At 49.4% G+C, this 70294-nt stretch overlaps 3 protein-coding genes across 3 annotated transcripts; all 3 read right to left on the reverse strand.

Annotated features, from left to right (window-relative positions):
• Window positions 1-3045: 3045 nt before the first annotated feature.
• Window positions 3046-13005, reverse strand: LOC105094588 (keratin, type II cytoskeletal 73). The gene is made up of 9 exons (XM_010986654.3): window positions 12559-13005; window positions 11115-11329; window positions 10235-10295; window positions 9511-9606; window positions 8621-8785; window positions 5863-5988; window positions 5251-5471; window positions 4218-4252; window positions 3046-3455 (listed from the first exon to the last, which is right to left on the reverse strand). Exons 1-9 carry the CDS (start codon window positions 13003-13005, stop codon window positions 3199-3201), a joined length of 1623 nt encoding a protein of 540 aa, XP_010984956.1. The 3' UTR covers window positions 3046-3198.
• Window positions 13006-20858: 7853 nt separating this feature from the next.
• On the reverse strand, window positions 20859-49448 carry LOC105094589 (keratin, type II cytoskeletal 2 epidermal). The gene is made up of 18 exons (XM_010986655.3): window positions 48828-49448; window positions 47550-47764; window positions 47171-47231; window positions 46659-46754; window positions 46327-46491; window positions 46090-46215; window positions 45321-45541; window positions 44769-44803; window positions 44375-44671; window positions 27510-28225; window positions 26295-26509; window positions 25880-25940; window positions 24974-25069; window positions 24219-24383; window positions 23775-23900; window positions 22572-22792; window positions 21425-21459; window positions 20859-21319 (listed from the first exon to the last, which is right to left on the reverse strand). The coding sequence occupies exons 1-18, from the start codon at window positions 49401-49403 to the stop codon at window positions 20859-20861; spliced, it is 3888 nt and encodes a 1295-aa protein (XP_010984957.3). The 5' UTR covers window positions 49404-49448.
• An 8193-nt stretch (window positions 49449-57641) lies between these two features.
• LOC105094604 (keratin, type II cytoskeletal 1b) lies at window positions 57642-69098 on the reverse strand. The gene is made up of 9 exons (XM_031462497.2): window positions 68429-69098; window positions 65075-65289; window positions 63841-63901; window positions 63225-63320; window positions 62106-62270; window positions 60458-60583; window positions 60118-60338; window positions 59683-59717; window positions 57642-59236 (listed from the first exon to the last, which is right to left on the reverse strand). Exons 1-9 carry the CDS (start codon window positions 69020-69022, stop codon window positions 58932-58934), a joined length of 1818 nt encoding a protein of 605 aa, XP_031318357.1. The 5' UTR covers window positions 69023-69098; the 3' UTR covers window positions 57642-58931.
• Window positions 69099-70294: the final 1196 nt, after the last annotated feature.

Genomic DNA, 70294 nt, shown 5'->3' on the forward strand with positions numbered 1-70294 from the left:
AGAACTAGGGTTTCAAGGAATAGACTTTAAGAAACATTGAACAAGTTATCTCCATTTTGCTGTTAGATAAACTAAATATCCCTAATCCAAACAGACGTACAGTATCTCCTTTAAAGCATGAAGGAGATCCAAGTATAAGTGTATATGCAGCCCGGTCTAGTTTATGGCAATATGCCCCAGTTCCACTGTCAGAACCAAAGAGGGGTTGTTTGCATGGACTGGAGGGCATGTGCCAGCAGCACCCCAGCACTACCCAAGGGAGAAAGAATTCTGGCAGTGACTGATGTCAAGTGCCTTCACTGAAGGTTATGCCAGAGACCATCAGTCTCACCAAGTGCCCTTGGTTCCTCCTCATTTCCTGGCCTCCTTTGGGCTTTGGCTGGGGCATGGGGTCACATTGGCCAATTGAGTGCGAATGGCATTGAAGTGTGTCACGAGTAGGGCGAGGCAGTTCACAGCCCACGTGCCACCTCCATCTGTCTTTTTCTCTGTCCCAGTAACCTTGGAGGCGGTGTGTTCCAAGTGTCAGGGCTGCAAGACAGGAGAGTCTAGGTTCCTGAGACATCCATTGGGAGAACCACGTAGGAGAGCTGCCTCAACCTGCCTTGCACTGTGAGTGAAAAACACTCTTTTGTGTTCAATTAAGCCACTAAGATTTCCAGGCTTGCCCTTGGAGGCCATCAGTGTTAATTATCTGAATCCAAGCAAAGAGTGGGATGGTAGAAATATCTCTTAATAGCCAATACTCTTTATCTTGTTCATCAAATAATCTTCTGATCACTATTAGACATTTTCTACGTCCCCTCTCACTTAGGCTTCTTGAAGAATAGTCTGTCCTAGTAATACTAGAGGGGTAACAGTAACAACGGTTTAATAGCAACCGTTTATTGAGCACATACTACATGCAGTCGCTAAGTTAAATAATTCTCCTACATTCTTTCATTTAATGTAATTCTCGTGGCAACTTCATGAGGGAACTGCGACTCCTTTTTACAGAGGAGGAAACTGAGGCTCGTGGGGCAGAAGTAGCTTGCCCGAGTCACTCAGTGAGGGAGTGGCAGAGGGGGACTCTCACCTAGTCCATCTGTAGCTTCTCCCATGAGCTCTACAGCGTGAAACCCCAGCTCCTTAGCAGACTTGAAAGGGCTTCTCTGACCTGGCTGTGCCTGCCTCCCCAGCACCAGGTGCTGCTGCCCCCTCCCTCTCCACCTGCCGAAACTCCTCAGCCTGTCCTTCCCCCTCCAGCAACCACGAGCTAATTTCACCATGTTAGTGCCTCTGGCTACCATGCCTACTCCCTCCTCTGTGCCGCCTCTGTGTTTTCTTGTGTTGCCAATATCTTATCTGTGTTATAGTTACATTTTTATGGTTGCATTTCCATCAAGAGCATGGACCAGCTTATAGATCACTATGTCCCCGGTGCTAACTCATACCAGGCACATGATACTTACTAAATATTCCTTGAATAGGTCACAATTTTTTTAGTGGTCCCAAGAGTGTCCTCCTTGAGATTAGTTATTCTGCCAGCCAGTTCTCCTTTAGGCAATAAATAAACGGCATATCATTTATAAGATGGTTTCTTTAAAGTTTAGATTTTGTGAACTGCTTTAACAGCAACCAAACACCTCTTTCAGTGAGCTAATTACATTTTTGAACCAAAAAGACTGAAGACAAGATTCCATTTCCACTAACATTTATTAGGCATGAACTTTTTACCAGGAATTGCACAAAACAACCTGGGGGTATAATTCTGCTTATTTTATAGCTGGAAAAACAAACGAGGGTCAAAAAGATTGAGAGCTTCGCTCATGATCATCACTTAGTCACAGGGACTGAATCTGAATTCAAGTCTATTGACTTGAACTCTCAGACTCTCTCTGGACCCACAGTGACCCTGCTCTGATGCACCTGGGAACCCCAGCCTGAATGTGCACTGGCCTCTAACTTTGTCTGTCTCCTGTCCCATCCTGACAACATCCTCGTGGCCTGGGGACCTATGACAAATCTCTGAGCACAGGAGTGTTTTGGAAACCGAGTGGTGTGAAACAGAGATGGCCCCCTGCTTAAACACAACTCATACACACGTACATAGACAATCCCATCCATACTCAACCCGGTGACATGTCACCAAGGACCAAGAGAACATGGGTCATTACTTTAAAGAGAATCTACCCTTGGCCTTTCCCCAGGAAACAAGGGAGAGCCATAACCAGAGTACCAGGCTTTCTGGAAGTGGCCTTCTGCTGCCTCTTGACCGGTTTTAAATCTTGCCACAAGACAGTTGTTGGCTCCCTCCCTCTGCTGGTCATCTGAATGTTCTTAAGGGTGCCCACTCACTGGAGCACTGACCTGAGAAAAGCACAACCTAGAAGGTGCTTCTGCTGGGGATGGGGGACAGAGATGAATCCTGCGTGTCACCAAATCCAGTATTGGTGATGGTGGGGCCTGCTGTCCATGCAAGGATCTCTTGCAGCCAGATCAAAAGATACTTTGGGACTCTGGAAGACGCTGGACCTTCAATGCCCTGTGTTCCAAGTGGCTGACCTCTACATACAGAAGAGGTGTGGTGTGAGACAAGGATTCCCTTAGGACAGAGAAGCAGCCCAGGCCTGCATGAGTTGTATGGATTTTTTGGTGAGATGGGGAAGCAGGGAAGAGAAGCTTGAATGTGGACCAGAACTCAAATACTGAGCACAAATCCCTTCGTTGATGGGACCAGCGGGCAGGGGTACTCCCAGCCGGACAGGCCAGGAACAGTGACAACCAGAGCTGATGTGGCTCTAACAGGAGACGGTCCTTGCAGGTCTATCCGTGGACCTGCAATCTCGTGGGGCACATGGCCCAACAACTACCTAAGCCAGGGCATGGAAGGAGCAGCAGAGCAACTGGGATTGCCCTTCAAAGAAAGCCTGCCTCGGCAAGGGGGCATGCCGTCCAGAGAAAGGTTCGGGTCTCTGTCCTTGGCAATGCTTCAGGAAGGGGAGGCTGGGTTAAGAGAGGTCTCTTGGGATGGAGGCAGAAGAAGGGGCTAGAATCCTGATTCTAGATGAAGAAAGACTAAGGCAGGGAGTTGCAAAGAGAGGAAATGTCAGGGCAAAGGAAAGCAAGGAGATGACGGTAACATGCGTGACAGAGGAATTTCTTGGAAAAGAGGGTTCAGGAGAAACCAGAGCAAGGTGCCCAGACGACTGCTTCACTCTATCTTGTGGTTTTCTTGGTGGGTGAGCTCAGAGCTGGGGTCTTTCCTGGTGGGTCCTTGAATTCATTTGCACTCAGCAGCCTGCTTCTGGCCTCCCCACGGGGGCTGCAGTTCCCACTGCCAGTGACACAGCCCGCAGGTGTGATGCCGCAGGCCCCGCCAACAGAGCTGGGCCAGTAGCCATAGGCGCCGGCGCCGCTGTACCCAAAGCCGGCTCCTGCACCCGCGGTCCCGGCCGTGGAGCTGCTGATGACTGCTGTGGAGGATGGGGGAGGAAGGATAAGCTTGTGTCCCAGGTCAGGGAAGACCCGAAGTCCTCTCCAGCCTCCCAGCCTCAACTAGCAAAATGCCTCCCTCTTAACACTCGCCATCAACTGTGGTCTTAGTGGCACGTGCTCAACTCCTGAGCTGCTCAAGCACCAGGAGAAACAGCCCAGATCCCATAGGATCCCGAAACCCAGAGCCTTCTCTTTGTTTGAACAAACAGGAGTAGCAACAGCTTCCCTCAAAGGACAGGTGATGCCCAACCATCACGTAAGCCGACAAGTCTGGCATTTAACTTAAGAATACTTTCTTAATTTTTTTCAAAGAATTTCCTGATTGCTTGACTCAGGGGAGGTTTTGCCAGCTAATCTTAGGAGACCAGTGGGGCAGCTCAAAACTGATTATGCAGTGAATCTGTGGACGGGTCTCTATCAGAGTCAGGAGGTATCGCTCTTCCTGCTCCCAGCTTCTGTCACACAGGAAAGCCGGGGTGGGGCAGAAGAGAATGGGGAGAATCTCATCCTAGCATGGCTGAGATTTCCGGGAAGGGGTCAATGTGAAGTGTCAGAATGCGATGGGGAGCTGACTCCACAGAGGAAGAGGCAGCAGGTCTCATCAAAGGAGGCGATTATGACAATGGTGCTCTGCCAGGCACAACCCAGGCTGTTCCATGGGGGTCTTGTTGGTAGAGGACCACTTACTTTGTGTTCATTAATGGGCTAAAAATATTCCTTCAGGGGTGTTAACTACTCACAGATGCTCACAGAATTGGTGTATTCTCCAGACATCCTGCATGGGGAGAAAAACACAGCTGTTTCTCTATCGTGTGGCACCCAGGTTACCCTCACCCCGGCCTGAAGTCATCAGCCAGCCTAGCTCGGCCTCCACAAGCCCTGGCCAGGTGGCATGCACCGCGCCTGCGTGTCTCTGAGCTCCTCTCTCTCCTTCCTCAGCCCGCTCCTCCCACTTCAGAGATGTACGAACTTGCAACCCCGGAGCCCCCAGCAGCGGCACCGCCTCCCGGATGCCCTCCCACTGAGTTCCTCTTCAGCTCTCTGCTTCACCCCTGTGGGTCTACTGCCCAAATAAGTGCGCGTGTGGAAATATGAGCCTCGGGAGTTGCCCCTAAGGAACTCACTGTACGATTTTAGAAGCAGTAACTTCTCTCTGGGTTTTATTTATAAAACAGTGCTGGGTTAAAACAGGGGTTTTCAAATGTCAGTGCTTCATCTACCACCCTTCCTGGTATTGCTATGACCATGGACAACTCATCCTGTTATAAATTTAGTATTTTTCTTTGATTCTGCCTTTTAAAACAAAAACGATTTGGCTTAAAAGGAAGTTTTAGATCACCGGGGTAAATAGAAACTAGTACTACCTGAACAAAAAAGACCAAAACAGTAGCAGTAAAAATAAATATAATAAAAATAAAACAATTAAAAAAAATTTTTTGGCCATATATTGTTGTCTGCCCAGAGACTCTAAACCTAGGATCTGCTTTCTCTTTACTAAATTGGGATATTTGCAAGTGTCACGGCGGTGTTAAAGACACAACAGCACCACACTGAAGCTTTCTCCCTATCATAGCCTGAAGACGGGAAGGAGAATTATAAAGGAGATCGCTCTCTCATTATTGGATGCCATTTAAGACTATGTTTGTGGGTGACCTGAAAAGCATTTCCAGCCCCTCCAGTAGCCTGATCTCAACCTCCCATTTGGGAAATTAAGTCAGAGGATTCCAAAAGTCCTTCCAGCTCCAACATTCTAAGATCCCTTCCATCACCCACCGGCACTCCTCGCCCTCCAGCAGCTTGCGGTAGGTGGCGATCTCGATGTCCAGGGCCAGCTTGGTGCTCATCAGCTCCTGGTACTCACGCAGCATCCGGGCCAGCTCCTCCTTGCCCTGGTGCAGGGCGGCCTCCAGCTCGTCCAGCTTGACCTGGGCGTCTTTCAGGGCACAGTCGCCCCGCTGCTCAGCATCGGCAATGGCCATCTCCAGGTTGGAGCACTGAGGGCAGGGAGGTACTTTCTCTCCCTGAGTTCTGAGGCACCCTGAGCCTCCCTAGACCCTACCAAGTTCTCACTGTGGTTGGACCCTCCCCTATCTTGCCCCACCTCCTAGGGCAAAGCCACATCCATGGCAATGGGGACTTGTCAGCCCGGGACTGGGAGGCTTGTCATTCTCAGCCACTTGGCTTTCCAGAAAGACCCTTCCAGTTGTTCCAGAATTCAAGTGGGAGCTAAGTGTGAGGGATGAGAGCAAGGCTTCCATTTGAGGAAGGGGTTCTGAAGCAGAGGATCCAGAGGAGGAAAAGGGCCTGGGGGAATGAGTGTGACTGACAGTGCTGACAGTTCACCCCTCCCTCGGGACTGAGCCGGGAACTCCCAGAACCCCTCACCTGCTTCTTCTCACTCTCAATCTCCGAGCGCAGCCTTTGGATGAGCCGAGTCAGCTCTGAGATCTCGTTCGTGGTGTATTTGAGGTCATCCCCATGTCGGCCAGCTGCCAGCTGCAGCTCCTGGAACTAGGGGAAGAGAGCAAAACAGGGAGCTGAGCTCACCAGCAGACTGTCTTTACCCAGGGAGTGTGGCAGAGGTGGGCAGGGGTCCCAGCTTCACCAGTCCTCTCAACAGCCTTCCATCCAACCATCTGTTCATTGGATGTATTTACTTGCCTCAAGCACAGTTGACCACACTGATAGTTAGATTTGGCCATTAAGACTATCGAAAAGTCCCACACTCTCCACGCTGCAACTTTATAATGCACAACTCCAATTATGAAACTCCTCTGCCTATAGCCCTTCAAAGTCAAGGCCAAATTCAAACTCCTAGCCTGGCACAACGTACTTGGAGATCTGGCATCCACCAGCCTCTCCAGACTTACTTCTCACTTCCCCTACCTGTCACCTCCTTGGCTCTCCACCCGTGCCAAATAGTCCCAGGTTCCAGAAATTCCCTGTGTGCTCTCAAGTCTCTGAGTCTTTGCATGAGCCTCTCCCTCCAGCTGGACAACCCTTCCCCTTCACCCTCCCTTTTGCCCTAGCCAGCTCCAACTCGGCCAGTGCAGACTCATTTCCTCCAGAAGGCCTTCCTCGATCCCCGAGTTGGGTGTACTTCTGTGCCCATAGCCCCCAGCATACCGGTCCATAGGTCTTATGATACTGTACTGTGAGCACAGTTTCTGTGTCTTTCCCATTAAACCCAGAATGACTGAATAGCAGGGACCTCTTATTTTATTTCTGAATTCCCAGTACCTAGTACAGGGTCTGGCTGGTACTCAAAGTAGGTCTGATGAATGAATGAATGCATGAGCGCATGAAACAAAGAGGGAGCTGATGGGCTGCCCCCCTGTATTTTCTGTGATTTCCTCCCTTCATAGCTCCGCTGGGCCCTGGGTTACTGGCAGTCTTGCTGAGCATGGAAACACATTGTGTGTGTGTGTGTGTGTGTGTGTGTGTGTGTGTGTGTGTATCTGTGTGTGTGTGGCAGGGGGAGACTCCACTCTACCCCAGCACCACCAGTCATGAATTTTGGGTCATCTACTAGTTTGGGATTAGTCCTGCCTTTGATGTCATCCATTGAATAGTCAACAGAGAGCACGTCACTTCTACCCCAGAACTGGGAAACAGAAAAAAACGTAACATTCAGAACTTTGGTGGCTGTAACTGCCTGTCTGTCTTTGGGTGCTTGGCCTTATCAGTTGTCTCTCATCTGGCCCCAGGGTGGCCCTAGATTCAGGGTCCTTCTTAAAGATACCAAGTCCCCTGGAAGGTAGGGGGGCTTCTCACTGTGCTCCTGTGTCTTATCTTTGCTGCTAATCTTGGGCAGTTAACACTGTGCCAGGATAGGCGGCCTTTTCCTGCTTCTGGTCACACTGCCCCCATCTTTTATGGGCCAGAACAGAGGCACTGACTCCCCAGTTCTGATACCAGGCCATCTCCTCCTGAGGCAAATTGAGAGCAAACTCCTGCCATTCAGCTCCCAGCCCACCCCAAGCCCTTATCCTAAATGCATCTTAACCAGAGCCATGGAATTGGCAGTCAGCCATGGAGATTCAGATCCAGCTCCATCACTTAGCAGCTCAATGGCCTTGGCGAGTTACTTAGACTCCTTGAGCCCCAGCTCCTCCATCTACGTTCCCGTCAAAAGGGGAATAACAACAACAACAAGCCCTCAGAACTCCGTCGCTAGGACGACACTGATGACATTCTGCTCGGTGAGCGCTTGCCCTTGACCAGAGAAGTGCACGTGTGACTAACCTCAAGCAGCAACTGATCCCAAGTCATGTCTGTGCAGACCTGCCTAACGCTTCCAGAAGGACCCTGGGGTTAAACATTAGTCATTAACAATCCAGAGGGGTAAGGCCACATGGCCACCTCCAATTCTGGCTGGCAGCAGGAATGTAGAGGGATTTGGAAACTGGGGACTTGAGTTTGAACTTTTCTCAAGAAGCCCTGGCCTGAGTTGTCTCCTAGGCCTTGAAAGTCTCCCTCCCTCCCTCCTGCCTCTGCAGGTCAAATCCTTCTGCTCCTGGGGTAGCAAGGAGGCAGGGGAAGGGACAAGATAAGGTCTCAAGAGTGTGGATTTCCCTTGAGAAGGATCCTGATAAACAGAAAGGACCATTAGGAAGCCGCCTTCTTGATCTGAGAAACCAAGTTATCTAAAGACTCATTTTCCCACCCACGACCCATTAGAGGAGTTAAGATCTAAGGGACTCAAACTCCCCCTTTCTCCTTGGAGTTGGACTTGAATGGAAAGGTAGGAGTTCCCCGGTCTCAGATCACACTGAAGAGACCCCGTAATTTATTGTAATTAATGAGGGGGTTGAGATGCTGACTACCCATGTTTTCCTCCTTCCCAGACTCAATTCAAAACTCTCTGCCTCCAAGGATGTTGTTCCTGACTTGCCCCACCTAGTAATAGTTCCCTAACCTCTGTCTCGCTAGCATTCATGATGCTACAACACGTTCATTTAAACTCAGCTGTATGTGTCCTCTCATGATTGCGTGGTCTCAGTGGATCGTAAGGTCAGAGCTGTCTCCTCCTCCAGTGCCTGGAACCATGCTGTGCTCTCAGAGAGCAAGGGGGCCATGGTGGGTCATGGGATTGGACCAGAGACCCCAGAACACGTGACTCTGGGGAGGCGTGCAGCCCCACCTTGGTCTGGTACAGCGCCTCAGCCTCAGCTTTGCTCTTCAGGGCGATCTCCTCGTACTGGGCACGGACCCCGGCGATGATGCTGTCCAGGTCCAGGTCCCGGTTGTTGTCCATGGACAGGATTACAGATGTGTCGCTGATGTGGGACTGGATCTGAGCGATCTCCTGCAGGGGAAACAAGGAAGCCTGAAATGCCTTTTGTGAGCAGAGGAAGGTACCAAGGTGATGGACCTGCCCCAGCAGGGGTGCTCCTAGACCCTCCCAAACAGATGCAAGCTGTACCCCCCAAAACTTACAAAGATGGAGCCCACCAGTCCAGAGGTTCCAACAGCACATCTGAAAACTGCTGGATGGGTTTGAAGAAGCCCAAGATGAAAAAAACCCCTGTGTCTGTCACCTGAGACAGGTTAGAAGAGGAAAAGGCAGAGGGGAAACAGCTGGGCCACCACACAGGAGACACTAAGGACCTGGGAGCTCACAGAAGCTTGGCCAACAGACAAATGGTCATAGACATGGTGGAAAGGGTGTGAGGACTTCCCACATCCATCCCTGGGGATGCATACTTAAGACCTGAGGAAGTACCCCAGGCAGCAGAGGGAAGATAGGAAGAAATGAGAATGCGCTTGGCTAAAGATCAGTGGGAGCCCCTTAGGGCCCCATGGCTTCCAGAAATATGTGAGACTGGGACATCTGGAGGCCAGGCTGTGACTGATGGCACAAGTCAGTTGGAGGTATCAGGTTAAATGTCATTCTTGCTTTGATCTACAGAGCTCCCAGTCTCCAAATGCTGGAGATTCTCTGTACTCTTAAATTTCCTGATAAGTAACCGCTCATTCACATGTCTGTCCTTTCACAAGGCAGAGCTGGGAGTGGGGTTGGGGGACACTTACCCCCTCATACAGGCACTTAAAGAATTTGATTTCTCTGTCCAGAGCGTCCACCTTGGCCTGCAGCTCCACCTTGCTCATGTAAGCTGCATCCACGTCCTAAGGGAACCCAGAGACCCCCTGACATCACCCTTCTTCAAGCCCAGACAGGGCTTTCCAAGAAATTGGCACCCCGGCACTCCACTCTGTGGCTGGCTGCCCCAGGGAATGGAGTCAAGACCCAACAGGCAGGAACCTGACTTCCACCCAGGACTCACTGCGAGACTTTGGGCAAGACCCTCATGCCCCTGGAACTCCTTCTGCCTCATCCAAGGATGGAATCGTTTTACTGTCTCTATTTTCAAAGATACAGAAAAAAGCCCTATCCCCCACATGGTTGGTCAGTCAGAGCCAAGGGCAGTTTGCCAAAGACAGGCTGAGTTGGAGGGGGAAGCCGGCACCCTGTCTCAAAGATGTCCTGTTCTCCAATCCACCCTGGGCATGGCCCGGGGAGGGACCATCCACATCTGCGCTTCTGCCCATTTACACAAAACACAGAACAGACAAAGCGATGTGTGCTAGATAAACACCAAGGTGTCCCAGGATGTCCCCAAACTGCAAATCCCCCCCCCACCTTCTTCTGGAACTTCGGCTCCAGGCCCTTCTGTAGGGAGCACAGGCCCCAGTCTTCCCGTGCCCCCCACACTCCACTCCCTGGGGGACCAAGGGGCACGCACCCTCTCCTCACCTTCTTAAGCACCACAAATTCATTCTCAGCAGCCGTGCGCTTGTTTATTTCCTCCTCATACCTGCAGGAAACATCAGAGGGAAGAGTGTGCGTGTGTGTGTGTCCTCATGTGAAAGGACTACAGAGATGTCCATGTTATATGCCTTTTGACAGATATTATTCTACATCTTTGCAGCTCTGCCCAACTCACTAGGAATATATGGCCAGCATTGTGGGTGGGGTAGGAAGTTACGCCCTCCCGGACCAAGTGACCGATGGTTTGGCTCTAGCTTTCCTCTGGAGCCTAGAGAGTAAATAGGTTCTTCCTCCTCCCACTCAGTGTCCAAATCCCAGGCACACGCCACTGCCCCTCTCAGCCATCATTTCTTGTGTCACCCGGCTGCCTGACACCGCTACCAATAACCCCACCCGCCTCCCCAAGCATGAGTCCCGAGGAAGCTGGATGGACTGTCCCCTGGGACAGGCAGAAGAGCATGGTCCAAATGTCCAGGGCCTGAGGGAAATGAGGAAGCCCAGCAGAAATTCCAACTCCCTGCCCTACCTGGTTCCTTGGAACTTGGGGGCAACCTGATGAGCTTAAGACCCAAGAGGCTGTGGGGTACTCACCCTTGGAATCTCGCTATTGGGAAGCAGGAGGGAGTGGGCCAAGGAGGCGGCCGCCCACCAGGACAGCCCCACCACTGCCCAAGAGGCTGGCTGCCCACTGCCCAGCCCTCCTGGCCACCAAGAGAAGGACCTCATCTTGCCTGGGCAGAGGAGCTCAGGACGGGTCACTCCCACCTGAGCTCAGTGCCCCGACGTCAGAGGCAGACATCTCAGTGTCTACAGGGAAAGCCCAGTCCTGGGAAGCTGTCAGCCTGGGCCCAGGGTCCCCGCTCACCTCTTCTTGTAGTCCTCCACCACGTCCCGCACGCTCCTCAGCTCCGAGTCCAGCCTCACCCTGTCCCCGGACAGCGCATCCAGCTGCTTCCGCAGGTTGCCGATGTAGCGCTCGAGGATGGGCTCCAGGTGGTTCTTGCAGTTGCTCAGGTCCAGCTGCTGCAGCAGCGCCCACTTGGTCTCCAGCACCTGGTTCTGCTGCTCCAGGAACCGCACCTGGAACCCCAATCAACAGACAGTTAATGGTGAGAGGCCGTAGGGTTTCCTTTCCTGGACAGTGGCTGTGTTTTCTGATGCTCCATAAGCTTCATCCTTCAGAAAATGGCACTTGTACCCCTCCCCATCCGGGCCCTTCGTCCAACCGAGGTTCTCTTTTGGGGGGCGGGAGTGGCCTCAGGAGGGGGCCTCAACATCTTCCTTTCCCTCTAGTCAAGATCTGTTTCCTGTGCACCTGTCCTCACCTGCCTGGACCAGTGCTGATGGTCAGCCTGGACCCCCTCTGTGGGGTGAGTCTTTAGACACGTAAACTGGCCCGTACTGGTTCTTGTGCACCTTGACTCCTGGCCTGGTGGCCCGGCCTGGTGGCCCGGCCTGTGCTCTGCCTGCTCTCCATCTCCCCAGTCATGGCCTCTCCCAGCCCAGCCAGAGGCAGGTGCTCAGCTGATCTGGAGTCTTGGGCTCTCCTGTGTGGCTTTTATGTCCAGTTCTCTGTGAACTCAGAGCACTTCCCCAAGGGGAGAAGCAGCCTTCTCAAGTTACGTCTACAAGCATCATACTATTCCCTTGCTAAAAAACCCCCTGATGGCTCCACCTGACCTACAGGGTCAAGTTCAAACTTCTTCTTGTACTCTTCACAATATGCCACCATTCACCCAACACCCAAACCCAAGGTCTCCCCAGTCTCCAGACAAGGCCTATTGTTCTTCATGTGACTGCTCTCTCTCCCCAGGTTGCCTTTCTCCACCTCCATCCTGCGAACTCCTACTCATGCCTCACCACCCTACCTCACTGTCACCCCTGGTAAGTGTCCCCTGCTCCTCTAAGCTCTGGAAGTCTCCTCTTCCCAAGACCCTCCTACCCCTTTGTTCCTCGGTGGTTCTCAAGGGTGCATCAGCTTCACCTGGGGCCTTGTTAACACACAGGTCCCGGGCCCAACTTCCAGAGTTTGTGATTCAGTAGATACGGCGTGGGGTCTGAGAATGTGCGTTTCTAACGAGTGCTCAGGTGATGCTGGCGCAGCCAGTTTGGGCACCACTTTGGAGAACCACTGCTCTAGGGCACCATTCATCCCCATCTGCCTCACTGTATAGTTTGGGGTGTATCATATGGGCTACGAGTCTGTTTTTCGACCGGAGTCTGAGCTGGTCTGGCTCCCGTGAGAGGAGTGGCCAGGCTTTACGGCTTTGTAGATATCCTAGGGCTTAGCTTTCTCCAGAAAGTCCCACCTTGTCGATGAAGGAGGCGAACTTGTTGTTCAGTGCCTTGATCTGCTCCCGCTCCTGCGCACGAACTTTCTGGATCTCGGGGTCCAGCTCCACGGTGAGCGGGGCCAGGAGGCTCTCATTGACGGTGACCTGGTGGATGCCCCCTGGAGGGCACACAGTCGGGCACACAGGCCCCAGGGCCGCACTGCCAAACATGCTGCCAGCAAAGCCGCTGGCCCGGCCTCGGCTAAAACCATAAACCCCTGCCCGTCTACTGCCACTGGCCATGTTGAAGGAGGTGCTCCGGGCGCCCCCCAGGCTGTACAGGCTCCGGCTTCCAAAGCCCCAGCTGAGCCCTTTGTGCATCGCTTGATAGGAGGACGAGCTGCCCCCTGAGAGCACAGCTGAGCAGCCACTGAAGCCCCCCTTGGCAGCAGCTCCCGACTTGCAGGTGAATTGGCGGCTCATGCTGGGGAGGCCAGAGAGCTGGAAAGAGCAGCTAACCCTTAGATGAGATGCAGTTCACCAGCCTGTGGTCTCAGGCGGGAGACCTGAGCTTTATAGGGCTCAGGAGGAAGACAGTGCCCTAATTTGTGGGTTTAGTTTGCCTGCGAGCAAGAAATCATTTTCTCCCAACAAAATCAGAGACATCAGGTAAATAACTTGAAATCCCCCAAAGTGCAGGGTTTGCAAGCCTTGCTCCTGTAATTTGAGTCTTATCTAATTAACATGGGTAATTAGGCTGACCAAATTATCCCTAGAAAGATCTTGGCTGGGAGGCTTCTCACAGCCTCAACTGCCTCTCCCCAGGGCTTTGGCAGGGGGTACTGGACTGCGGAGGTGCAGAGGGGAGACCTTTAATTGACAGCATCATCTGTGAGAGATCTCACAACTGTACCAGCATCAGATGGGCTGCTCCAGGGACCCTGGCTGAACTGCTTTTATGTGGTTAGGAAAAGACTCCGCGACCTGGCTTCCCAGGGTTCCTGGAGACAGTTCTCATGGATGGCCAAGGCCCTGGGCCACAAGCCCACTAGGAATCCATGCCCAGCCCTCTGGCTGCAGGCCCCTGCTGTGCCCTCCCAGGCTCGTCTCCTGCCCCTCTGGGCCAGCCAGGCTGCCCTGCATGCCTTCACCTTCACGCACTGACTTAGTTCCTGTACCCTCCCCTTGCCCCGACCCTTGACCTTGAAATATTGGAATTGTCACCATTCATGGTGGCTGACACTGGTGCAGGGCTTTCCAGCATTAAAAGAGCTCCTTAGACACAGAAGCTCATTTAACCTACTTGACCTGGAAAGGAGATGTGAGGATCCACCTTTCACAAATGGGAAAACAAAGGCTCAAATAGTTGAGGACAATGAACATTTCATGAGCCTTTCTTTATATGAATCCCACGGGATGCAAACGCCCAACAAAATGCAGTCCCCAGCCTTGCGGACCTATTTGACTGATCTTCTGATCCCACATTCAGTGCTCTGCAGGCCTTATATATTGTCCAGCCAGCCAGCCAGCCAGCCAGCCAGCCACATACTTGTCCATTCACCCATTCATTCATTTAACACACTTGTGTTGAGGGCTGACTCTGTTCAAGGTACTGTAATAGGCTCTGGGGTCATGAATTAATAAGACAGAAGCCTAGGTCACAATTCTAGAGAGGAGGACAAACATTTGAATTCTATGAGACCCTTGATGTTGTCAAAGTATGTGACCAAGAGTTTCACAATTCCCAAATCCCAAACATATGCACAGAATGTAATTTCCTCCATATAATGTTCAATTTACCAATCTCTCGCTTCCATTTCTGTGCAGAGATTTTGACCTTATTCTGTATTATGATGTTTCTACTGCTATTATAACAAGCAATTGCCAAATTCAACCTCCCCTTCTTTTTTATACAAAACAGCTACTTTCTAGTTAAGAAGAACCATTTTCTTAGATGGTCTTAATTTCGCTACCAGCATGGTACTTGGCAATCCTTTCGGTCTTTTCTCACTAGACACAAGGATTTATCCCTTTGCAATTTCTTCATACGGCCCAGTGAGTGAGGCAAGGCAGTGCTGTGAAAAGGATGCTGAGTGTCCCAGCCAGGATCCCTCCCTAACTGGCCCCTTTCCACATGTCAGCATCAGGATGAACGTGATCCAGACCCGTGTCTCAGCAAAACTGCAGACTGTGGTCATGGGCTCTGAGCTCACTCCCTAAGGGGCTGAAAGCAAGTGTTCACACTCTGAATGCCAGCTCTGCAGTGCAGTGGGTGAGTGCAGCCAGCCTCTCACCCCACATGGGCCTTGCTTCCCCTTTCCCACCCTGGCCTTCCCTCATTGGGAACCTGCCACAGAGGCCCCCTGGGGACTCTTCTCTGTCTCATCTCAATCCAGCCACTCCTCTCTGGCCAGCCTCTCCAGATTGTACCAATTGTCTGCTCTAATTCCATGTCTCTGCCTGTATCCCAGGTGTGTGCCAACCCTCCCAAACTGCCAGAAAGTTTCCTGAGGACAAGACCCTAATCCTGTCCTCCCCAAGTCCTCGTTACCTACCACCCAGAATCAGTGGTGAAGGATCCTCAGAAAGTCATTCCCCCTAAGGACAGGCTCCTTAGCACCTACCTTAAACTGTCCTTAACGGGTTTTCAAACAGTGGGCCCCTTACATCTTATACCCTGTCACTACCCTTACCAGGGGAAGTTCAATGCCAGCTGAACCCTCATCTAATCTTCACCCAATGACTCAGTCAGCCCCGGTTCCCACAGAGGGGCAGTTCTGCCATTAGTTTCTCCCCAGGTCTCTAGGGCAGGAATCTCTAATGAGTCAACACAAAGGAGGCAGAAAATCAACTCCTCTCAGCCTCAGGATAAAACCATGTTTTAAAAGAATATTTAGTATTTCTCATCCAAGAAAATAGAATAGACATATTTTTTCTGACATGGCTCTAGCAGAAGAAATGGTGTAAACATCATTCTTCCACTTACAACAACTAAAAACCTGGATATTATATATAAAACAAATGTAGGAAAACTCTTAAAGGACGAGAGAAGAAGGAATGCCAGCTAGGGACCTCAGGAGCCAAAGAAAGACATGGTAGTGGGTTCTCTGGGTTTTCTATTTGTTTCATGTATTTCAGACTTGGAACAGAAGAAAGTGGCAACCTAGAAGAAGAGGGCATAGATTTTTTTTAAAGCCAACAGAAGCCTAATCTCTCTAGCCAAAGCTCCAGGGATGGGGCAGCCTAGCAAGACAGAAAACTTACAGAGAGTAACCGCTCTACTCCAAACAAACACCACAAAAAAACACTGCAGCCCCTCCCTGTCGCTCTCCAGCTAAAGCAGAGTAAGAATCCTGGACTCTGTACCCATCAGGCTATAAGGTACCCCAACTGCCCCTTTCCCCCGGCAACTGGGGATGTCAGGGAAGGCCAAGGTGGGAGCTGGGACTTTCACCCCCACCAGACAGGAACAAGTCCCAGATCCATCAGTGATGGCAGACACCAGGTAGGGAACCTAGGCTTCACATTCCACCTGGCAGTAATGGGGTGCCACTAGTCCCCGTTCCCCTGCTAGGGTAATGTCAGAAGAAGGCAACAAAAATAAGACCCAAAGACTCAAGTTCTGACCAGAAATCACTTGTCATAACAAGAACAAAGAAGATCTCAAACTCAATGAAAAAAGATAACCAATAGATGCCAGAAAACACCTTATCTGAGAGATTTGGTGGTATAATCACACATGCCTCGCATTGCCTTGGTCAGCAGATAGTTGGTAAATAATAATTAGAAAACCCTGCTGACTCCGCAGTGATCATTTGATGTACTGTTCCAAAGTAGACAGCATGATTTATTTTCTTGTCACTTTCAGCTTCAAGGGAGTCAAACCCATGAACTTGGAGCCAGCTGCCAACTCCAGGAGATACATAAGGGGAGCCCTCTGCACCCCAGCAGGGAAACACTGAGACACCTTCTTCCCACCTTCTCAGTGTCACTCAGTCCCCCGAGTCACCATGAGCAGACAGAGCTATGCCTGGAGGTACCAGAGCAAAAGCTTCAGCAGCTTCAGCAAAGGCTCAGCTGTATTGCTGGGAGAGGCAGGAAGCTCGCTGTTGATCTGCAAGAGCAGCAACCACTGCCAAGTGTAAAAGCAAAACTCCACTTCTACTTTAGTCCTGAAGTATGGACAGGCGCACACTTTTTCATTTGCACTATCAGTTCACAGTCATCCACGTTGATGGTCATCACCCCGGGAACCTGCAAACATGGTTTATCAAAAACTTGTTTTTATTTGATTTTCTAAAGCCCCATTTGACTCATTCTGGGGCATCCAGTCCTCCAGAAGATTCACAGACCCTGGGTGCTCACCCAAGGTGGGAGGGGAGAGGGAGATCTGCAGGGACCCGGAGGAGGCAGGCATGCCTGCCTGGCCCCACCTCATCCCCTGGGAAAGCCAGTGTGGATCGTCCACCTGGAGATAACGTGAGATCTGAGTTCATGGGTCTCCCCTTCTCCAGGGATGAGGATAAAAATGTAAGAGAAGCAAATACATCTTAGAACCACACTCCAGGTGGAGTTCAGTTTGAAATAAAGGTCCAGTGAGAACTGCCAGGCTAGAAGGGGTGTGAATAGAGCCCTGGGTCCCCACTGTTTATGGAGAAGATCTTGTATCCTAGGTTTCCTTTTAAAGACTTGCCTACTTTTCCATCACCCACCTTGATCTTCCCCATCTCTGCCATACTTTCTAATACACTTATGGGAAATTCATTCTGTTTGGGAACTTTATGCGCTAACCAGATTTTCATCCCTAATCACTGCTCTGCAACACACTCATATCCACATACGCACATGCTCACCCTGTGTTCTCTCCCTGCTCAGTCACCTGTGCCGATAGGATGATATGTTATTTCTATTTGGCTTTAGAAGGTGAGCAAAAGTGACCCTTATTTTCCCTCTTTATGGGAAAGCTCAGCTTTTGTTTTTAAAATAATTAATGTCAGGTCCTCAAGCCTTGCTTGGCAGTCAAGCTGGTGTCATTATCACCTAATCAAGGGGTAATTGTGTTGTTATCATTATTGTTATGAAGATTATTATCAGGTCAATGGCCAGAGGGTGTGTAGTGGGACTAGGAAGAAATACAAATGATCAATAGGCACATGAAAAGATGCTCAACATCACTAATTATCAGAGAAATGCAAATCAAAGCTACAATGAGGTATCACTTCACACCTGCCACAATGGCTATCAAAAGTCCACAAATGACAAATGCTGGAGAGGCTGTGGAGAAAAGGGAACCCTCCTACACTTCTGGTGGGAATGCAGTTTGGTGCAGCCACTGTGGAAAACAGTATGGAGATTCCTCAAAAGACTAGGAATAGACTTACCATGTGACCCAGGAATCCCACTCCTGGGCATATATCCAGAAGGAACCCTACTTCTAAAAGACACCTGCACCCCAATGTTCATAGCAGCACTATTTACAATACCCAAGACATGGAAACAGCCTAAATGTCGATTGACAGATGATTGAATAAAGAAGATGTGGTATATTTATACAATAGAATACTATTCAGCCATAAAAAACAACATAACGCCATTTGCAGCAACACGGATGTCCCTGGAGAATGTCATTCTAAGTGAAGTGAGTCAGAAAGAGAAAGAAAAATGCCATATGAGATCGCTCATATGTGGAATCTAAAAAAAAAAAGAAAAAGAACATAAATACAAAACAGAAACAGACTCATAGACATTGAAAACAAACTTGTGGTTGCCAAGGGGGAGGGGGATGGGAAGGGACAGACTGGGAGTTCAAAATTTGTAGATACTGACAGGCATATGCAGAATAGATAAACAAGATTATACTGTATAGCACAGGGAAATATTTACAAGATCTTGTGGTAGCTCACAGTGAAAAAGAATGCAACAATGAATACATGTATGCTCATGTATAACTGAAAAATTGTGCTCTACACTGGACATTGACACAACATTGTAAACTGACTATAACTCAGTAAAAAAATATTCAACATTAAATAAATAAATAAGTAAATAAAATGACTAAAGCTAAATAATTAAGAAAAATGCATTCAAAATATTATATATATGTGTGTGTGTGTATGTTAATGCTAGTTATTTCCTGTAATGGCTAGTTTTTAAATTTTTCAACTATTTTTCCAAGTTTGAGATAATGAACAAGTATTATTTTTACAATAGAAGCAGTCAAGCCCTATGAGACTCCAAACCCCACCGCAGGGAAGCGAAACAGCCTTTCCTTTAGAAAACACTCCGGCAGGCCAGGGACCCTGATCCCTTCCTTTGGTCACTCCATAACTATGACAGCAGCTGCCTGAGGGAACATTCTGGACCCAGGCTCCACCCACGACTTTTCACTCAGGCCAGGAAAAAGCAGGTTACTACACTGGCCAGTGGTCCCATCTCAGACCCTTAATTCTCCCCTTCCCCCTGAAGCTGCAGGCCTGGCAGAAGTCATTCCACACACCTGTGCACACTGGCAGGACTCGGCCACCTCGTCTGGTTGGTCTCCTCCTCTGGACCCCGGCCAGGAATCTGAGCTATCTCCCCTGCCCTATCATCCTGTACCCTCCTTGCTCGAAGCATGGTTCCCCGCATCACCAACATCAGACTCGTCTAGAAGCTTGTTTAAAATGCGTATTTCTGGGTTCCACTCCAATCTTCTGCAGTGAAAACTTGGGGCAGAGGGGGATATTGGAACCAGGAATGTGCATTTTGAATGAGCTCCCCAGGTGATTTTAAGGTGCCACCTCTACCCTGAGTGGCTCTTAATTACATGCTGCCTTGTCTTGATAGCTATTCGTAAATTTCTTATCCGTCCCCTAACTGGACTGTAAGCTCCCGGCAGGACGCAGTCTCTTGTGAGCGTTGGTACCCCCAAAACAGCCAAATGCAGTACTGTCCAACAGACATTCGCTGAACTCAAATGAAATAGGATGAAAATATCACGGAGCTTCAGGTGCTCACACCCATCCACACACAGCGCCTCTAAGCCTCTCTCCTGACTCTGTGTCCCAGACCCCCCATTAGGTGGGGAGGCTTAATAAAGGAGCCTGGCTGACCTAGCAGCACAGACAGCACTCTTTTTATCATAGCTGGAGGGATCTGTAGAGATCCTCTCTTTTCATCTCCTTTAACTGGTGCAAAACTCGAGCCTTGGAAATAAGAATGACTCATTCAGTGCCCTACAATTCCTCCAAGATGAAGATCAGCGTTCAAGTCTCTCAACTCCTATGCAAGGCCTTCCCCACATCACAGCAAGTAGAAGAATCATGAACATTCCATTCAAGAGGGCTTCCTGGAGGAGGCAAGCTAAAGACTCATTTGAGTTGACAGGGAAGAAAGAGTATGGTGCAAAGAAGGAAAGAGGCTTCCAAGGCAGCCCAGAGCTGCAGACAGCCTGGATGGGAGCTCAGGGGCTTCCACTGGTTCACCCTGAGGAGAAGGAGCCTCAGGTCAGAGCTCCTGTGAGAAGGGGAGGGGGGCAGTCTGTGGGAAAATGCTTAAGAAGAGTGGCTTTTTTTCTGGGAAAGAGAATTTTCTACAAGTTCCCCTGTTGATTTCTTGGCAAAATCACAGTCCCCAGGTCTGGCAGATACTTTTCAAGAACACCACACCCATCTCTTGACTCCAGAGCTAGCCCCTGCTCGCCTCTGTTCTTAAAGACTTCCAGAAGAAAACACCCTTGGCTTCTCTGGGCCACATTGCCCCCGGGTGGCATGTTCCTCCTCCAGGAAGCCTCCCCTCCCCATCCTTTCCAAAGCTCTCCATTTTCTGGTGTCTTAAGTTAGATAGCAATGAGTTGCAGCTCCTGGTTACCCACCTCTGCCAAGGTTTGACATTAAACACACACCACAGGCTGTGAATTGCAAATGAAGTTTATTGCACAGACACCAAGACCACGTCACTTTAGACACTGAGCAAACAAGAGGGCTATGTACACAGAAACACATTTCCCTGGGGGCACTGCCAGGGGAAATGTGCAGGCTTCGAGATGGGGTCCTCAACGGAATATTGGTTGGAAAAAGGACCACCCAACGGGCAATGCAAGAAGGGGCCAGGAATGGGGGCACAGCTGGAAGCACACACCTAGACAATTTGTGACTCTTCCCTCGGGGACTGAGGGTGTCACTGGCTCCAGCTAACTGGTTTGGAGAGAAAATATTTCAGAAACTGTATGTGGGCATCCCTCTCCCCCAAAAGATACCATCAGAGGTGAATGACCAGATTTGACTTCCTGTCAATCAGATGGACAGAGACAGTAATCTACATTCTGGAGTGGGAGAGTCAAGGGCGGGACTCCATCTTTATCTAAAAGAGAAGGTCACGCTGGAACCGTGACCTTCACCTGAGCCAGAACCACCCTTTACTGAGCTAGAACCTCCCCTTCCGGAGCTTAAGTCCGCTTTGGAGCCGCCCCCAGAGCCGTACCCTCCCCCAGAGCCAGAGCCCCCTATGGAGCCACCTCCTGAACTGTATCCTCCTCCAGAACCAGACCCTCCCCCAGAGCCAGAGACCCCTCTGGAGCCGCCTCCAGAGCTGTGTTTTCCTCCAGAACCATATCCTCCTCCAGAGCCATACCCGCCACCAGAGCCAGAGCCTCCTCCACCACTGCCTCTGGAGCTGGACCTTCGGCCTCCGAAGCCATAACTGCTGCTTCCAGAGCTGTATCCTCCTCCTCCAGAACCGGACCCTCTACCTCCAGCACCATGGCCTCCAAAACCAGCCCTGGACCCCACGTTCGAAGAGACGGTGCTGCTCGTGACAGCTGCAGAGAGAGATGCTGTTACGCGGCAGTTCTGACTGCCTCGGCCCCGCCTCCGCCCGCCGGACGCACCGCCCCCTCGGGCAGGACCACACCCCCATCACTTACACACTGTCACACTGCTGCTGAGGTCTCCAGACATCCTGTCAGAGAGAGGGAGAGAATGTTAACTCCTGGCAGAGCGCTTAGGTATAGCCTACATGTTATTTTGCAGCCTCCACCTACGAACGTGCCGGTCAGCCTCGAAACTCAGCCACCAGGGCCTTACACAGCTCCCTTTCCCTCTGCGCTGCCAGGTCACAGACAGGGGGACGGGCTTCACGTGTCCACAAGACCTGGCATCCCAGTCCAGCTCTCAAGTTTTCGCTCTGATAAAAATGGTCAAAAGCAAATTCACTTCTGACCTGACAAGCCACAGTTTTATTTAAATCCATTTTAGGGAATCTGATATTCAGAATCCAAGCCACAGCAGAAACTCTGAAGCGAGGCTACACTGTGAACATGCAATTCAGAAAGAACTGTGACTCTGTGCAGCCTCCCTATCCCGCCCTCCTGCCCGACCCTCCTCGCTTCATCTGAAATCTTTCCCACTTCCTCTTGCAAGGTGGAGAGAGGAGGCCTGGCCTCGCCAACAGGTACTGAGCCACAGCCAGAGCAAAGCTCTCCATCTCTGTCATACTGGCTTGCTGGTGGCCCTGGTAGCTTTTCCCTTCTAGTCCCTTCTGCGGGATTCAGTCACCAGGGATGTTGAGGGCACTGACAAAGGTCTCAGACCACAGAGGAGGGAAAGGCTCCCTTTGGAGGTTAGTGAATGGTTCCATTTGTCACTCCAGATACTGGCAAAGAACTAGATCGAGCACCTGCTCTGGGTGCACATGCCCCGGCCAGTCAGCTCCTTCCCACCCACGACCTCCCTATTCTGGGTCACAAAGCAGAGGGAGGAAAAGGCCGCACACCCTGCAGACCCAGAGACTGTCTAGGACTGATCTGTGCAGATAGAAGTTGTTTTCTCTCTCAGAAAAGACCAAGATTAACTTACTGCTTAATTTAATTTAAAATTTCATCTGCCTTGTTAGTTGTTCCAAACTGAGACGTCTACATCTCTTCGTGTTACTTTGTGTTCTGAATCTCTGCTCGGGGAACACAGTGACGTCGGCTCTCAGCCATCAGACGGCTCTGCCCCAGCCCCGCTTTCCCTGCCTTTGCCTCCAGCCCTGGCTCCGGGAGAGGAAAGGGTGGACCCGGGGCCCCTCACCTGCACTCCTCGCCCTCCAGCAGCTTGCGGTAGGTGGCAATCTCCACGTCCAGGGCCAGCTTGGTGCTCATCAGCTCCTGGTAGTCACGCAGCAGGCGGGCCAGGTCCTCCTTGTTCTTCTGCAGGGTGTCCTCCAGCTCAGACAGCTTGTTCTGGGCATCTTTGAGGGCATCCTCTCCCCTCTGCTCGGCATCTGCAATGGAGTCTTGCACATTCTTACACTAGGAGAGAAGGAGAAAAGGTTTCTGTTGGTGCAGAGAGTAGAGTCTGTCTGGCAGAGGGGAAGAGGGAGCAGAGTTGTACAAAGTGTGAGAAGCCACAATCACTGGCCGTAAAAGTGTTGGGTCCCCTTGGAGTTAATGCAAGTTGCAAACAGCCTGCTGAGACTTGCTGCTGTCTCTGATCCCCTGTCTTCCCAAGTCACCTTTGACTGGACCCATACACTTTCTCCGTAATGGCCTCTGATCCTCATAACCCAGGACCAGAGTCATTACCCCATTTACAGCTGCAGACAAAAACATGCAATGTGTGGCACTTCCCAGAACTTCTGTTCCTTGCGGAGTTGACTCTCTGTCCCATTAACTCTTCCAAAGCTACTGTCCAGTGTGGGAGGGGATAGCTCAGTGGTAAGGCGCATGCTTAGCATGCACGAGGTCCTGGGTTCAATCCCCAGTACCTCCATCAAATAAATAAACAAACAAACCCAATTGCCCCCCACCACCAAAAAAACCAGCAAAACAAAACAATTTTTTTTTCATTTTTTAAAAAGCTAATGTCCAACCCCAGGCCAAGTGCCTGCAACCCTCACTGCCCCTGCGTCACACAGCTGGCTGGTGCTTAGGGCTTTTTCCAAGGACAAACGGGTATGAACAGGAAGCGATGCCTGCGATACACAGCAAGCCATGACCTCTAGCTTCATATGTTATGTGTTATTGTTCCATTTCACCCGTGAAAGCAATCCACAAGTCAACACAGTTTCTCCCTGCACTAACCCCCACTTTAGGATGCCTCTTAGACCACTCTAAAAATTGTTATAAATCTTAAATTATATTACACTTGAGGCATTTAGGATTAGCACCTGCTAGATTCGATTTCTCAGTTCTCTGTCTCTTTCTTTCACACACACATCTATACCCAGCCTCCCACCCTGCCCGAGCCCCACTCAGCCAGGGAAGCCACCGCAGTCCCCGGGCCGTGCCCCACCTGCTTCTTCACTTGGGAGATCTCCCCTTGCAGCCTCTGGATCACACGGTTCAGCTCACTGATCTCCATCTTGACCTCCTGCAGGCTGTCTCCATGCTTCCCAGCAGTGATCTGCAGCTCCTCATACTGTGCAGGGAGAGGACAGTGGCAGCTTGGGGGAAGCTTGGCATGAGCCAAGAAAGTCTGATACTGTCCAGGGAGGGTCAACCAAGCTGAAAGTCATGTCTGCTTCCTTAGATGATGGGGAACCATCTCACACCCCGAAAAGGACTCAGTGCCATTTTCGACTGAGGGCATTTGGGGCACTGTGGACACTCCTTCTTGGGAATGATGCCCGATTTCCACTAGATAAAAACACTGCTTAGCTGACGGTACCCTTCTAGCTGGGGTGGAACCCAGCTTGCTAGACGAAGCCGGAGCTCTCCCTGCCCTCCCAGAACTTGCCTTGCTGTGGTACAGCGCCTCAGCCTCAGCCTTGCTCTTCTGGGCGATCTCTTCATACTGGCTCTTGACCTCGGAGATGATGCTGTCCAGGTTCAGGTTGCGGTTGTTGTCCATGGACAGGATGACATTGGTGTCCGTGACATTTTGTTGCAGCTGAGACAGCTCCTGCAACACACAAGAGGTCTGCCCGCAGCCAAAGGCAATGAAGGGAGATTCCCCTTCCCACTGTTTGGAAAATACAGACTCTCGGACTAGTCGTGCCCTGGGGGGGATTTAAAGCAATACAGCTGCCATTTTTTAGGTCTCTGCCAGGTCGCACTGAGAATTATGGGGAGGACTCTGCATTTCTGAGCCTCCTAGTTAACAGCCTTCACCATTTATGCAGTTTTGATAAAGTGCCCCCAGGAAGAAGTCAGTCGATGGCAAATGCCTTAAATTGTACTTCCTGTTTCAGAAGTCACGTGTGTGCACTTGGGCAGGTAAGTGGTAAATATATTACATTTTGACCTTTGAAGAATTTTGGACATAGAGATAGAAACGGGGCAGGTCTCTTCCTAAGAGGAGCTGGAGAGAGAAGTTGTGACATCAGAGGAGAAAGTTCCTCTTCTCCAAGATATACTCCACAGATGCTCCTGGTGGCCTGGAACCAGGGCAAGCTGAAGTCAGCCGTCAATGGATTCCACCCACCAACAGGGAGGGACTTCCTTTGGTGAGAAGGATGGAAATAAAGGTCTCTCCAGGAGCAGCCTCCTTACCGCATCAAAGAGGATTTTCAGGAAGTCAATCTCCTGTTTTATCATGTCCACCTTGACCTGCAGGTCCACCTTGTTCATGTAGGCATTGTCTACGTCCTACAGGGAAGATCAGGGGCCCTTGATGAATTTCATGCCCCCCACCCCTCATCTTGCAGTGCTCTGTGTACGGGCCCTGCCCCCTCCCTGCCGCTCCTCCAGCCAGTCCCTGTTAGCTGCTCTCCAAAATCCCGGATGAGCCACGTCCCCACAGGACCTCATTTGGCATGGAGTCTGCAGTGCACCTCTGCTGGGGGCTCCACACCCCTATCACTGCTCACACTCCCCCAAGACCATCAGAGCTCTGATGGGACCAAGCTTTGTCAAGCATTCTCTCCCTCTTGCTTGAGACGTGTTTTTCTACTAAGAAGTGCAATGGCCTCTGTGGCTTTTAACAGTCCTCAATTCTCCCACCCTGCCTGTCCATCCCACCTCTCCTGAATTCTCTGAATTTTACACCAAAGCCTCTGCAGGAACCAGGCTGAGAATCCACACTTTTGCCTTCTGGCTCAAACCTTGGTCGGCCCAACTGATAGCAACTTTAAACAGGCATTCTAAGGCAGTCCCATTCCCTCCTCAGCCCTTTAGAAGAAGAATGAAGTGCTTTCTCTGTTTGCATCTTGAGCGATTCAATATAGGCTTCGAGTAGGCAGTTGATAGGAAATGCTCTAGCAAATGTGCAGAACGTGTCCAGAAGCTTGACCTACAGAGTCACCCTTATTCCAGGAGAACCAGCCATGGACACGCCTCACCCTTCTCCCTGGTTACTGCTGTTTTCACGCAGAGGTGTGCTCCAGCCTGTCTGTCTGAGCCCAACGGGCTTCTGAAGCGCCCTCACTCCCACCTCAGCCATGACATTCCCTCACTCACCTTTTTAAGTTTCACAAAATCATTCTCAGCATCTGTGCGCTTGTTGATTTCGTCCTCATACCTGTTGGGACACAGGGACACAGCTGTTAGATTAGTTCTGGTTTGTTTACTTTTTTCTTTTCTTCTTCCTACTGGATTCACCCAAAAGACTCCATTCTCTGGGAATATAAAACACTTTGGTTTAAACTGAAAGTATGATATCCCCAAATGAGGATGCTTTTCTATCATTGAAAACATGTAAAAAACATTATCTCTAAAGCCCTAACTGTCTTCTTCACAAATAATCAGCAAAGATACAGATGCTCCTCCCCTTCATCACCATAAATGCAACTGGGAGATGAGTGGTTTTCTGGGGCAATGATTGGACAGCTCAGATCCACATTCATCTCCACTTAGAGTTTACTCTACCACCTACTTCTTCTTAAAATCCTCAACAAGATCCTGCATGTTGTTCAGCTCTGAATCTTGGGATGTTCTTTCTGCAGAAAGCGTGTTCACGTAAGTCTGCAGTTTGCCAATGTACTCCTGAAAGAGGGGGTCCAGGCGGGTGGTACGGGTGCTGACGTCAACTTGTTGCAGCAGCTCCCATTTGGTCTGCAGCACCTGGTTCTGCTGCTCCAGGAACCGCACCTGCGGTGACCGGAGGGAAAGCACGTGAGCTCTGGGTTGCCCCTCCCTTCAACAGGCCGCACACGCCAGAGTCAGCTCTGGTCCTGCCTCGGGTGATGGAGACAACTGTGCGGCTTCATCCTCACCAGCTGGAGGCCAGATCCTGCCAGACAGAGGTTCTGAGCTCTCTGCCTCCACACTTGGAAAGTTCAGTAGGCTCCTAGTGTGATGCCTGGTGCTCTCCACACAGAGAACTCTCCCCTACTTCACTGCCCACTATTTTGTTTCCAGCTGCTCCCAACACTCTAGGCCATCTCCCTCCCGATTCTAGTTGAATTCCTGGCAAAGGTCCCATAAATTCTGGGGAAAACCAAAAGCCAGGCATCCACTGGCACTGCTCCTAAGGATTATGAGTGTGAGAGCCCTGGAGGGCAGGGTTCCTTGACCTGGTTTTGAAGAGCCTTGTAAATCCCTTAGACAGGTTCCTCAGCCTTGAAATGGGAGAAAGCCTGTCACACTCCAAAGTGACACCAATAAAGACTTTATGGGTCACAAAACTGACGACGCTTCTCTTGAAGGCAGGAGTTGCGTTCGTCCCCAAGTAGACATTTCAGGTTCAACTTCCCCAAATGTAACGCAGCAATCAGTTCTCGGGAAGGAAGGACGATCTCAGAAGATGTCTTACTAATCCCTCCCAAAACCTGCTGTCACATGGCCTAAACTAGTCCGTCTATTACTTGTCTATATCTGTTCTGTGATTTTCAGAATTTTCCATAAGTATTGTTTGTTTGGGATGAAACAATAAAGCCAAAGGCACAAATAATCCCTGACTGCAGACTGTTATGAAAGATGTAGCCCACGAAGTCAGCATCTTTCCCACGTGGGTATTGGCAACTACTCAGGTCAGTATGACCACACCCATGGCTCCTGAAAAAAACAAATCTCCGTCATTTGCTTTCCAATCAGCACTGAAAGTAGGGCAATCCTGAGCATCAGATGGAGTCAGCTTCTCGTGACTCACCTTGTCGATGAAGGAAGCAAATTTGTTGTTGAGAGTTTTGATCTGCTCCCGCTCCTGAGACTTCACATTCTTTATGTCTGGGTCAACTTTCACGTTGAGAGGCTGCAGGAGGCTCTGGTTGATAGACACTTCGTGGATGCCTCCACCAGGGAATCCTCCAGGCCCAAAGCCACCAGGACCCCCAAAACCTCCAAAGCCACCACCACCTCCAAACCGGCCTCTACCACCTCCACCAAAACCGCTGCCTCCAAAGCCGCTGCCTCCTCCAAAGCCACTGCCTCCTCCAAAGCCACTGCCTCCTCCAAAGCTGATGCCACTTCCAAAGCCAATGCCACCTCCAAAGCCACCTCTTCCGCCACCAAATCCTCCAACGGAGCTAAAGCTTCTACCTCCTCCAGCCACACTAGCGGAGATGTACTTGGTCCCTCCAAGACCAGCAAGGCTCTGACTGCCAAAGCCGCCACCACCATGGCGGCTCAAGCAGGAGAAGCTGGTGGCTGATCGCCGGCTCCCACCGGAGACCACAGCTGAACCACTGCTGAAGCCCCGGAATCCTCCTCCACCTCCTCCTCCTATTCCTCGAGGTTTGCACGAGATCTGACAACTCATGATGCCTTTGCCCAGAGAGGGAAGGTGAAGTTTCCTGGGAAGCGTTAAGGCTGGAGACTCGATTCTGCTGTCAGGAGACTGGCAGGGTCCTCTTTTATATCCGCCAACTAGGTGTTGTGTGCATGGGTGTGAGCTCGCTTATTAATGGGTTTGGTCTGCCTGGAAGCTACTGCTGGTGATTATCAAGCAAATAGCCATTAAAAATCTACTAATCAGTTCCATCCCAGAACTTGCTTTGATTGCAAACTTCTGTTTATCTGGGCATCAGTCATGCAATTTGATTATTGTAAAATCATCAAAAGAGGAGATTAGGATGTGAGTTTCTCAATCTGAAAAAGGAACTTCTACCTCCCTGCTCTGGACCAACCCAAGGGAGGCTAGCTACCACTCAGGCCTGGGGAGTCTTGCTACCCAGTTCAGCTGATGAAAGAGATGACAGGTTTAGAGACTGCCAGAGGCCCTCAATACCAGCCTTAGAGTTCCCCTTGCTTTTCCATCTGAGCCAGGAAGAGTTTCAACAAGTGATTTTGGAGAGCACAAATGTGATGTGGGGAAATACACATCCTATTCCAGAAAGAAGCTGAACTAGGATGTTTCAAAAGAGTTGTCAGGTTGCAAATGATCTTGACTCTTTCCTTCCCATGCCACACCTGAATACACTGTAGCCAGTAACCGAGGAGAGAATTTTCTTTCCTGTAACCAGAAGTCTTTAAAACCATCAGCTCTGCCACTCCAAGATCCAAGTGCATATTGCTTTGGCCAGCCAGTAATCATGTATTGCCCGATGGTCACACTAAATGATTTGGAAGTCGGGCTCCTCAGTGACACCCAGAGGTGGATGAACACTATATATGCATGACCGGGACATTATGCTGTACACCAGAAATCGACACATAGTAACTGACTATACCTCAATTTAAAAAATAAGAAGAAGACCCATCAAGTCACCAAGGATACAGAGCATCCACACCTAAACTCACCCACTGTCCTTCCTTGGTCCAGGCGGCCAACTACACAGGAGAGGCACTGTGGCGTGCTAGAACTGAACTGAACGTCGGATGTTCAGGGTTTGAGTCCCAGTTTTGCCGTTTACTGGCTCTGTGACTTTGAGTTAAATGCTGAGGCTCTGCATCCTTAGCTATAAAATGGGAGGTTCATGGAAGTACTTTGAAAACCGTGACACACAATACTAATGTTAGGTCTCAATATTGTTTTGGTTGAAGCAAAGATACCTTCTCTTCCTTTCGCCCGGGGCCTGTTATTCCCCCTTCTGACAGCTACGACAACACCCTCCACACAGGCACCACGAGTTACAGAACCAGGACTTCTCAACTCCTAGGACAGAGTTAGCATAAAAGAATATAAAAAACCTGCGCTTTGCAGTTAAGTCCCAGTTTCATCATGTTTTAGTTAAATGACCTTGGATAATTCATAATCCTCTTTGAGCCCTGGTTTCCTCATTTATAAATGTGAATGAGAAGAAGATGGCTGTTGTAAAACCAGACCAAGACAAACATATGTCCTAAGCACAGTTCCCAGTTAATAGCAGAAACTTAATACGTGTTATTTGTGTTCTTATACCCCCTCCCCCAAGACTCCAATCCCATGTCTTAACTACATGGTCGAGGTGAGGATAGGGGTGAAAAACACGGAGATGCTATTCAGGATATTTGATTTGCAATAAGAGAATGCTGAAGGAAGCAAATGCATGTGATTTTTTTTCCCAATCAGGCTTGTATAATCATAATCATGGAAACAATTCATAAACCAAAAAGCTTTAGAGTGAGCCTCCGTCCAATGTCAAATGTTACCTGCAGGTATCTGAACAACGCCCTAATTGTCCATTAATCCACCATGACTGTGCCGAGGCCACGCCAGCTTGCTGAGTGATAGTTGATGGGGAGGCGGGGGAGCTCTTAGTCCCTCCTTGGAGGAAAGGAACAAACATTTGTTGAGCATCTACCCTGCCCCAGGCTCGTGCCGGGCACACGATCTGCAGGTTTTACTGCTCTATGATTCTGCTTTCACACCGGGTCTCCCTCCCTTCCTCACCGCTGGGCACCTTCCCTTTCTAGACCCATTGGCCAGATTTTAAAAGTCAGATGTGAAGAGGAAGCATCCTCCTCTTCTCTTGAAATGTGAGGGTAGAATTAATGCAACTCAGATATTATATAACATTTAATTTCCATATTTGGGGGGTAATTAGGTTTTTATTTACTTATTTTAATGGAGGTACTGGGGACTGAACCCAAGACCTCATGCATGCTAAGCACATGCTGTACCACTGAAATATACCCTTCCCCCATTTCCGTATTTTTTTTAATTTTACCTTTAATCTCAATGTGCTTTTCTAGATTTCATGTTTCACATTCTTTAAGGAAGTGAAATGGGAGTAAAGACTCTTGGTTCTGGCTATGATTTTGTGGCTGACTTCCTCAATTTCTTCATCTATAAGATGGGTACATTTATCCTAGATGCCTGATGTCTCACGAGGACACTGACCTGTTGTTATGAAGGATTTTAAGCTTTACTGTTTCTGAGAACAGAAAGGGGAACAGATAGGATAAAATCCTTCCTCCTGCTCCCTAATTCTCCTTTCAACAAGCTGCCAGCAAGCCCAGGCTCCTAAATGCTTGTCCCCTGAGATGTTCTTTTGAAAACCTTGGCACATCCGATCTTGGCCCCCGGAACAGAAAAGCGAGCTCCCAGCATTAAGTAGAGAGGGTGAACTGCTTAGCTGACGGGAAGCTGGTGCGGCTGCAGCTCCAGATTCTCCCAGGGGGAATTAATTTCCCCCTGCCCACACTCCCTTCGCCTCCTGTGTACCTCTCTGAGAGCCTCCTCTCCATCCTCCTGTGTTACACGGAGCCGCATCCTGGGCTTCTGCAGGGAAAAATGTCACTTCCTTTCCCACTGCTGTGGCCATGGATGTCCCATGTAGTTCTAATTTTCTAATCCCAGCAGATCTGACCCAAACAGTGTTTTCCATGCGATCAATCCACAGCTGAATGAGCTCCGCTCCTGTCATGGCCACCTACAACTCATTGGGGTGTGTGCCTTGTGAGCTCAAGTGCCATCCAGTTAATGGCATCACTCCGACCTGGTGCCATGTGTTCTCACCTTCGTTCACACAGGAAGAGTCAAAAGGGGGTTTTCACGAATAGTTCTTGCTGTTTGCAGCCCAGCCCTCCTTCCAGCCAAACTACTTCCCAGATCAAGTTCTCCCTCGCCAGCTCCAGCACTAATATTCTTACTCTTGCTCGTTACCTATGTAGCCACCATAACACGGAAGGACAAGACAACCATCAGAGATTCCATCTCATCCTGGCTGAGATTTCAGAAAAATGCAGTCATCGTAATTACACCACTCACTTCCTCCCCGCAGTTCAGAGATTTCCCCAGGTTTCCCCAGATTTAATGCTGCCTCCTTCTTACCCACCCCTCATTCTTGGGGAGCCTTCCTACTAATCCCAGACTGTTCTGCCGCCAGTGACAGCTGTGATTCACCTGCAGTGCCCCTCCCTGGGCACCTGCCGTTTTCCTCCCTGTGCCTAGCGCCTAGTTCCATCAGATGCTTCCAGCCCACACCTTCCCCCCAACCCTCCGCCTCCGCCTCACTCTTTCCCATGACTTAAGGCTGCCCACCCACCCCCACCCCCACCCCCACCCCCCGCTTTTATTTCTTTCAAGGCTTCCTGTGTTGGCTTGGATGGGAATATTGGTGGGAGGAGGCAGGTGGAAAAACACTCTCCCCCACCCCCCAAAAAAATAAGAAAGAGAGAAAAGCATAGAAAAAATGGAATTGTAGAAGACCAAATTCAGGAGACTCCTGCTCCTCAGCCTAGCAACAAAGTTCTTCAAGATGCCTTCAGAACTGTGGGCACTGGGGTGCCTCGTTTTGGAAGGAACAGCCAAAGGGCTTGATTCTAAATGGCCTCCTTTCTACAGGGTTTTTATCCAGAAGAAAAAAAGGAGAAGAAGACAGAGGAAGAGGAGGAGGAAGAGGAAGACAACTGTTCAAAACTCTCTGGACAGCTTTTTTTTTTTTTTCACATCAAAAGCCATGGGTCTTCCAAACTCTTCTTTAAAAGCCTTTTAAATTCTAAAGATGCAAGTGAAATCATTGCTAATTGAGCGGCACATGTTTCATAGAGCTAGTACAGTCACTCACTTGAGATGTATTAAATTCACGACACCATGACACGAATTATATTTTTACGAGCCTTAAGCACACTTCCCAGCCCATCAGGTACTCAAAGCAGTAGATTTGTCTCTATTTAGCAGTACTTTTTCAAGGGAAGCTGTGTGATAAACTGGGAAGAGCATATTTAGTTGTAAAGGTCGAGTCCTTCTGCCAGAAACTAAACCACATGACCTTGGCTTATCTCTCTTGCCAGGCCCCACCCTCCTCCCCACAGACTGAATGAAACCAACAGGAAAGGGAGGAACGTTAGAGGGGGTCAGAGAAGCCGCAACCAGCTGACTCCAGAGCCCGCAGCTCTCAGCTTTTCTAAGCCTTGGTTTTCTCATCTGTAAAATCAAGGTGCTGGACCCCAGATCCCTAAGGGTCTCTCCGGTTCAGAAGATAGTCTGCGCTTCAGAAGGACATGAACAAGCAAAGCCCAACTGCTGAAGCAAACAGGGAGAACTTAGAAAGCAGAACCCACACCCTGCTTTCATTTCTTTCCTCACTGAGGGACAAGGGAAGAAATGGTGGCAGCAAGGCAGACAGAGGGAAGGCAGAGAGAAGGGAAAAGGGCAGACACGTACGGCTTCAGCGAACCGAGGAGCATTTGGGCATCAGGTCGGAACTGAGACAAGCCTGCAGGGCTGGGCAACTGGGATCTGAAAGGCACGATTTCATTATGTCTTGATTCCCCAACTGTAAGTTCCTCAGGAGTTGATATGTCCATTTTTCAAAGATATTGATATGTGTCTGTTTCAAAGAAACAGAGTTGATTGATGAATAGTTGTCTCTTTGAAATAGCATTTCACCTGGGTACAAACTATTAGGCAGAAGATAAGCTGCAGGGATAGACTGTACAACACGGGGAATAGTGCCAGTATTTTATACTAACTGTAAATGGAATATAACTTTTAAAAATTGTGAAGCACTTTATTGTACACCTATAACTTTTGTTACATTGTACAGCAACTATACTTCCATCAAAAATAAAAATACTATTGATAGGTTAAAAAAAAAAAGAAAGAAAGCATTTCACCACCTCCAAACACTGACTGTAGCAGCTAAAACCCGGGTCTGTTGCTTCTCCCTTAACTCTTCCTCTATTTTTTATTCTTCTCTTCTTGGTGTCAGAGCTCAGCAGCATATCTGGAAGCAGCAGAGAACTTCACCTCTTCTTCTGAGGCTCCACATTAGCCATAAAACTTTTTCTTAAAAATTTTAATAAAAATCTGTCCATCTGAGAATTGGAGTCCCTGGGGTGTAACATCTCCAGGCTCCCTTTCCTTGGGTGGAAATACCTTGGGTGTTTCTGGTGTTTGTCTAAACACCCTAATTGGTTTGGGTTTGCATCCTTGGGGCAGAGGATGAGTGAGGGGCGGTCTGTATGAACCCCACCTTCCTCACCAACCGTCTGTATCAGGCTCTCAACGGTCCCCTACACACTAGAGTGTCATATGCTGAGGGCTTCCTGGGCCCCCATCTTCCAGGGAGGGCCCCAAACAGCCACACCCTCAGGGCCTGTCCTCTGGGGACCCATTACTGTACCCATGGAGCTGGCTCACTGTCCATGCATTGGCTGTCCCCAGAGGGCCAGGATGGTGTCTGTACTTCTCTCTCTAGACTTGACTCCATGCCGTTCACTAGTGAGCAGAAATAATGATGTTAGTGTCAGAATTTCGTGATGTTGTGGAAGGGTTTCTAGGCAAGTGGATCAGAGTGGCTCGCTGCTGACACTGTCTGTCACCCTGTCCTGTGTAGACACTAACCAAGCACAGGTCCTCTCACCCATGGGCAGCAGAAAGGAGTGTCCAATTTGACCAAGCAAGTGTCCCTGGGGATCCCCTCCCACTTGAGCAGTAGACACGGCATCTGAAGTTATGGACCCCTGGAGGGGACAGGAGTCGTTTGTCACCTGGTTTGACCTACTTGACAGGACCTTAAATATCTCCATTTGCACAGCACCCTGTCCTCAGTGGCGTGTTTGTTTTTTCATTCTTGGTCTCATTTCAATCTGCCAACAATTCAGTGAGACAAGAATTATTACAGATGGAGAAACGGAGACATGGGAGGGTTTGCTGTAATGGCACAGGGCTTGTGCCCAGGACACATGTTGTTTTGTCACAAGGCTCCCCAGCATCTCTCCAGACACTGGGGGCCGATGGTTGAGAACAGCAACCCTCCTCCTTCTCATGTTGGAATCCCCTGTACTCAAAAGCCTTTGCTGACCTAGCCCACTGCCCCAACCCTGTGCTCCCTCTGTGCCTCTGTGAGGTTCCCTCGCTGGCATCGTAGAGCAGCATGCAACTCTCTGCTTGGCGTTGTGGGGAGCAGCCTCCCAGTGCCAGGCAGACCAGGGGCCCTCAAAGGACTGCGAGGGCAGGGCTGTTCATCCACCTCTGTGAGATTCCTGGCAGGGAAAGGCATGAGGAGGGAGCTCTGAGGCGGGACCAAGGCTGAGCTGCTCTGCTGTAACTGGGTGGTAGAGACACAGGCTTCCAGACACTGGGCTGGTGGGGCCTTTTCCTGTCAAGTAGGTCTCCTTGCCCTCTGTCCCAGCATAAAAAGAGATCACAGTGTCCCAAGGGAAAAGATTCTGAGGGATTCTCTGTTTAGAGAAAGAACAGCTCTAATGATAAAGTACCCTTGCAGGGGGCTGTAATAAACAAAGGTGGCTCTGTGTGCTGGTTAAGGACTCAGATTTGTGTCACACACCTGGATTGAATCCCAGCCCCACAACCTGGTAGCTTCTTGACCTTCTAGTTACCTACACTTTGATGGCCACCATTTCCTCACCTATAAAGTGGGCATAATAGTACTAATCCCTTTAGAGAGTTGATATAAATAAAATAATTGAAATTAAATTTTGAAATAAAATAATTGAAATAATACAGGTAACAATCAGCATAATTTCCAGCGGGAAACACATGTTTCCACTTTCCCATGGGCTATAGGAGTGGCAGAAAATGTCTAAAACTTCCAACCTTCTGGTAATAAAATTAAAACAACATCACCTTTCCGGTGGCGTCTTGCCACCCGTCCACACAGCCTGACCTGAATGCTCACGAGCCCACCTCCCAGGCCCGCCTTCTCCCTGGAGTTCCTGTCCCTTACCAAGCCCAGGTCCCAGCTGGCAGTCGGCTCAGCCCTGCTTGGGTATTAACCAGCCACTCATTGCAGAACTAGTGATCATGGTTCTAGGTTGTAAGCCTTACCCACCACTCCATGAATATTTCTTTTAAAAGAGGGACTCTTGAATGCTTCAAGACCCAAAGAATGAAGCCATAGCGAAGAATGAGAGTCGGGACTCCACCTTGTCCCCAAGGAAGCAGCCTTTCCCAGGTCCCCAGCTGCGCCTCTGCTCATGCCCCACCCACCCCCACCCCCACCCCAGCATCTTCTCAAGGAAGAACCACAGTGGAAATAAAAGCTCCCTTCATGTGATGTTCTAGAGCACCCTCGAAGATGTCATTTCATCTTGCCCATCTCCTTCTGAAAAAAGTAGGGCAGGTATTAATACAGCCTTTTCACACATGAGCAAACTGAGCCCCTAAGACAGTGCAGAGACCTGCCTAAGGTCACCAGGTGAGTAATGTGGCTGACCTAGGACTTGTACCCATGTCTTCAGGTTCTACCTCCTTCTGTGAGCCCCACTTCTGCCCATCCACCCTCATCTGCCTGACCCCTGTTCCCAACACAGAGCTCTAATGAGAGTGCTCTGTCCCTTGAAAGGCTCTCCAGCCCATTCTAGCACCTGTATTACTAACAGCTCAGGAACATGTTAGGGCCCAACCGACTGATACCTTCCTTTTTAAGATGAAAAAACAGAGTTCAGAGACGTGTCAAGGTCACATAACTAAAGGGAAACAGCAAGAACCTAGCCCCGCAGCTCTGCCACCAAGCCACATTACCCCTAAGAGCACAGGATTTCAGAACCAGAAAGTCCTCAGGTAAACCAACAGCAGGGGCTTAGTACGCAGCATCACCAATGCGCAGTTACCCACAATGATGGGAAATTGGTAAACAGCGTCCTTTCCAGGCTGCTAAATCTGTCGTTGCAATGCTTCCCCTAGGCTGTTAAGGCATCGAACTGACTGCCCCTCCTATTCACGCCCCTCGGGGTGGCCAGGAAAGGGGTTAATAGGCTGGATCTAGGAGCAAGATAATCCAACCCTCACTCCCTCAGACCCTCAATTTACAGGCTGGTGATTTTCCTGCCAAGGGATGGACTACATTTCTCCACCTGGTCCTCCAGGTATACACCTCCCCGTGGTGGCATGTGGCAGGTCACTAGTGCCAATGAGGTGGCATAAGGCTCCTGCCACACCACCTTGCCTCAAAGCCAGATGTCCTCACCACGGAAACCTTGTTTATGCATTATAAAGCCAAGAGACAGGATTACGGAGGAGAAGGCAGCCAGAAACAAGGCACTTTCCTGAAGCCCAGAGGGGTTTCTCTAATCCCCAAAGCATCTTAGCAGTTAGCACAGTGTGAGAGGAGACACTCAAACGTTAACCTGTTGAGAAGGGGTGGTTTCAACTCCAGGACCATCTCCTGCTTCCTTTGGGAGCATAGAGGTAGTACACTATGTTCTCCACTTGCCCAGGATGTTCTTCCAGCTCCACCAGGTGTAGGACAAAAGGAAGTCAGCTGTGCTGATGACACAAGGGACTTAAGGCTGACAACCAAAGGGACTAATCAAAGAACTACCCCGTTGCTTACACAGTATGAGTGAGGAGAGCCGGGATATATAGCTTGTTGGATCCAGAAAGCTTAGCCGGGGACCTGCTCTACCCCTGCCACACCCACTCCTCATCTTCCAAATAACTTAACTTAGAGGAGGGACAGGAATGGCCTCACCTCGGTCCTCACCTCACCCACACCCTGTCATGAGCAACCCATGGTCAAGGACTGCATTCCAGTGTTTTCTTAACTGAACCAACAAAATTGTTCTCCAAATCACCTATCAGATCAGCTCAGGCTGACACCCCACTTACATACTTTTTTTAACTGGTCAAAATATTTTGGAAGTGGAATAAGAAACTTGGAGAAGGAAAAGAGAGGAAGAGGAACTGGGAGGATTGGAGAAGATGATGGGGAAAGATGGAATGAGTTCTCAGGGTTGGAAGTGTTTCCATTCAGGGTTTGATTCTTCTGAAGCATCCCTGCCTCAGGAAAAGCCTGTCTACTCAATGGAGATTCACTCATCAGTTCACAGGGAGCCCCTGCCACCGCCAGACAGCTGGACCTGGGTGAGCGTTCTTCAGAGTGACCCCATCACTTCCAAGCAAGAACAGACCTCATCTTCTTCTATAAAACAATGGTGTGGTCAATCCTTGGTAAAAGTGACCACCACGTACACCCTCAGTCACTTTTGATCTCCTTTCAAGTCTCCTCTATCCCAGTTCTTGCCTCTGAGCTCACACTAGCTTTTCAGGGGATCATCTGAACTTTCCAAATGCCCAGGACCTAACTCAACACCCAGCGGGAAGACATTTCTTCCACTACCAGAGATCTCTATGCCAAAAAGGATTCAGCTGCTTCCTTATGTCTTTACAACCAACAGAACAGAACCAAGAAAAGGCCTTTTTCTTTTTATTATTCCCAAGAAGCTTCCTGAAACATTCAAATTACATACTCTTCGCTCTCACTGCCCTTGGGAGCTGCTGCTTTACGATAACCAGCACAGGTCCCATCACTGTGTAAACGAATTTTTGTGCCAGCAGAGGACACTCCATACTGTCTTGAAAGGATTAACAGGGCCGATTGACAGATTGGAAACTGGGCGTGGGCACCAAGGAAGACTGGGGTAACCCTAGGTGAACCTGGGAAGGTCACAAGTTGACTAAGACTGTGCCATTTTTCTGATAATGGGTTGGGAGGGAGTGTCATGTTCCCTGCAGCAGATATGGGAGGGGCAAACACAGTGACACAGAGCATCCCAGGGTAGCTTGGGTATCCATCCTTCCAAGGAACAACCAAAAATTGCTGGCACCACCCAAATGTCTCATGGGCATCTTTACCCTCCCTTTCACCTGGCACAACCTTCAGCCAACTTTAGCTCTAGGAAGCAGCTTGATAGCCCAGCCACAAAAATGTCCTGAAGCAGCAATACTTCTCTAGGGATCTTTTGGAAATCTGTGGAGACATGTTTTGCTTGTCACCGTGATATGGGGGGCTATTACTGACATTTAGTAAGCACGATCCAGTTGCTACTGGACCTCCTGGGCTTTTGCATGCCCCGCCATGTATAATAGCTCAGCCCAGAACCCAAACCGTATCACATACACATGCAAAGTGGCTTCCCTCAGCTTGCAGATATACTGAGTTTTTGAGGGGTGCTACTGCTATGGTAATCAAGAGAAGGCTGTAGTTTCCTTTCATTAGGAAGCTTGGAGAGTGTTCACCTTTTGGGAAAATTGTGTCATCAGTTGCAAAGTTGCTCATGGTATTTAGGTTTGTCAATACAGCTTACCTGCACCAGTCCACATTTGCAGCCGGTTGAACACATTCTACCTGTTGGTTCAAACAGCTGATGCTTCCTATGTTTTCTAATAGGGCCCTACTTGAGAATATGCCAAGTGAAATATACAGGATGTTATTACCAGGTTTTTTTTTTTCATTTTATGTCTCCTTTATATTGCAGTTGAGGCTTTGTGTTGATTTGTTTTTATTGCATATGATTGTAACATATAATACCATCAGTGTTTTTCTTTTCCTGACAGTAATAGGGTGGTACTTTAACTTTTGTTGTAAAACATCAGGCAATGAGACTGCTACCTCTAGAGAAACTGACCTAAAAAGAAAAAACGTCTTTTATTTTAAACATTTTTTATTGAGTTATAGTCATTTTACAATGTTGTGTCAAATTCCAGTGTAGAGCACAATTTTTCAGTTATACATGAACATACATACATTCATTGTCACATTCTCTTTCGCTGTGAGCCACCACAAGATCCTGTATATATTTCCCTGTGCTACACAGTGCAATCTTGTTTATCTATTCTACAAGAAAAAAAGTCTTTTTTCAAAATAAATTTTTAGCAATGTCCCTAAATTTCCTGTTAATATTTCCACACGTGTTTTGCTTGAACAGGGCATGGAACTAAAAGACTTCCTCATAGTTCCTCCAAGGGACCAACAGAAGATCCTCATGCCAGTGAAGACTATTCTGGAAGTTATGGTTCCTAAAATTTCATGCAAAACCATGGGCTCTGGTTTTAGATCACCTTTTGGAATTCTCTCCCCCAAGGGCTAGAGAACAGCCCTTGAGGCTCGTGAAGACCTTCCCCCAAGGGAAGGAGTAGGGATGGCAGAACTGAGCTAAGTTGAACTAGGATCTGGGAAGCAAGGGTTGCAGGAAGACTTGCTGGCTTCTGCTGTTTCCCCAGGGGCCCTAGATGGTTGTCTTAGGCCTGGGATGTGGGACAGGAGGGAGTTGATGTGTGAGGAAGGGAGAAGGTGGGAAGTCCATTCTCTCGAGCTAGATGAATCTCAGGACTCTGTTAGAGAGGTGACTGTGTGAGGGTCACACAGTTCTGAAAAGAAGCTGGCTACTTATGAAAGGAAGACTGACCACTGAACTAACGGTTGCAACATTGTGACTATTCAAGAAAGAAGAATGGCCCATGAGGAGCCCCAAGTCAACATCAGCCAGCAGGCAGAGGGAAGGATTCTGTCCTTCCAGCTGGGACTCTAGGAGCAAGACACATGGATCCAGACCCAGGGAGAGGAGATGTGTGCAGATATCTTAAGGTAAGGGCAAAACGCTAAAACTGGGTCATAGGATGTGGCATATGGACAGAACCCTCACAGCCAGATCCTAAAAGGCTTATTTGCTAAAGAACACAGGACATCTGAGAACAGAGAATAAATCTATCTGTCCATTTTTACTTGCAGGTACATAGATATTTTTGGAAGGATTCCCAAGAAACTATAGTTCCTGTAGAAAAAGGGACCTTGGTGGTGCAGGATAGGAGAATTTTTATCACCCAGTTGTACTTGTGGATTTTACTCCTGAATATTATTACTGGGCCAAGTACCAAACAACAAATCCACACTGAACCTACCCAAGGGTGAAATAATGGAGTCTAAGATTTTGAGAGTTCATCACTCGATCTGGGGGACCTCAGTATCTTGGCTACATCATCCCTGAAAGATTATGCTTGGTCTCACAGTCTTTAAGTTTTCTCCATTTGAGCAAGTTTCTCCAGCATATTTCTGGCTTTCCTACTGGAGGTTCTCTGCAGTTCTCCCTCTACCCCTTCTTCCTGAGTTATCTGATGGTTACTCTAACTTTTGAACTTTGATGACTCTTCAGTTTATACCCCTAGGCCCAAAATTACATGGGATAGTGGCAGCACCTCAAAAGCTTAACTTAGCATTTCTCCCCACTAGCCCTCTTGCTATGTTCCCTGTTATTACTCAAGCCAGGAATGTGCAGCCACCCTCCACTCCTCCCTTCGCCTCACCCGCCTCCCCAGCCCACATCCGATCCATCACCAAGTCCTGATGATCTGACTCCTAACTACGTGGAATGCAGATCCTCATTTCTGGCCACTCTACCACTTCTAAGGGCTTGAACTGATGTGCAAGCCTTGATTGTCTTTTGTCTGCACCTTTGCAATAATCTTCTAATGATTCTTCCTACCTCTAATATGGGCCCCTCCAATTTGATCTGAATGATCCCTCTAAACACCAATCTAACCATGTCACTTTCCCATTAAATCCCTTTGCTGGCTCTTCCTCATCTTTCATAGCTGTTTCAGTCATACAATATTTTCTAAATGATACTCTCATGAACAGATCTCCCAGAAGCAGTCCAGATTTCTTAGGAGATACTCAGGTACAAGACAAACTGTGGTTCATGCTCAATTCTTATTCCACTAGCGGTAAGGCAACTCCTTTCCCGCCCACTGACCCAGTACCTAGCAGGTTACAATAAGCCAGTAGGTCCCAAAATCCCTTCTAAGAACTTCTGACTCACAAGCTAGAATCTGGACTCTGTTGAATATATATAAGGCCCTTCTTGATTGGCTCTAACGCTTCACCCTCATTTCTTGTCACTAACTTCATGACCCTTCAGATGATCAATTACTTCATGCAATTTTACTCTTCTGTGTCTTTATCCATATTATTCCTTCTAACTGGAGTGTCCTTCTCTAAACGTCCTTGTCTGTCTTGACTTTCCTTGTCTGCCTGAAAAACTCCTGTTTATCCTCTAAAACCCAGCCAGGCATCACTTTTCATCACTCTCACTTCTGTATTGTACCATTTCTATTCCTTGTACGTGTTTTTACCATTGCATGAGTCATGTGCATTATGACACGTTTTCATACTCCCCATCACCCAAGTCTTTGAGAGCAAGAACCATGTCTCACTCATCAGAATACCTTCAATGTTTCGCCTTGTCCCAGACACATGGTATGTTTGCAAGAACTGTTTTTTGAACTAATCAGTATCCAGATTTTTTCCTTCGCTGTCTTTCTAGTACTAATGCATTTGGGCACTTGATCATACTCATTTTAGTTCTGCATTATATATTGACTAACACAGGGTCTTCATATAGTCCTGTGACCTTACAACTTTTGATAAGTTTCACTATAAATTATAGTGATTTCTATTTCCTATCTGATGTTATCAAGAAAACCCAAGTCCAAACAAGACAAACAAGGGTATTCCCAATACTGAAATGTGACTAAAGAAACTTGTAACCTAAAGAGAGATTAGAAAATGTGTGCCAGAGCACTAGAATACATCACTGTTCATCCAACAGAGTTCCCCATACTGTATCTGGTGACCTCAAAGGTCTGTCCTCCCATGCAGGAGAGGAAACCACTTCCCTCAAGACCATCCAACTCTTGTTCTAAATCCACAAGCGCCAAGCCACCCACTGTGACTAATTCAGTTCCCCAGGTATATTGATAACAGGATGGTGATGCTCTGGTGTTTTGGTCACCGAAAATGTGGATTCCTCACAAGCTAATACACGGTCTGGTCCATACATCCATCTCTACTATGTTTGGCCTACAAGGATCAGGCCTGAAGAGCAGATTCAACTTGGGTTCACTAACAATATCAATTTTATGTCCCTGCAGAGCTATGAAGGGCCACAGTGATCATGTCAAGGTACTTCCCTCCTTGGTGACCCTGACAGCGAGCCACCACTGTCTACTCATTTGTCATTCCCTTTTAATTTCATTTAGCTACTGTATAACACCTTCACAGCTCACAAAGCATTTTCACCTTGTATATTTTATCCTCTTGATGTCTGGAGGCAAATGTCCTCATTCTCATTTCACCTACAAGCAGCTGAAGCTCAGAAGGGGCAAGTGACTTGTCCAACGACCCACACAAGCTATGGATTGTCTTCCTTTGTCTGCCTTATAAACATCACAGTGGATTAAACCCAGGGTCTCAGAATCAAAGTTCCTTGTTCTTTCCATCCACCAATATACCTTCCAGGATCTCACACCAGTCAGACAGGAAGCAGCTCTGATGAAAGGGTGATTGGGGAGCAGGGAGAGCGCTCACTGATGGTATTTCCATGATACTCGTATCAATCTATACCCTCCCTGTTCCCCTCAGCCCTGGCTGACACTGGAGCTAGAAATGCTTTTCCTAATTGGAGGCTAAGAAAATCGCTCCTCAGAGAAGTTGACTGAACTTTTTCGTGATCATGGAATCGCTGGGAACCTGATGTTCCTTTTTTCTTTAGAATAAACATCTACTGAGCTGCCTGGAGACCACTAACAATGTTACAACAGGCAGATCATCATCATCATCATCACCATTATCATTAAAATTGGCACTCTCTGAGTGCTTACTATGTGCTAAGTCATGTTCATTCATTATCTCATTCAATCCTCCCAATAATTTCTACCAGGAAGGCATTATTATCCCCATTTTAGAGGTAATAAAGCTGAGGTGTATAACTTCAGATCAACACTGAGCTAATAAATGGTGGTGGTCCAAAGCCAAGAACATCTGATTCCAAGTGTCCATGCTTCTGGCCAAGCTGCTATCCCACCGCACTGCTTCACTAGCATGGGCTACATGTCCACGGATGCACTTCTTCTACCACTAAGCAGGGTTTTGAATAGTGGCCTGAAAGAGAGGGGAAATGATTATCCAGCTCTCCATTACCACTCTTGGTTCTTGAACTCCCCAAAGTCTGCATTCCGGCTGTAGTAGCCGCCAACCCCGTGTTACCCACAACCCTCTCGTCACTGGCTGTTCCGCATGAACAATTACTCTTCCATGTAATACTGTCCCCTCTTCTCACTGCCAGACTCCTCCTTCCCCACTGACTTGCTCACTGCCCTTTTCAAGAAAGCCTTCTCAGATGAGTAAAACCTGCTACCCCAGTCTCTCCACTTCTCCACGACACCTCCACCCTCTGGGAAAGAGCTTGTTCTAGTTAAATGTTAAATGTTTCAAGTTAAATGTTGCCTGCCCAGCCTCCCCATCCTGCTCACGTTCATGCGTCCCCACTCCCCCGCGCGCCATGGGGCTCCAGTCTTCTGCCCCAAATACAGCACCCATCCAGGATAGACAGTGCCGTGAACAAAGGAGATTGAGACTCAGAGAGAATTTCAAATGCAGTTTATTGCAGCAATGCAAGGAAACGGGGAATTAAAGACTTCTCCACAAAAGACAACTTGCTTACACCTTAGGTACAAAACCGAAGCAGCACAGAGTTTGCTGCAAGGGTTCAGACACTAAGATGCTGTCCAGAGCATGCGCTCCATGCATGACAAAGAAGTTGTGGATCTGACCAGCCCTCCCCTGGCTGACTTAATGAGGTGCTTTGAAATGTAATGTGTGTAGTGGTGATTGCTGAACTGGCAAAGCACAAAGCAGGGTCATAGCTGGGGGGCTGAGATTGCCACTGATCTAAAAACTTCTTTGGGAAGCAGAGAAGAAAGGAAAGAGCTGGGGGACTAGGATGAACCAGTGTTAACTAACCATAGCCCTTTTCTCCAGTAAGACTGGAGCAGTTGGCCTTGGTCTTGCCAAGCATATTTGGTAGCGATGGAGAGGGAGAGCTAATGGGGATGGAGAGTGCCTCTTTATCTGGTTCCTCGGGAATAGCTGGTGGAAACAAACTTCACGCTGGAACTGCCACCAGAGGTCTTGGTGCCCCCAGAGCTGGACCCTCGGCCTCCGGAGGAGCTGAAGCTACCTCCAGAGCCCCCTCGACGGCTCACACTGCTGCCCCCGGAGCTGTAGCTGTAGCCGCCGCCGCCTCCAGAGCTGTAGCTGCCGCCGCCCCCGGAGCTGTAGCTGCCGCCGCCGCCGCCGCCAGAGCTATAACCACCGCCTCCTCGGCTACTGCTTCCACTGACGCTGGTGTGGCTGGTGCTCACAGCTGCAAGGGAACACTCAGTTATCATCAATCCCCACTTCCCTTCCAACCCAGCGAAACCTGTGCATGCCCCACCCCCGAGACATCGGCTTGTACTTACACACACTCACGTTCGGGACACACTCGCCAGACATCCTGCAGGAGAAAGAAAAGCGAATCCCTCGGGACTTCTGCTTCACAAACCGCTTCCCCAGCCCCCCTCCGCCACCTCCAGGAGCCTTCGCATCTGGGGCTCCTCTAATCCACTGGATCTGAAACCAAATCCAGTCCCCTCTGGCCTCCCCAAGCGCCATCATTTATCTCAGCATGAGTACAAACAGAGTGAAATCTCCATATAAATTAGACAAGAGTCTTGTAGCCAATGCTTGTCACCTCCAAAGGCGTTGGCTTTAGGCCAGATGACATCTGAGCCAGCCCAGATGGAGAGTAAGCTGCTCAATTTCAAAGAACTTCATGGGGATGCTACAGCCCTCAAAAAAGGGAAGCTAGGGAATCTGGCTCCCAAAGTGAAACCAAGTCTTTCCTCCTGGGCTGTGTACCTCTCCTTCCCCATACCCAGGGCAAGCTGCAGTCACATGGCTGCGTCTTCGATCAGTTTCCAAAGGAGGAAGCATCTAGGAAGTGACCAAACTGCCCAGCGCCCCTTCCTTACCTGATTTCCTCTCCTTCCAGGAGGGTCCTGTAGGTGGCAATCTCCACATCCAGGGCCAGCTTGGTGTTCATCAGCTCCTGGTAGTCGCGCAGCAGGCGGGCCAGGTCCTCCTTGTTCTTCTGCAGGGCATCCTCCAGCTCAGCCAGCTTCTTCTGGGCATCTTTGAGGGCGTTCTCACCACGCTGCTCAGCATCGCTGATGGACTGCTGCAGCGAAGAGATCTGAGAAAGGAGAATCCAGCATGTTATACATTCTCCAGTTACCTTATCCCACATTGGCCTTTTTATCTCAGATGGATCTTTCCACCCAGCGAGGCCAGTAGTCTGGGTCCAACAGAACCACAGGAGTTTACATCATCTCATGAATTCACCTGTCTGTGGATAACACATCACTGTGTCGATTTCCTTAAATACAGGTAATGCAGCAGCCTCTCTTGGCCGTGAGTTGAGGCTCCCTCACCCCTTACAGACTTGACATTTTTCTAAATGTCTACTCCGGCTGCCTTTCCTCTCACTCACCACTGTGTAAGTCTTTCTTCGGGCTGTGGGCTAAATGACTCAAGATCATCACATCTTTCACAAATTTCCCTAAGGAGAACTTGGCACGATGGCCAAATTCTAGAAACCAACTTCGTCACCAAAGGAACTAGGGATAATAACACAACATTGGTATGGATTGCAAGATTCAAAGTTAGGAATCTGTCCTCCAGTTACCCGGGCACCCCAGCCTGCTTCCACAGAGCTGAGCGGTAGAAGGAGGAAGCACGTACCTGCTTCTTGACATTATCAATGTCAGATCTCAGTCTCTGGATCACCCGATTCAGCTCAGAAATCTCCATCTTTGAACTCTTCAAGCTGTCCCCCTGTCTGCCGGCAGTGATCTGGAGCTCTTCATACTAAAGGAGGTGGATCAAGTCAACTAGGTGAGGTCCACGCACACAGGAGAAAACACAAGACAGCAAGACAAGGCATTTCAGGAAAACTGGCCAGGCATTCAGCTCACTCACCTTGGTCTGGTACAGGGTCTCAGCCTCAGCCTTGCTCCTCTGAGCGATCTCCTCATACTGGGCTTTGACCTCGGCGATGATGCTGTCCAGGTCCAGGCTGCGGTTGTTGTCCATGGAGAGGATGACATTGGTTTCGCTGATATGAGTCTGCATCTGAGACAGCTCCTGCAAGACAGACTATTTCAGTGACCCTTATAGCATAAAACAAAAGACAACTTAGAGAGGGGAAGGGTCAGGAGATGGAACATCTATCTCTATTCTTCTAGATAGTGGTGGGCTCAGGCTTAAAGGCTCTCCTTTTGGGTAAACTTGGTTGAAATTAGAGAGCATACCGCTTGGTACAATGTTGTTAAGAAGTCAATTTCCTGCTGCAACGTGTCAACTTTGGCTTGAAGGTCCACCTTAGTGATGTAAGCAGCATCCACATCCTAGAAGAACAATGGTCATCGTGAAGTCATATTCATTCCAGGGCAAGCCCCTCTCACCAGCTGTGGAGGGGATTTTCCAAGTAGAAGAGGTGTTTGGGGTCTTCTCCACACCTTTATACGCCAGGCAGATCACAATCCTTAGACTACCCCCACCCATTGGTATCACAATCATAAGTATCTTGCCTGACTTGCTAAGAACCGCCTCCTCGCTTACTTCTTGAAATGCTGGGCAATCTGGAGCAGCAGAGTGCCCGGATGAGTCCAAGTCCACGTAACGTGGGAGAAAAACTCCACTTCAGCTATTCTTCAGCCCACTACCTGGTTCTCCACATCATGACTTCTCTCCGCTTAGTTTTTGGTGACTCTCGTCTATTACTTATTTCAGGGGTGATATCCACCCTACAGAATTTTCTCACCTTCTTGATGTTCACAAATTCATTCTCCGCATTTGTCCGCTTATTGATCTCATCCTCATACCTGCAAGGAAATCAGAAGTGATTAGGAGATTCAGAGGAGGTGAGGTCTGAAATCTAGCTTTCTGAACTAAAATCGGCTTTGCCTGTCATTGCCCTTCCATTACTAACCTAGGACATCTTGGCCACCCCTTGCTTCTAAGTGATAAAACCACTGAACAATTACCAGCTTCTGAGAAAACTAAAATTTCTAAAAATGCCAAATTGACTTGCCTCTAACCTAAGAAAAGTCACTGTTACATCCTGTTCATAGTCTTAGCTTGCCATTTTCACAAAATATTTTAGGACGAAAGTCAAGAGCTACCCAGCCAGTTATCCTTACTTGTTCCGGAAATCCTCCACCAAGTCTTGCATGTTCTTCAATTCTGAATCCATCCGAGATCGGTCGCTCTTCAGTAGGTCCACTTTGTTTCTAAGATTGCTGATGTATGCCTCAAAGAGGGGTTCTAAGTTTTGGGTCCTAGTGGTGGTGTCTACCTGCTGCAGCAGCTCCCATTTTGTTTGCAGTACCTGGTTCTGCTGCTCCAGGAATCTCACCTAAGAGCACAAGCACCCATTACCTACTGGTGCAGAAATGGAGTCCTAGGACCATTAACTACCGAGGGCTACCACACAGCAAGGCCCTGCCTCATTTGGAAAAGAATTTCAATGCCTGTTTTGCCAGCCACGGCAGACAGAGAAATAGGAAGAAGATGGTCAAGTTAGCATCACCTTCATAACAAACTCCACCTCACTGTTAATTCAGAGAAGACTTAATTTCCCTGAGAATGGCAACTATAGTACTGTTTCAGTTGGAACTTTAGAAGGGAGCAGCTACACAAGTACCAAATAGCAAAGCACATATAAAATTACTGCAGTTGTACTTGGAAATAGACACACAATACTTACAAGGCTGCCTTTTAATTATTTTTAGGTAGATTACCATAAAAAAAAATTTGGTTTGCATCCCCTGAGCATACATACAGTTCAAAAGTGTTGGGAAAATCCAAAATTGAATTCCAAATCTATTGTATTGACATTACTGATGATCAAGCAAAAATTAAAAAGTGATTTACGGGTTTTTCCAGAGCAGAGACTTGGAGAGATAAGCATAAAAAAATCTCCACCCTGATCCAGTGCCAATGTAAAATCTGCAGGGTGCAGTGCTTCCCCTCTGTTTGGCACTGACTTACTACATACTTTCTGCTATAATATCACAGCGCCCTCTCTTCACATTCAAACTCCCTTTTTATGATTAGAAAGACCTTTCCAGGGTTCTCATTTACACCCTAAAAGATTGAGTTAGCCCCGTTTCTATGATCTTCATTCAACATATATGAAGCCCAATTCAGCTGAGGAGCTGAATATAAAACACTTTAAGGTGATGTCAAATTGACCCACACTTCAGTAGACCACAGACCTCCTTGTCCAAGAGAGAGTTTAGTCCCTAGCATCATTCACAAACATACTTCTAATATATCTTCTAGAAGGCAGCTCCACAAACTGTCCTTTAAATCATCCAAACTCAGCATCTTGAGGCTCAAAGCCAAACGTGCCTTGGCAGCGCCAATTCCATATGGACCAGGAGAAACTCCCCCGGTGCCTGAGCAGAGAGACTCACCTTGTCGATGAAGGAAGCAAACCGGTTGTTGAGGGACTTGATTTGCTCCCTTTCTTGTGACTTTACTTTTTGGATCTCGGGATCAATCTCCACATTGAGGGGTTGCAGAAGGCTCTGGTTGACGGTGACTTCGTGTATGCCACCAGGATAGCCAGGCCCAAAACCACCTCCACCAAAACCTCCACTGCCAAAGCCACCACCAAAGCCGCCACCACCAAAGCCACCACCACCAAAACCACCACCCCCAAAGCCGCCACCACCAAAACCACCACCCCCAAAGCCACTACCACCAAAACTGCCACCATAACCACCACCAAAACCAACACGTCCACCTCCTCCAGCCACACTCACAGAGATGGCTTTACCACCACCAAGGTTAACAAGACTCCGACTCCCAAAACCACCACCAGCACCCCCAACACCACATACTCCACTCGTAAATCTCCCACCACCTCCCCCACTGCGGCGCATGGAGCTGCTGGTGGATCTGCGCTGGTAGCTGACCACCCCGGCGGAGCCAGAGCTGAAGCCCTTTCCGCAACGGTACCCAGACCTGGAGCTAAAGTGTCGACTCATGTTGAGTTGGAGAGAGTAGGAAGGAGCAAGATCAAGAAAGGAAAGGAGCTGACACTCCTCTACCCCAAGCACAGAGACTTCCCCTTATATACAGGGAGTAAGTAGGGCTTGGTCCTCGAGTCAGCGGGATGCACTGCCTCTCCAGGGTTTGGCTGCCTGCAGCCATACAAGATTTTTACGAGCCTCAACAACACAATAAACACTACACACCTAGCTCCCAGAATGGCTCTCGAAATTGCTGTGCATGCGAGATTGTTCAAGTGGTAATCATGTTATCAGACAAAATCTCCCTTTGAGTGACTGTGACTTGGGAAAACAGGACCCTACATCTGCCACCTGATACTTCTTGGTAAGATTTCATAACCACCTGTCACAAAGATATGTAAGTTACCATTCGCGTCTTGCCCTTGTAAGCTACTAAGCACACGCTCCTCAGACCTGGCAGGTGCAATTCCCTACACTTGAGTCTTGGAAGGAGTTCTCTGGCCCATTTCTGAGCTCTGCCTTCCAAACCTCAGTGCTCACCAAGTTATATCTTTAATAAGTGAAAAAATTAAAGGAGTTATTTTTATTAAATGTAAGATTTATAAACTGGTTGCATTAATGTCGGAGGAGGAGAAACTGTCAGCAAACAGGATGGATGGGTAGATGCTCTGGAAAGCCCAGAAGGGAGACACATGTTCCTTTCTAGTTTTCTTTCTCCTCAAAGATTGACCCAGGTAGGAGAAAGTGACACCAGCAACAGAAAACAATACAAAGGGATGGCATGCAAATGCCAGCTGGAAAACCATGTGGACAGCGAAATGAACAGATGGACACTATCTCATACATTTTGTAAAACAAAGGGGTGGGGGTGAAATTTGATAGGTGGTTCCAGCCTCACACGAGACTATATGGTGAGATGAATGTAGATTTGGAAGAGATGACAATGATGGGAGTCTGGAGAGCCGGCCTGAGAAGTAAAATTGTTTCTGGGCAATAGTAATAATAATAGTAGTAGTTAACTAGAATAAGAGTAGCTAATTAATCATAATGTATCAAAAACTGGCCATGTACCAGGGGCTGGTCTGCATATTTTATATGTATTAACTTACTGAACTTTCACAAAAAAATCTTGAGATAGTTGGGATTATGCCACCCATTTTTTAAATGAGGAAACTGAGGCACAGAGGTTGGACAGCCAGCCCAAGTTTACATAGGCGGTAAGTGGCGTGGCTGGAGTTTGAACAAAGGATGCTGAGCTATAGTGTACAAGATCCTAATGTGTTTTACGACAGCACAAAGCTGAACTCGGGGTGTGCTGCCCGCTGTGTGTAAAACAGACAGCATGGGAATCGGTTCCCCTGGAGAGAGCTCCAAGGGCAGAAAGCCCATTTGATCCCTTTGAAACTATGGCTCCCAGCACATGTAACTGCTTGGAAAACATTTCTTCAGTTCACCTTGAGAAGGGGAGATTCAAGGCACAGAATTCAGTGGGGAGATTTTGCTTCCATCCAGGTGCAAGAGGACCCGGCATGCATTGAGACGGGCCAGGAACCTCCAGGGGCCTTCCTGGAGAGCAGTCCTTGATCAGTGTAACTGGGTAGAAGTGGCATTGGGATCTGGAAAGACCTGAACCCTACACAGACTTTCATTCTGAGACTTCTCAGAAGCCTGGCATGCTCCCCACACTTGCATCTAAACACAGAATTAAAGACTCAGTGAGGAGAGGCCAGTTCTAACTTCAGCTGGCTCTAAGCACCTCTGAGTGGTAAATCACAGACCCACATGGGAGGTCTCCACCGTGGAATACAAACTATGCAAGAGAAGGGGGGGTTGTGAAGACCATCTGGTCCCATCGCCCTGTGATTCTGAACCAGGACAGTCGAGCATCAGCCCTCGCCATCTCGCTCCTCACCACTGCACCTTGTCCCTCCACTTCTCCCACAGTTTTTGCCCCACACTGTCCTCCAGAGAGCACCCCTCACCTCTCCACTGCTCCTGCCTTCTCCCCATCTCCATGGCACTGTTGTCCAGGACTCTGTCCCAACCCTAACATCCTTGGGCTGCTAAACCAACCATCTCTTATGGAATGAGTAATCCAGATCTGGTTCCTCACTTGGAACAATGGGACCTGGGATGGTCTTGGCGTGGTAATGACTGTTGCCTAATCATCTTCTGAGAGAGGCAATCAAAATTCTTTCAGTTCAGCAAACTCCCTCCTGAGACAAATCACTCTGCACAATTGATTCCTTCTAGCAGTTTGGAGGGGTATGCATATGGATATGCCTGCATGTGTGCTTGTCTCTGGGTGTGTGTCCGTCTCCTACTTCCGGCAGCCCACAGCCAGTCTTTGCAGGGATCCATGGGTCCAGCCTCAAACTAAGAAACTGACATAGAGAAAACCAAAGAAGTGGATGGTCAGGCAATCAATAGACAATTTACAGAGCTGCAAACCTAACTCTAGCTGCTACCAGAGGGAGGGAGAGACACAGGAGCTGCAAGGGACCAAAAAGCACAAAACTACCATCAGTTTACATTTGCCCATTCAGGTCACCAAGAATATACACAAACACTATCCCCACAAGAGCCCTGAGAACTAAGCCGTTAAGCTGCTTTCAACCCATTTTACGAAATAGAGAACTGAGGCTCAGAGAGATTGTGACTTGCTTAGACATTTCAGCTCAGAAAAGACACACCTGGGACTAGAAGCTGAGTTTTCTGGTTTCAATTCAAGCGTTCTTCCTCCAAAACTGGAGAAGAGGCTCAAGGTTGTACAAGGGGGAACAGGTTCCTGTAAATGAGTGGGCAGAGAATCACAAGATATTCCCATCTGCAGAGACTCCAAGACCTCATCATCTAACCCACCTATAAAAGAAGTGAGAAGGCAGATCCACAGAAGTCAAAACATTTCTCCAAGTCATGCAATCAGTTCCTAGGAATCCTCCAATTTCTGAATCAAATGTCCATCCTCTTTCCAGCACTCACTTTTGAGGGCACCTAATAGGATGGGAAACTGTAAGGCTGCCCACTACCAAGTTCATCACATCCTACGATGGCCCCAGGATTGTGGTGAGTGTGCGCTGATGTTAAAAAGCAAATATGGGAGAAAGTTGTTAACCGCACTCCCTTATTCCTGGCTTGTTTGTGTTCTCTGCATTTATAAAATAAAGACAAAATGAAAGCAGAAAGAAACACTACCATCAACAGGCACCAGCCATGTGCTAGGAGCTACAATTCATTTAAATATCACAAAAAAAATGCACCTGGTGGTAGTTATTAGCCCCATTTTAAAGAAAAGGCAACTGAGGCTCATAAATATGTGCCCAAGTTCCCCTAGGTGGTAACTGACAAGCCCAGCTCATCAAACTCTGAGTGGACGCCTGCCTGCATCCTGTGAGCCTCCACTGGTCATTGGCCCGCCTCCGCCAGCTGCATCACCTGCAGCTTTCCCCATCACCCTCTCACCAAGCCTCACATTTGACCTTTCCACTCACATGCTTTGCCCACACCATGAAATCCTCTTCCTCCCTTTTTCTCTGTCCCTCTCTCTCTTCCAAGCCCATTTCTACTCTTGTCTAACAGGCCTTCCAGTTGCCTTGGCAACTATCTTCAAACTCCCATCCACAGTCAAGCTCTGGGGCACCTATGATCGCAATTCTTGAGCATTTCGGCCTGAATATCTGCTTTTGGTCCATTGGGCCTTGAAGGCAAATGCCTACATCTCCTTTGCTCCATCAGGCAGTGGACAGGCCCTCTCCTCCAGGGAGTGTTCCTTGATTAACACCACTCAGCTGCACCACTGGTTTCTTTTCCTAAGCTCAGTTGCTGCCAGATTCAAGTATGTATTGATTGGCTCATTTTCATGTATGTGTGTGTTTGTGTATTTGCTGGTCTCCTAATTGCTCTGTAAGCCTTCTGAAGTCAAGACTAAGTCTTCTGTCTTTGGGTGCCCTCCCAGGCCCCCTTTTTGCCCAGCCATCCACATGGTTTCCTATCTCTGAGGGGTACCCCCACCAGTGCCGGATAACAGAGTACCAGAACACCTCCAATCCCAAAGACCCTCACACATACTCCAGAACCGGTCACTGAGATGAGGCTGCCACAAGCAGGCTGTGGGGACAGGTCAGGGCAGGTGTGGTGACATTTGGAGAGCTTTTGGAGGGATGGGACTGAGAAAAGTGTCGAAGAGCGACATGCAATGACAAGCCACCCAGCCCTGCGGGACTCCACCAGGGACGTGGGAGAAGAAAATGTCACAGCAGTGGGGAAAGCTGAAGGCTGGAAGGCGTAAAGAAGAATCACAGACAATGGGGAGGCGGGGTGAGATGTCAAAAGCTGGCAGCCAGCCGAGGAGGGGCCGAGGCTTCTTATACAGGAGGAAGAGATGCAGAACTAGGGGCAGCCTGTTCCAAGACAGACAGCAAAGGAGGCCCCCCGGAGTCCCTCACCGGCAGTGCTGGAGGAGAGCAGAGGTCAGAAAGGGGGAAGCCAAAGATGAGCATGTAGAAGAGGTGGAGGTTGTCTTACTTTGAGGCATGGAATCAGCCAGACTGGGTCCCACTCCAGACTGCAAATTTCTAGCTGTGTGACCCTAAGCAGGTCACTTACCCTCTCTGAGCCTGGTTTTCTCATCTGTAAAATAGAGATTATATCTATTTTACAGGGAGATTGAGGTAGAATAGATGACAGAGAGAAGGAAAAGGGATTCTTTCTCATCTTTGCATTTGGAAGGACTCAGAAAATGATACAACAATCAGGAAAAGCTTTGGAACAAGCCCCTATTTCACTGGAAACAGTGAAAAGACCTGGAAAGGAATTTCAAGTTCTTGAAATGAGGACACCCTGTGGGAGGAAGCCTTAGGGAGTCTGGAGTAGGGGGAGCAGTGGACCATTAATCTGTAATAGGAAGCGAGGGGGCCATCACATACAGGAATGAGTGTTGAGTGCACCTGAGCTGATGGGAGCAAGACTAGACTGGGAATTACTCTGGCAGTGGGATGCCTGCTCTGCAGGGTGGGGATGATCCCCAGGGCTGAGCACACTGGGCTAGGCATGCAATCGGAGGCTCCCAGAAGCCCTTCAGGCTCAGCACTGGGATGTTCAGAACAGATCCTCCACAACCAAGAACCTCCCAACATCCCAAGCTTTGCGACACAGCATTGATCAACCTGAAGATGCGCAGTTTCCTGGACTGATCAGGGCAGCAGATCCAACCAAAGAATGAGCATTAACGCTCAGTTTGAAGAGGAAACATCAGAGCACCCGGCTCATAATCTGACGATACATCCTGGGCCGAAGGGCCAGTAATTGAGGGTAAGACAGCATTCTTGAGAGATGTCCTTAGACCCAAGACTTTCCCAGCCCAGAAATATATGCCTTGTCCAAGGTCAGACAGAGTTAATTTTATTGAGCCATGGCTGCTCCTCCTGTTCACCACATCTCGAGATCAAAATCTATGTAAATGAGAAGACAGTGGGATTAAATTTAGATTCCCAGAGCTCCCCGCCCTTACCACAGCCTCTCAGAGGGAGGAACCCTTGGCAAACTTTCCCTGGGAGTCTTGCCGCCCTGAGTGCTGTGCTCCCTCCTACCTGCCCCTCTGCTGATTAGTGGATGGGGCTGTAGGCTCTCCGAGTATCTGTCTTGTGGGAACAGCATTCACCAGAAGCAGGGATGGAGTGCCCCCTGGTCCCTGGAAGGGACCACGTGTGTCTCCCCAGCCCTCTCCCAGAGCCAGTGAGGGGCATCTGAGATAACACAGGGGCAAGCACTTTGCACTTGGTCAAAGGCTATGAAATTATTCGGGTCTCTTCCCCACTGGGGTGAGTTCAGCTAAGAGACATTTGCTCCAGATGGGAGCGCTCATTGTCTCTAACAGGAATACTGTTTACACCAGAAAACCTCCTCCGGTGTCTTTTAGTGCTCAGCCCCAGAATATCACATTGAGACGTCTCATTGGAGCCCAAGATCCTCCTTGACTAACTCCTCTCTCCTTGGCCTTCATTTCTCATGCCCCTACTTGCCAAAGATTCAGGCACATGTTGTCCTCCATCTGTCCCCCAGTCTTCCATGATTAAGATGGTCAAGGCTTCTAAAGAGAATAGGCAAGGCCATGTTTCCTGGGTCAATCCCAATGGCCTCTGGTTGGCCTGGCCTTTGTATCTTTTTTCCAGAGCCAATCTGGATATCCTAAGAATGTCAGACACACCTGCATGGCCCCAGGATAATCAAGTCCCCACCCTGGAATAGGTCTGGTAGTGCCAGAAAACCTGAGTTCACATTACAATCCTGGCTAGGGCTCTTGGCCTCTCCGTGGCTTGATCCTTCCTTAGTATCTGACTTTAATTTCCCCAAACATTAAATAGAGAGTAAAATTCCTTTTTTTCTCCCGCTCCATCACATAAACTCGTAGGGCAGCAAAGACATGAAATGCTGCCGTACACACAACCCCACCCATCTTTCACTCCCTCCCTCAACCTCCTGCCAAGCGGTTAGCAAATCTCTGCTTAAAATGTGCTAAGTCCCTACGTGGCCTCTCCCATATCAGCATCAATGCAAAGATGCTTCTTATTCTGGGCCAAATCTGCTGCGTTCCCACCTGTCCTTCTGGATCATCAGCAAACTCCTCTTTGCTAGCGAAGCTCTTCAAATCTCTGCAGTTAGCTATCACATCTCCCTCCCCTCCTCCCCAAGACTTCCTTCTCTAGAGCCTCCCACAGCTCCTCGGGTGATCAGGTTTCTGATTCATCAAGTCCCGGCCCCTAAATAGTCCCAGTTCCTATAGAGTCATGGCCTCAGCGCGGCCTGACTACAGAAGAGCCAAAGCAGGCTGTACACACATGCTCCTCCTGTCCCCACGCCAGTCCCAGCGGCCACTGCATCCTATTTGCTCATGTGCTGTCACCATCAGCTGAATATTCTAAATCACTTTTATACCCACTGCTGTTTATCCCTACCTTCCCATTCTTGTCTTCGTGCTCTTGGCCTTTGACTTTTAAGTATAGAAATCACGTCTGTCTGCTTCCTCTCTCCTTCCCTTCGGGCAGCTCCTCTGCCCACCTTTCCCTTTCCCACCTCGTTCCCCTACCCCCAGGCCTGCTGCCAAGACGGGCGAGATGTGGAGAAACTTCTCAGAGAGAATGTAGGAGTGTGCGTGGGAACACAGCGTCTTATCAATGAGTTGCAGTCATGTTGGAATTCATCCCATATCCAAATTCCAACTATATTCTTTCAGGGAATGAGAAAGTAGGTCACATCATTTCTGTGACTCCTTTACACAGGCTTAGGAATATCACACAGGGTAAGGGGACAGTTTAACTTGCTCCATTCTCTTTTTTGGGGTTTTTTTTTTTGTTTTTTTTTTTAATACAAACTCTTGTGTCAAGGGCTGACTTTCAGTAGATCTCAGCGAGGTTGTTGCTCTGGTACTCACGAAACCCCGACCACTTCCTCCGTTCTTGAATTTCTGCGTCTATGCCTCCCTCAGGGGCATCAATTAAAGACACCCCTGTCCATGAGCCTTGCTGAGTCAATGGCCTCAGCCTCTTGTCTCCTCAGCTCAGTTTCTCCTGTGTGCGCCCCCCGTCACTCACATACACCCACCCTCTCTTATCTTTGACTATCTGAGCCAATTGTTCCCCTGTCTGGAGGGCCCTTCCCTGACTCCCTGCTCATACCTGCCCTGCTTCTGTTCACATTGTTCCACTTCCCACCCCCTCAGGAGCCCGTGGGGACCAGACTTCCCATCCCTAGCATTAACACCTCCTGCAGGTCCCGCTGCTCCTGTGTGGTGGGTCTGCCTGTGTCCTCAATATAGCCTTGCTTCCACCGTCAGGCCAGGAGGTCCATGGGGGCCCACACTCGGACTTCCTCCCCCTACCCTCCATGACATATCTTTTGGGTTGTGAGTGCCTTCAGATTCAGAAATGTGTTCATTCACCATCGCACTCCCAGTGCCTGACCACTGCCTGTCACACAGTAGGAGCAAAAGAAATGCCTAGGAAACAAATATGTACCTGACTTTTGAATGACCAGCCACTTTGAGGATCACATGAGTATGATTATGCACGCCAGGTTTTTGAAGATCGAGTGTTACTTACGCACTCAAAAGTCGTAATAAAAATAGTAAACTCTACTTTCCCAAAGTGAATGATTTCAGAGGTCTGCAAAAAGCTAAGAAGAATAACTCATCTGACCAAACAACAGTTTGAGATCACAGGAAATTTACTGTAGAAACAACAGAAATGGCAATCCCTTCAAGGTACAAACTTCAACCAGGAAATGATGGGTCGCAGCACTCTCCAGAGGACCCAGGCTCAGCCCAGGAGCTGCCCCAAGAGAATCATGCCATGCACACTGTGTTGGGACTCAGCAAGCAAGTGGAGGTGACTTCAGGTCTTAGAAGCAAAGCCACCTTTCCTCTCTTAGGGCCCACAAGGTCCCCCCGTTCATTGGCTGTCCTTCCTGTCCCCCTTGAGCATATCTCAAGCATCTTATGTGAGACCCCAAATAAAGAGTCACATTCTCAGAAAGTGCTCAGCATAACAGAGATCAAGAGGCAGAAGGGACTTTGTCATCTGGGAAAGAGCATTAAGCTACCTTGCAAATAACACGCAGCTTGCAGACTGGTTCGGACCCAAGTCTACTTCTCAGACTCCTCAGGACCTGGGCACCTGGATAGAGCAGTGCTGGGCTGCACACACCCAGCCTGTTGGACAATTCTCAAGGGCTTGTATGGAGCAGAGTTCAGGAGGGGCCACACTTGCAAAGAATGGCGCTGTCAGGAGGGGCAGGACAGAACAGAGCTGGATTGCTGTCCATCACCTCTTCCACTCACCGTTAATTATGATCCTCCCCGTGGACAAGGACTCTTGGTCTCTGAATACCTCCACCTTGGGCTATAAACCCAGAGGATAATGCTTATTAATGTCTTAAGACAGAGACCCAGAATCAAGACCAGACAGGACTTACAGGTGTCTGATGTGGGCAGTATATCCATACTCTCCATTAATAATAAAGTGTGAGGCTACAGACCAAGAGGCAAGAATCAGTCCCTGGTTCAGAGGTTCCCCTTGCCAAGCTAGCTTGCCTTGTCATCAACCACTCGCCCAAAGGTCTCATTTTGCAGGTCTCCTAAGGGCTAGGTTATTGTTCACGGAGTAGCCCAGGTCCAGGAAAGGGACGGAGCCTGGGAGTGAGAAACCTGGTGTTCCTGGCATCAACTCTCCATTATCTACCTTGCAGACGCTCTACAGGCTCTTCTTTTCCATGGCTAAACTGGGCCCCTGGGTATCTCCAGGGACAGAAGAAGGGCCAGCTGAGTGGAGTCTGAGTTGAGAATGTACAGGCGGTGTTTTGACTGCCAGCCAGTGCCCTCCAAAGAGAGATCTGCTGTTTGGGGTTATGCACCTGGCAAAATTGCTGAGACCCATGGTGAAAAGGTAAGTGAGAGGGGTCAGGAGGGACATGGGGGAGGGGACAGGAGAGAGCCCTGCCTTGTGGGGGCCTGTGAGCCAAGAGGCACCGCTGTCGCAGAAGCCTTGGCCTCTACTCCAGGATTCGCCTGTGGGTGGTGTTGGTAGACGTTTGGATGATCTGCAAGTGGGAGGAGCCGCCGCCGCTTCTGCCCTGGTACTTGCTGCTGCCTTTGCTGCTGGCTCTGCTGCTCCCTCCGTAGCTCCCGCCGCTGCCACTTCCGTAACCACCTCCACTGCCCCCTCGGGAGCCCCCTCCGTAGCCGCCCACGGCCCCGCGGGAGCCGCCGCCACCGCCGCCGCCGCCGCTGTAACCGCCGCTGTAACCTCCAGAGCCTCGGCCCCCTCCGCTGACGCTCACTTGGCTGCTGTGCACAGCTGTGGGGGGAGCGTAGGACTGGGGTGAGCAGGACTGGGCAGGGGGCCCCGCCTGCACCCACCCTTGGGGCAGCCCCCTACATCCTTCATCACTGGCAGCGTCTGACTTGACAAAAGATACATTGGTGAAGATATCCCCATTTCAAAAGTATTCCTCATGCTACAAAGGGGTGTCAGGGCACATTTTCATTATTGCTATACCCTAAAGAGTTCTAAGCCACTGCTGATTATTAGGTATCATAGAAATCGAGACAAAGAAGAACTAACATCGTAACAATTTATTGCAACTAATTTCTCCCGGCTTTGCAGTGGCGCTCATTTATTTTGGTTTTCATTGTGTAGGACTGAACACGAAAATGCCCACTGCCAGGTCCCTGCTGGCCAGCCCTCCTGGACCCTCCCTCTCCCGGCACCAGCCAAGCCCACTCCTGGGTTCTGCTACTTACAGACACTGACGTGGCTCTGCAGCTCCCCTGACATCCTGTAAAACCAAAGCCCACACATCAGCCAAACTCACAAGGCCTGAAGGTCAGAACACAGGCAGCAGCCTGGAGACATCAGGAGCAGGGAAGGCGTGTGCAGGGCAGGAATGTCGGGGAGCCGGTGGGACCAGAGGGGATTTTAAACATTTTCGTGAAGTCTTTTAGCATTGGGGGGTCACCACCTGGCTGCAGCTTCGGTTCGGGTACGGAGACTTTCTGCTTGGAGGCGGGGCAATGATGACAATGACCCAGCCAACTCACACACCCTCTGCCTCTGACTTGAACATTTCTGCTCACCCTGGGCTACCAACCTTCCCAGAAAAGCTGGGATTGTCTTCTCTCCAAATAGTCCCACTGCTCCAGCTGCAACCTGCGCCTCGGCCCCAGAAACAAGCCCACCTGCACTCCTCGCCCTCCAGCAGCTTGCGGTAGGTGGCGATCTCCACGTCCAGGGCCAGCTTGACTCCCAGCAGCGCCTGGTAGTCACGCAGCAGCCGAGTCATCTCCTCCTTGGACTGCTGCAGGGCGGCCTCCATGTCCTGCAGCTTCTGCTGCGCGTCCTGGAGGGCCCGATCTCCTCTCTCCTCTGCATCCGAAATGGCCATGTGCATCTGGTCGATCTGCTCGGGAGATGGTCATGGAGAAGAACCATGCAGGGTGGTGAGTTTCAAGAGTCTCCAAAAGCAGAGCATTATGGGAGGTGGCACATCTGGTCGGCCGCCCTGAACACCCATCTCACCTGCTTCTTGACATTGCTGATCTCTGACTGCAGCCTCTGAATGGTGAGGTTGAGCTCCGAGATCTCCATCTTGCTGGTCTTCAGCTCATCTCCATGTCTTCCCGCTGAGATCTGGAGCTCCTGGTACTGAGGGTCAAGGGCAGCATCATGGTCAGCCTGCTGCTCAACACAAGCTCCCCCAGGAAGGAGTGGGTCTGCCTTCCCAGACCCCGCCCAAGTCTCTCTCCCCCAGGCAAGGTCCTAGAGTAAGCCTCCCTAGAGCTGTAACCACATACACACTCACACCTATACGGAACCTCCCTCATCTGAGCTGTGACAACATACACACACACACACACACACACACACACACACACACCTGTGTTTTGAGACAGAGATTCAGAATCAGGAAGTCCACCCTCTCCATCAACACCAAGGTGTGAGCCTTCCTCATTCCCATCAGTCTCTGGGCCAGACCCACATCCCCAACAGACAGACCTGCTTCCTGATGCTCTTTTATCTCCTTTGCTCACATCTAAGCCTTACCCTCACTGGGGGCCCTCTCACTTTTTCCACCCCACCATATTCCTTCCTACCCTTTTCCAGAATGATTTCCCTAACATCAGGACCTCATTTCCTCACAGGTCCTCAGCATGCTCCACGATTATTCGCATCTTCCTGTCTCAATTTCTGCATCTAAGTGGCCCCGTCAATAGAAACCCTACCTACAGCCCCTCTACAAACCCATGCTTTCAACCACTGTAATGAAGGAAGCAAGGGGGAGGGCTGGCGCACGGGTATCTCTGCATTTAACTTTCACTGTTGACCACCTGCCTCCCCAGTCTGATGCCAAAATCCATGCCACTAAGAACATCTGCCTACAGGGCAGCAGGACAGAGGTCAGCGGGGATTGGAGTTGGCCACAGGTAATCTACAAAGCTGTCCGAGTGCTAGGTGTTCAGAACTTAAGTGACTAGCCTTTGACTCTGAACTTCAGTCTTCACCTTCTAGAAAGGTCCAAGTCAATTTGTGTTAAACAAGTTACCAAGGATGTGCCCAAAGACTTAGCTACAAAGATGTTTATCTGATAATTGGGGGCATATTCTTACCACAGAATACCATGCTGCTGTTAAAAATGATATAAAATATTTGATGTCACGGAAAGGCATTCATAAGCAATAAATGAAAGAGACAAGTACAAAACTGTATTTTTAAGGATGTCATTATGAAAAAATCAGAATAAAAAACATTGTGGTGGTTGAGAGCAGGGATTGGTAGGTGGCACACTTAAGTTTAATTAAATTCTGCCTCTGCTGCTTCCCAGCCACAAGACGTGAGGGAAATTAGATGATTTCAGACTCTATTATCTCTAAAATAGGGATAATCAAATCTTTACCTCGTAGGGTTGTTGTAAGGAGTTCATGAAATAATATATGTAAAGCACTTAGCGATGCCGGGTACATGGGAGTTTTCAATAAATGTTAGCTGCCAAGAACTGATGGAAAATATGCTGACATATTTAAAATGGTAGTGGGATATGAGTGATCTTTATCTGCAATCTTGACATCTTCTATAACAAACATATTTTACTTTAGAAAGTCCATACATGTTCTGGGAGGCACGTTTTGTTCAGGGGTGCCAAGTCTGGGCTGGGGATGGCAGTGCTCACCTTGGTCTGGTACAGCGCCTCAGCCTCAGCCTTGCTCTTCTGTGTGATCAGCTCATACTCCGTCCGCACCGCATCAATGATGCTGTCCAGATCCAGGAAGCGGTTATTGTCCATGGACAGGATGACATTGGTGTTCGTTACATTAGTATACTTGTGAGACGGCTCCTGCAAGGCACGAAGCACAGGCTGACTTCTTCTGCTCACCTCCTGGGACTTCAGTTTCCCTCCACTGTCCCCAAAGCTCTCTGGGGAAGCCAGAAGCCTGGGTCAGACAGGAGCCTCAGGGGAAAGTTCCTTGAATTGTTGTTGTGCACCAAGAGGCACCTTCACTAAAGATACAGGCACCCAGACCTAGCCTCCAGGGAGAAGAAAGGAGCCGGAACTCAGAGCCCATCACACCTCTCCTGGACCCTCCATCCTTGCCTTATCTGTCTTGGCTGCCATCTTGACAGGCAGGCTTGCTCCTTGAAGCCACGTGAACTCTCAGAGGCAATAGAAAAGATTCCATTTGGGCAGACGCTCAGACTCGCTTTTGAGTCTGGGCTCCACCATTAACCAGCTGGGTGTCTCTTGCCTCAGTTCTCTCATCTGTAGACTGGGGATACCCAAGACCCAGGAAAGCTCCCAGCACAGCATCTGGCCCACAGCAGGTAACCCCAAGTTAGATCCTCAATAATAGGACCAGGGGAGTAGGAGCGTGTCATCGCCCACCTCCACAGTCTTCATCTCTGTTGCCTTTAAGATCCACACTGTCCTCGCCCACAGAGTTCCCTGATAGCCCTGCTGACTTCCCAGCACCCACAAAGATTTCTGGTTGCCCCTCTATGTCCCGGGTGTTAACCTCATTTCCCAGACCAAAGTGGGGACTGCTTCACCTTCTCCTGCCTCCCATCTCCAGCACCCCAACCCTGGAATCTTGAGCTTCGGGGGTTGGAAGGATGGCTGATGTCAGGCCCACTGAGTTGAGGTGACTGAGGAGAGACACCCCTAGTGGGAAATGTTTGCTTCCAGCCCTCCCCCTCTTACAGCCTATACCCCTTGTCAGATGTAGAAAAAAGAAGGGTTTCTTAGGAGGACTGAACTCATCGTCTCATCTACGTAGTGGAGATATTCACTCACCGATTGAATTACACAATTCTGGAAATCGACCTCCTGAAGCAGAACATTCAACTTGGACTGCAGATCCTCTTTGTTCAAATAAGCTGCATCCACATCCTGAACAGCAAGCCAAGACAGTCTGACTTTATTGCCCAAGTGTTGCCTGCCACTAGCTGTCTGGGTGGCCTCATGCAAGAGGCAAAGCCTCTCTGGGTTTATTTCCCTGCCTGCAAATTTCCTCACTTCACTCAAATAAAAGACCAGTAAACCCCGGCTTTCCTGGTCATAAGGAAGCATTCACCAGCTCTTCAGCCCCATCAGTCACACAAAATACCCCAGGTCCCTTCCCAGGTCCTCAGTCTCCACATAACTGACACTCAAAGGCTGCCTGTTAATTGAATCCCACATTCAGGACCCTGGAGAGATGAAAAACTCAAGGATTCCTAAAGCTTCATATTAGCATCGCTTTCAGGCTTACTGCTTCAATGCCAGGGCCCCAGCATTTGGGATACATGTTCAATAGGCTGGCCCCAAGCCCACCTGTCCACCCCTCGGTCACACAGCATCCCACAGGAAGCCCTCCCTCTGCTCAGCCTCCTGAGCCCACAGTCCCCCCTGAGACTCCCCTTATCCTCACCTTCTTCAGGACGACAAAGTCATTCTCGCTGTTGGTCCTCCGGTTGACTTCTTCCTCGTACCTGTCGGGGGGGGGGGGTGTCAGAACCTCGGACAGGCTGCAGGGGCTGGCCTGAGCACCTTGAGATTCCCCCATAGCAGGAGGCTCGGAGTTCCCCAAACTTTTACTGCCCTGGACTCGACGTTCCCTGCCAGGGCCCGCCGCTCTCCCTGACAAGCAGCTGGAACCACCTCCTGGCTCTCCAGCTCAACAGAGGGGACAACATCACAACATGGAAAACCCAAAGCCACATAGAATGCCCCACAAATGTCCTTTTTATTTTGATGTGTGACCTTTGTAAATATGTCAAGCTCGATCATTTTTCTAACTAAGAACTAAAGTAATAACCACTTTCAGTAAATGTTTTTAACAAGAAAAAATTTTCACCTGCCATTCTACACCCCCATCACCTTCAGGGTGCATTTTATCTCTGCCTGTTGACTCACATGAACCTGACTCTCTACTGGCCCAGGTGATGTTAAGAGAAGCACCTTGCACCCCCAGCATGGTGGGGAGAGGCCGCTCAATTGTCTGCACGGTGCAGGAGCAGCTGACCTAGATTCAGGCAAGTCCTGTCACCCTTACCATTATTATTAATAATAGCTAGTGCTTACTGAGTGCTTCGTACATGCACACACAGCCTAAGAACGTATTAAGAATAATTTCGTCTAAACCAGTGGTTTCCCACGTGCGGTCCCCAGTCCACCAGCATCACTTGGGAGCATATTAGAAAGGCAAACCCTCTGGCCCCGCCCCAGACCTACTCAGTCAATCTGATCTTAACAAGCTGATGCGTGCTGCCCGTCTACCCCTCACAGCAATCCAGCAAGGAGGGCGCTTACTATCCCCCCTTTACTAATGTGAAAACTAAAAGCTTAGGAAGATGACCTTGCAGGCAGCCAGGAAGTGCAAAGCCCACACTGGAACTTGGGCTTACCTGGCTCCAACATCCATGAAGCTACTCTGCGTCCCCTCCCCACCCGATGCAGTTGGGAGCTGACTGGCCATACCATCGCCAGGGCTGCCATAAGCAAAATGGTGTCCCTATGGTTGTGTAGCACAGACCCTGCCTGGCTGCACCTGGTGGCCCTGGTCCCACCACCCCAACACGTTAACAGTAAGCAGAACCCCTTGCTCCGTGAATCAGTCCCCTGCCTCGCTACTCCTGACACCTTTACTCCTCCGGGAGCCTCACTTGTTCTTGAAGTCCTCCACGGCATCCTGCATGTTCCTGATCTCCGTATTCTGGCGCTTCTTCTCCGTATTGAGAAAATCCACCTGCCTCCGCAGGTTGCTGATATAGCTCTCCAAGATGGGCTCCAGGTTGTTGGTCCTAGTGGACGTGTTTACCTGCTGCAGCAGCTCCCACTTCGTTTGTAGGACCTGATTCTGCTGCTCCAGAAATCGCACCTGAGAACAAGAGACCTCCAGGTTCACTCCCAGGCTGTGAGTTAGGGAAGCACCCCCACAGGTAGGAGGATCAGCAGCCTCACAGTATATCCAGACCTCAGAGAATCAGGACAGCCCCCCTAGGGGTCAGAAGGCTCTCTTTCTGGAACCAGGACACGTGAACCCAGTGTGGTTTCTGATGGTTGATGAATGGCCATAAAGTCAACCTCCCTAAAATTAACACTAAGCTGACTCTGGCAATGAAGGCAAGTCCCTGTCAACCGAGTGCCCTGTTTCCTTTGGCTCCACCCATTTACGTTTTACAGCTGTCCCTCCCCACACTCAGTTTCTCCGTGCCAACATCAGGAAATGGTGGTCCAGAGCATCTGAAACACTGACCCATCCAAGGCTCATTTCTCTTTGTGGTTGAAGCACTTCATATGATTGAGGAGAGGAGAAAATAAGAGTGGAGGGACAATTTGGCTTAAAATATTAAACTGATTCCTGAGCAAACTTGCCCGCATGTCCTCACCCTGCAGACCCCACCACCTCTGCCACTGACCAGTATGTTTTTCAAGAAGGTCACCTCATTTCAATGCTTTCATAACTCAGACAGAATCTTAAAAGTAAAAAAAAAAAAAAAATGTTTTTAATGTGTGATGCACTCTAGTGCCCCAAAGTAAAGACATGGGAGTTGTCTCATGTTTGGGAAATACCTATGTGACTCTCCCCTTCATTAGCAAGGACGATGGAGAGTGGACATCACCCTGTATTCTCACTGCCTCTCCCCCCAGCACTGTGCATGTGAATGTCAGGTACAGGGTCCAGAGAGCTGGTTGGCTGCACAGACCAAGTGCATGGACTCTCCTTCACGTGATGATCAACTCTCATTTTACCTCTGCCGGCTGCCTGCAGAGGGAGCCTTCCCTCCCACGTCTTAGGTGAGGACAATGGATGTCTCCATGCTTTGCTCAGGTGTGTACACACACACATGCACGCACGCGCACACACACGCACACATGCACGCGTGCACTCAGAGCCTTCACGCTGCTCACTAAACCCTTCAGCTTGAGGATTGTTGCACCTGGTGGCCACAATGTTGCCTGATTTTCACAAGCGCAAGCAGGGGGTTCACAGCAGCTGTGGGTTAGAGGATCAGACCATACAGGGCCTGAAAGGATCTTGGCTTTTGTTCTTAATGAAACAGGAAGCCAACAGAGGATTCAAATGGAGGAGTGATGTGTTATGTTTTTAAAGGGTGGCTCTGGTGTGGTGCTGAGTATAAGCTGCACAGAATTAAGAGTAAAAGGAGGAAGCTCAGATCAGAAACTAGGGTCAGAAGTCACTGCAATAGAACCTGCGTCCCCTCCAGCCAGGCCAGAGCCCTCCTGGATGAGGACTCTCTCCTCGCGGTCATCACAGGCCAGGCCCTTAAGGAAGGACAGGAAGCCCTGGTCACCTGTACCCTGGCCTGTGCCCTCAGCCTCGTGCCATAAAACAGAACAGATGTCCTGTTAATGGCAGGGAGCACAATCGAATGGGAGTCTCAGGACGTCGTTGCCTGCAGCCCATGGCCGTTTCACTCACCCCCAGCCCTCTCTCCTCCCAAGTCCTCCCTTGACCTAGCCTTGACCTTCCAGTAGTGTCTCCTTCACCTGTCGCCTCCTTGCTCCAGTCAGGACCCCCAGTCCCTGCCTGTGCCTGAGGTGTGATGCTGTTCAGCCACATTTCCCATCCACAGTGACAGTGATCGGAAGTAGCCAGAAGCACTTTGGCTACCTCTGGGCCTCGACACTCTTATCCCTCTGCCCCCAGCCTACGCACTGTCCTGTCCCCAGGGTTTGCCCACATCTCAAAGGCCAGGGACACAGCCCAGTGGTGGACTTTGGCCATGGCTACTCTGCAGTCAGGCCACCAGTCAAGTTCTGTCCTCGACACTGAACTCCTGTGGGAAAGTCACCCAGCATATAGGGCCCTCTGTGCACCGGGGTGCCTCCCACCGTATCCCAGGAGATAAGGAACTTTCTAGAGATCCCCCAACAGCTACCATGCTTCCATCCCTGGACAAAAGGAAATGCTGAAGGCAGATCTTTACCGTAGCTCTTCCTCTAGTGCAGCTTCTGCTTGGTGATTGGGACCCAACCAGACTTAACCTGACATTTAATCAAGGAACTAGGGAGAAGGGCTTCCTTGGCTCCATCTGGCCCATTGTTGGCCCAGGATGAGCTAAAATGAGGGACTCAGAATCCTGCATAGCCTGCTATTGGCCTTCGCCCCCAGCCTTCCCCGCCCTGCTTCTCCTGCCCTGTCTCGGTAGCACCATCCCCACCCCTCTCCTCTTCCCTCCGTTAAACCATGTTCTCCAGGAATTTTAACCATTTGAAATTCCCTAAAAGTGTCAAACTCTCATGCCTCCTGATTCTTCTCCCTGGAAATTTCCTCTCCCCTGAGAACCTGTTTGACTCTTTCTCTGCCTTCAAGACATATGTCAGCCCAGAGCCCATCACACCCTCCTTTGCGCCACCATGGCCCAGGGACTTCTGTCCCTACTAACACACTTTCCACACTTGATCATCATCCTCTTCCCTTTCCATCTGGGCCCCGTTGAGGGCAGGACCTGTGTCCTTGTCACCCTGTAGCACCTGAGGTGTTGGGCATATAGTAGATGCTTGGTAATGTTTGTGGGCTGCATGGGTGGACAGTGGATGGACAGATGGATGGATAGTGAATGGGTGGATGGATGAATGGATGGACAGATGGATGGATGGAGAATGGGTGGATGGATGAATGGATGGACAGATGGATGGTGAATGAGTGGATGGATAAGTGGCTGGACAGATAGGTGGATGGGTGAATGGGTGGATGAATGAATGGAAAGTGAAAAATGATGGACAAGAATGAGGTTATTACAGTATGTATTTTTTTCTGTTGGATATTTTCACACCTCGTATCAGCTTTCCTGCCAAAAGGAAGAAATAGAGAAAAATCCCCTCAATGAGCTCAATTGAGGCCTATGTGAAGTAAATGCTGTCTTAAGGTCCCAAGACATCTGGAAGGGACTGTCACCACCAAACTGAGACAATGCAGTGTGCTGAGAGGCGGCAGGGCACAAGGTCATCTGGTCAGAGACCAGAGACTCTGCCTGCCGCTGGGCACTCACCTTGTCAATGAAGGAGGCAAACTTATTATTGAGAACCATGATCTGCTCCCGCTCCTGGGTCTTAACCCTCTGAATTTCAGGGTCCACCTCCAGGTGAAGTGGTTGTAAGAGGCTTTGGTTAATGGTCACCTCTTGGATGCCCCCCGGGGGACAAGAAGGACCAAAGCCCCCAAGCCTGAAATTGCTGCCTCCAAACCCAGCACCCCCCAAGCCACCTCCTCCATAGCCACCACTGCCAAAGCCACCACCACCCCCAAAGCCACCACCTCCAAGGCCGCTACCCGCAAAGCTGCCACCCCCAAAGCATCTGCCGCCTCCAAACCCCCCTCCTGCTCCCCCACCCTGGCGGAAACCACTAGCGTTTCTCCCCACTAGGCTGAAGCAGATGCTTCTGCTGCCACCCAGATTGAAGAGACTCCTGGAGCCAAACCCCCTGGCCGGGCTCCCGTACCCACCACTTCCACACCTCCCTCCGACCCGGCACACAGACCCCACAGCCTGACTCCCACCACCGGAGCCCGCAGAGGAGCCAGCGCTGTAAACCCGCCTGCTCCTTGAGCTAAACGCTGACTGGGAACTAAACTGGCGGCTCATGGTTCCTGGCGCATCCAGAGAAGCAGACAAGAGAAAGGGCCCAGCTGGATAGAAGGAGGCAGAGACCAGGGAGAGAAGGAACTATGACTCCTTTGGCAAGAGATCTGGCTCAGTCCCTATATATACAAGGACTCGTTTGGGCTGGGCACTTTCTGAAGCCTGGGAGGAGAGTATTTATGTTTGGTTTGCCTGCCAGCAACATCTGTTTAAAATTTCACGCCTCTGAGTTGCAGAAATCACACTGTAGACAAACTTCCCCAACTTGATCATTTATCATTCATCTCTCGCCATTTAGAAATCAGAGTGCAATATTCTCTCCTGATCAAGTTGCTGGAAACTCCTACCTGGTTTCCCCCAAATCATTGGTTGATAGCTTCCTCAGAAACGCCACCACTGAGTTGTTTGTTTTGGGGAGCGCCCAGGAGACTGGGGCAAAGCAAGGGGTTGTCTAGTTGCCTTGGGACCAGAGCTGGGACAAGGGTGGAGACTTCTGCCGCCATGGCATGATCCTGGCGGGGTAACAGTTCTGTTCTGACCTCTCCACACCCTGCTCCTGTCCCCCACTCTTCCCCCAATGCACACCCTGCAAATTTTAGTCACATAAAAACATGGTTCTGCGGTCATTGAGTGCAAACGAAAGCCAAGAGACCCTGCCCAAGACTGCCCACATTTTTCTGGGTGCATCATGTGCTGCTCTGTATACCTCGGGCTCCTCAAATACAAAACAGCTGAGGTCCTATGCCACTAAAGCTCTGTGGTTGCAGATACGTTGAGCATCTCCCAGGACCTACCATTGTCTTCTGGACCAAAAGACAAATTATTCCAAAAATCTCTCTCTCTTTCTTTTTTTTTTTTTTTTTTTAATTCCCAATCTATCGTGGACCAATGCTTTTATAAAATAGAATTTCAAAAATTACCCTTATAGGGAGATTTTTTTTTAAGATATACAAAATACCAGTCTCAATTTTATTATTTTAAACTTAACAGACACAAAACTGTTCCATTGCTAAAAGGAATAATTTTCTAAACAGTTATTCTCATATTTTGTTTATATGTCTTTTCAAACCAGTAGCAAACCACGTGTGAGCCAGCACTGCTGAGTGGGCCCTCGTTCTAGGAAGCACTACACTGCTCAGCAACCATGGGCAAAGCTCATTCAACGAGCAGCCTGAGAACTCAGAAAAGTTAAGAATGCAGAGATGAGTGGCCTAAAAAGTAACATAGGAAGTAAGTTGATTTATTGAGGCTGTAGGAGGGTTTTTTCCTAGTGCC

This window comes from Camelus dromedarius, chromosome 11, assembly GCF_036321535.1.
Source record: "Camelus dromedarius isolate mCamDro1 chromosome 11, mCamDro1.pat, whole genome shotgun sequence".
Lineage (NCBI taxonomy): Eukaryota > Metazoa > Chordata > Mammalia > Artiodactyla > Camelidae > Camelus > Camelus dromedarius.

Coding starts and splice junctions, on each gene's coding strand:
- LOC105094588 (XM_010986654.3), bottom strand. CDS start 13,005: ATGAGCCGCCAATTCACCTGCAAGTCGGGAGCTGCTGCCAAGGGGGGC. Junction 9,607..10,234: donor AATTTGTGGTGCTTAAGAAG/GTGAGGAGAGGG, acceptor GGGTTCCCTTAG/GACGTGGATGCAGCTTACAT. Junction 4,253..5,250: donor CTGGAGGGCGAGGAGTGCCG/GTGGGTGATGGA, acceptor CTCCCCATGCAG/GATGTCTGGAGAATACACCA.
- LOC105094589 (XM_010986655.3), bottom strand. CDS start 49,403: ATGAGTCGACACTTTAGCTCCAGGTCTGGGTACCGTTGCGGAAAGGGC. Junction 44,804..45,320: donor CTGGAAGGAGAGGAAATCAG/GTAAGGAAGGGG, acceptor TTTCTCCTGCAG/GATGTCTGGCGAGTGTGTCC. Junction 28,226..44,374: donor CTATTCCCGAGGAACCAGAT/AAAGAGGCACTC, acceptor CACAACACCTAG/TTGGCGGATATAAAAGAGGA.
- LOC105094604 (XM_031462497.2), bottom strand. CDS start 69,022: ATGAGCCGCCAGTTTAGTTCCCAGTCAGCGTTTAGCTCAAGGAGCAGG. Junction 65,290..68,428: donor TTGCCTCCTTCATTGACAAG/GTGAGTGCCCAG, acceptor TCTTGTTCTCAG/GTGCGATTTCTGGAGCAGCA. Junction 60,339..60,457: donor TCAGCAATGTCAAGAAGCAG/GTGAGATGGGTG, acceptor TCTCCCGAGCAG/ATCGACCAGATGCACATGGC.